Source organism: Catharus ustulatus, chromosome 5, assembly GCF_009819885.2.
Source record: "Catharus ustulatus isolate bCatUst1 chromosome 5, bCatUst1.pri.v2, whole genome shotgun sequence".
Taxonomy (NCBI): domain Eukaryota; kingdom Metazoa; phylum Chordata; class Aves; order Passeriformes; family Turdidae; genus Catharus; species Catharus ustulatus.
The window spans coordinates 14,175,041-14,247,129 of NC_046225.1; the positions used below are offsets into that span (position 1 = coordinate 14,175,041).

Below are 72,089 nucleotides of genomic sequence, written 5' to 3' on the forward strand. Positions count from 1 at the left end.
CTGAAAAAAAACCAAAAAACCTGTTCTTGGAATGTAAAGGTAGTAGGGTCTTCTCAATAGGAAACTTGTACATTATGGATTTTTTTTTTCCCCCGAGCAAGGGGAAAATGTTTAATTTTAAAAATGTATGCTGAGCTAAGTAGTGGAATTAACTTTACCAAAAAAGCAAAACAAAACAAAATTAAAAAAAAAAAATGGAGAAAAAGGGGGGTTGACTCATACTCTAAAAAAGGCTATTTCTCATTACAGAGACAGACATGCATTCTGTGTCTGGCTGAACACACACTGAACTCTGCTGCTCAGCCTCTCCTTGCTCTTGAGTTTAGCAGAGCTACTAACCTGTGCTAATCACTATGTCTAAGCTCAGCACATCTTCATTTCTAGTTGTTCCTCCTCCAAGACCACACCTTTATCTGGTTTGTTAAGAGTCTGCTAAGAAGTGGACAAGACAAGGTTTTAATAAAATGTAAGCAGTAACAACAGGTTTTATTCAAAATTTCCAGTAAAGAGGACCCACTAGTTTTGGAATAAAAGTACTTGAAAGTACTACAGCTTACATGAATATAAAAGAGCAAAGAGAAAAAAAATAAACCAAGCAGAAAAAAAAATATATATAATTTTTTGAAGTTTGAAATAGACCCCCACAGGGATACTGAAGTCCTCCAAACAATTAACAGTTACTAGGTTTGGCAAAACAAGATTCTCTCACAAAATTAAACGCCTACTTTTGTTACATAAACTGTATAAAACTGCTCAATAGTTAAAGAGCACTCTGTACAAATTTGTCATGAAATACATAGAACTGCAGCATTCAAACTGCAGTAATTAATTATTTTGCCCTCTTCATGGGTAAAAGAAGCTGCACAATTGCTTTGGGGGAAAAGGAAGAGGCAAAAATAGTCAGAACTAACAGGATGAAGCCCACTATGAAAACAAAATGCACAACAAAATTCAGACCTCAGTTTAAACTAACACGCTATGTTTACAATATATTCTACATTTGTCATTTTCCCCTCCCACTCCCACCTCCCCCCATTCAAATATTCCTAATTCCTTTATGGTCTAAATCTAATTAATTTCTAAACTTTCAAATACACCATACATACATTTAGCAAAAGAACATACCTAACATTCTTACAGCAGTATGGTCAGGACACAATTTCAGAGATAGCACACAGTTATTGGGATTAATCCTTATGCTTTCTTTTAAAGAGAACAGCAACCATCAATGTTTCTAAGAAGTACTGAAGAGAGGCTGCAAAAAGCAGACTTGGCCAACATCCACTCTTGGGTCCAGAGGACATGGGGGAAACCAGTGAGTGCTGAATGTAAGGAAGGAGAACCTTAAGAGTGCCGGCTGCAGAAAAAATCCTTCAGGAACTCGGTCCAGCACACTGGGTTTGGCTTTGGTTCTGTTGTTCCTCTTGTACTAAGCCCTGTAAATCAACTCCACAATAGTACATTACAATGTAAACTAAAATTCTTTATACCAACAGTATGTCAAAGGGGTTTATTTATCTTTGTTTTCTGAATCCAACAGTTGGTCACAGAAGTCAAGTGTTTTCATGGCTCTTTTTCAGCTGTTGCCAGTTGAGGGGGGGGAAAAAAAATAAAAACGTGTGTCTGACTCATACATCTTTCAAGTACATGCAAGGCTCAACTGTTTCCAAAATGCAGGAGCTTGGGACCTTTTAAGACACTGAAGAAATAGGATTATGAGGAGAGCCCATCTGAGTAAGTACTTTATCCAGCCACTGAAGGGGACCATGGAGATGTATCTCTATCCAGCATGGAGTGCTTGTAACATCCTGGCGATGATATTCAGCTCCCCAACCCTGGATACAGAATCATAAGTGGGGAAAAAAAAAAACAAATCACCTTATATTATAATACTAAATATGTAAAAGGCATACTTCTTACCAAAATAGCTTTCAACAGTCATCAGCAGCAGGGTGGCACAGCACCCAAAGCATCCACCAACTATTATCACATTTCAACAAACAAATCAGAAGCTAAAAAAATCATAAATGTGGAAAAAGTATCATTTCAGATCTCTTGGAATGGAAATCTTTAAATACTTAACCTGTAGCAGTGCAAAATTTCCCCATATATCACTGCCAGCTGCCTGAGGTCCCTATAAAGCCTCTGAAGAGGCAGATATTCAAATCTTCTCTGCCAAGACTGAAAATAGAACAAATTGGGTGGAAATGCTGCCAAACATATCAAAAAAATTAAAAGATGAGGTGATAAGACTGATGTGGAAATGGGGGTGAGGCATCTGTCTGACAAGAAATAAAGTATCATTCTCAGGATGGGGATGATGAGCTGAACAGTAAGAAGCATTCCTCCTTGGAGAAAGGGGGTATGGTCATCCTCCATCAGACTGTTTCTCAGCTTAGGACAGGTTTTGTTTCAGCTGATCTCTGATTCTGTTACAGTAATTACCGAAGATATAAAGAGATATTTAAAAGCATTCAAAGTGGTTTTGTGAATGAACAATTTTTGGGGCAGGTCCGAAGAGAAGACTATGACATCTGCAGGTACAGTTTGCACTGTTCTGTATTAATCCCTAATGAAGGGATTTCCCAGCTCCCAGCACAGCTGACAGCAGGTCTGAACACTGTGCACTGCAACTTCCAATACACAAGAGGTCCTGTTTGACTGTTCAGGCAATACTGCCATTCAACTCTATTAGGATGCAGAGCTGTAAACAACCCATTCCATTTTGGGAACCCCTGTCTTAACACATCTGAAAGTTCTCATCCTCCCATCATGGAGAGAGGTGCAGCAGATCACCATCTTCATTTGATTACTTTCATTTAAGGATCAGCCCTTTCATATCAGTACCTATGTTGACACTCACAAAACAGCCACATCACAAATCCTGACCTTGCATGCCTTCCTAGAATAGAAAGGTATGCATATTATTCTAAATAATGACTGCAGCTCCTAATTTGGGAGTTGCTGGTCAAGATTTAGAGGACTTATGTGAAGAAACATCTTCTGCAAGTCACCTCAAGCTTTCTAAGCATGTGGGTCAGATGGTTTTCTGTCCACAAATACTTCATTTCACTAAGACTTAGACTTAACGAGCATTCCATCCTTAAAATTTAACAGCCATTAACAGGCTGATGAAGGGAGCTACTGGACCATTCAAAATCACTACATTAAGAAAAAATAATTTACTTTGCTTACAAAATAATCTCAAGCAAACACCCACATACCTTTACAAAACTCATCCGGAGAGTGCACATCTTAGTAAGCTCGTACACTGTCTCAAAGCCATGGTTCACGGACTGAGCCAGGAGCTGAGCAAACTCTTGATTATTGAAAATCTTCAGACTGCAGCCACTGGGGATTTTGCAGACCGTGGTGGGATGGAAGCCGTGGTGGTAGTTGCAGTTCCGACTTTGCACAAAGATGCTGCTGTCGCTCAGACATTCAGCGTACACCTCCCCTCCAACGTAGTAGAGATGGACACCTGCGAGGAGAAGGTTGGCAAATTCACACTCTGTGTCTGTTTTCATGCTCTGTCTCCACAGAGATAGGCTTCTGTTCAAAGAGATAAAGCTTAATTACATATCCGAGTATCATCTGCCTTCATTTCTACTCTTCTCTTTCATCAGCAGGCGATCTGAAAGGTTATGTATGCATATGTATGTGTGTGTATGTATGTATGTATGTATGTGGAATCAACATGTTATATATTCAACAACACCAAACTAGCAAGCACAGTAGTTCTGATGCCTTCCATTGGACAACCTGACCACTTGAACTTTTAAGTAAAGCAGTAATTGGGAATGCAAGCAGAGAGAGCACAAACCTGCTGCATCATTTGTAGATACTGAAGTGGCCCCAAGCTCGATTCTCTGGAAAAGCCTTGAATGCTAATTTGGGTAGAATTAGTTTTGTCAGTTAGCTTTAACTCCAGAAAGCTAGGTGGGGAAAAAAAGGCCTTTATATTCCTCAGACCTATTTGCCAAATGAGGGTCCACATCAATTTTACAGTCCTTTCCCCTTATAGTGCCTGCTCCTTCACCTGTCATCCAGCAGCAAAGCCCCAGAAAAGAAACAGAACCTTTCTGTCAGTAAGAGTCAATTCTAAAGGTTTTGAGAAAGCAAGAAAATTTACCTTCTATGTTTAAAAATGGTTTATTTGCTACTTAAACCTTTCACTTCTCACAGTGTCACAAATCACAGAGGTGAACACTGAGAATTAGAAAACTCAGCTGCAGACCAGTAAGAAAGCCTTGACTGTGCTCTGTCATGTAAGATTTTGCCACTGACTGTGTGGGTATATACATACTCTCACCTGATCTGCAAAAACATTTATGGCTATGTCTTCAAGTTTGGGATTTACTTCTTCTGTCTCAAAGACTAACAGTTCTACATCACCATTACTTGTACACATTTACTTATTCAACTGCATCCTTGTCTCTCCCACGCTCTGCTTTGGTACACACGCAGTTAAGTGCTTCAGCAGAACTGCCTGCAGCTGGGCTACTCCTAACAGGAAAAATGAATGAGCTGTTAAATAAATATCCTGATACTTGGGAAGATGGATGGGGAGGAAAAGAAGGAAGAAGTATTAGCACTTGAGTGGCACAACACAGGTGTGGTGCACTACTGAGAGCTGCACAAGTTCTCAGGAAGACAAAAACTCTCCAGACTGGGGGCTCAGACTCGAGGACCTGGCAGTTCTCTTCAGCTTCAGTTCTTTCCTCCTCTTCATGAATTGGCACTTCTACCCCACTGCTTGGGCATGCTGAACCCTCAACTGTCTCAGAAAATTTACAGTCTGCTAAAAATGTAAATACCTAAAAAATGTGCCTTGCAGGAATGGCCCATTGCAGGGGGCAATGTCAGCTTTGCCTGCCATTTGCATTACAGGTGAGTTCTCAGAAAAGGACTGTATTAGTCAGGCATAAAGGTGAAGATTTTCTCTTTTGCAAGCCTGTCACAGACACAGAAGGGAAGCACAAAATTCGCACTGAAAGAATCACCAGCCTGTGAAAAACGCATTTGGAATAAACTGTTTTAGCAGGTTATCTCCCAAAATACATGTTAGGGTAGCTAATTTATGTTAGAATTAAGGCTAGCTAAAACATTTGGTGCCAAGAACCACAATTTGGATTTCCATATACAGCAATAATCAAGATAAATCAAGACATTTCATTAGACAAACTGCCTTAACCTCTAATTTAGATTTCAATAGCCTTCAGGCAACTAAAAATTGATTAAGGGTAAAAGCTTCCTGTAATTACACACCAGGTAAGAACAATACTTTGTTTATAAGACTAGGCCAGAAAAGTATATGTTTACCAACACAAGCACTTCTCCCACATGCTAGGGAAGAGCAGTTTACTCTTGAGGGAAGTGGCCCAGGTTGTCACATCACAGGGAACACAACCCCCATCCAAGACGGATGGCCAGATCCCAAACTCACCCTTGCCAATGTGCCGCCTCGTGTTCTCAATGGTGGAATTGCGGTTGACGTTGGAGAGCAGCCCCAGGCAGAACCTGTTCTTGTTGTTTGAGGGGTCAGTGAAGCCATCCACCAGGATGCTGGTGGAGGACGCGTGGAACGCCTCCCCGACGCGGTTGTTCAGCTCGTAGTAGACGATGGAGCACCAGTGCTTCGGCTCTTCGTAAGCAACTGCCTGGACATCTGGAAAGCCACAATGGAAACCTTACAGCCTAACAGTGCTGGAACACAGGCTGGAGGAGCAAAGAGGCATAACCATACAGATTTGGGCTACATAGGGTAAAATAATTTCCACTCAAGACCCAGCAGAAACAAAGGCGGCATTAGGTATGAACAGAAAGGTGTAGAAAGCTCCTGGGCACATCCCAAGCAGTGCTCCAATATCCCTGCCCCATTTTCTTACAACGTGCTACACTGCAGACCCAGACAGCAGAGAAATGCTGTAACTGTAGAACTCAGCTTTTTTTCCTATTCAGTAGATGAATTTCTACTTCAGTTGATTTTACTAACGAACTACAAGTCACCTGTTTGCTTACTGCGAAGTTGTATAGCAACGGGAAGAAACAGAATCACACAACTGTATCAAAGACCATTTCTCACTTTACAAAGAAGTACAGCCAGGCAGCTTAAATATACAGTCAGCAGATCAATCTTTCAGCATTCAGAGCATGACCAAATCTTTCTCCTGGGTTTTTTGGGAGAACAGTAGGAGACTTCAAAAAACCTGAGAGAGATTGATATTTGTCTGCAGAACATGCATGAAGCACATCCTCAAATAAAAGGAGACTACTGAGGGGCTGTGGTCGCTTTACGTTTATGTTTAGAAGGCTTTATGTGTCTTCTTTTAAATGAAGGACACTATTTCAATACTAAGACTAGAAAAGTTGGACTTGCTGCTAAAACACCAACTTTGCAGATCCCACCTACAGGGCAAAGTGCTAAAATGAAAATTATGGGAAAACTTGTTTTTCCTGGCCAGAAGTTTCCTTCTCCCAGCACCAAGTTTTTACTGATATCAATCAACTAAGATTAGTGTTCATCCTCTGTTCACAGATCACAACAAGTTTTTATTACAAAAACAAAAAGACCAAAAGTCCCCCTCAAACCAGCAGTACACAGTAGATACAAAAGGTGGCAAATAATCAAGAGCAGGATAACACATCCCACATCACTATGGCAAAACTCGTGAGCATAGTGTTTATTGCTAATAACTTGCTTAAAAACACTGGTAAAAAGCTGATACTGGCACTTTCTATCCCTTCACATCACTGTTGAAAAGGAAAAAAAAAAAAAAAGGAAGAAAAAACAGTCTTTAATTATTAGTAAGAGGTTACTACATTTTTAATTCCCATAAAGATGCCAGCAATTATCAAAGCTGCAGCTTTGCCCCAGTTCTCAAAGTCAGGAAGAAATCTTGCCAGCTGGCCATTCTTACAGAATTAATCATATCTCTCTCACACAGATTTCATACTGACTTCCTTACATTTGCTTTAAGTCATGCAGAGCAGGTGCGTTTAGTCTCTCCATTCCCAGCATGGGCCAACAATGGAAATTACCCAACTTCATTGACAGGATGCAGCTTGTTAAATCAAATCTCTTAAGACTAACAAATCACCATGAAGAACACACTTCTACAAAGTTTGCAGCAAAAAAATGGTGCAGTAAGTTCACAGAAAAGCTTTTCTTCTATAACCTGCAGCAGATTTTCTCTTAAGTAGTGCAATATGTGAATAATAAACATGTGAAGGCACCCAAAAGTCTTTTTAATGAAGGGACAGAAATGAAAATCCTTTGTACTAAACTACTAGAAAGGAAAAATATCAATGGACAATTTTTATTTTGAATTAAAAATTTGGCTGAATGATAAAGAGCAAGAAGAAAAATGTAAAGCCTCTTTTCTTTATAATCTCTCATGTATTAGAAGAATTCGGCAATATGTATTTTGGGAGAGGAACACACATGCAGATGTCTGCAGTTAGGCATAAAGTTTGATAAATGTATTTTAGGGCAGTAAATTTCTAGCTCAAAATTCCTGCAAACTACTCATACGCACAAGGAGTAGTCTGTGTGATTAGCAAAAAGTGGAAGTGCTACACATCAGGTTTATCACACACAAAACTCATTCCAAGCAGAGAATAAACAGGGTAACACAAAAGTATCCAAATTGTTCCAAGAGGGCAGATATACTTCCTGAAACCAGACATTGAGCTTAGCAGCAAAACAAGTACCAAAAAAAACCCTAAACCCCACAAACTCAAAAAACCCACCAACACCAAAAAATCCAGAACACAGCAGTTAAATTGCTCATATGCTTGGGATTTTAATAATCATTCTGGCACAGTATTCAGCTTGCTGCTCTTTCTTGGCATGGGCCACAACTGTGTAAGCTGAAGTGTTCTCTGAAGGGGCCATTTCTCACAAAGCGATGATGAATGCACCAAATCCTTTACTCAGCAGCCACGGCTGCTGCTGCAGCTTTAACAAGCAATGCATAAAAAGATGTCTGTGTCACAGTACTTAAAGCAAGAGGCCTTTATTTCCTACAGAACTTTACAGTCTGTAGCAACGCCACACCTCAGGCAGGTAACTGTAATCTGCAGCCTCATAGGAGCTCTTTCCATTCAGAGATTAGTGGAAGTTCCCAATATTTTGGTCTTTGAGTTAGTTTGGAGTAAGAAAGTAATAAACCTCATATATTTTACATTTTTAAAGAACCATGGGATAGATTCCTGTCTTATAGAAATATTCACATTTATAAATAATCTCCGGCTTTACTATTTCATCCCTTACAACAACAGAAGAAAAATTGCATGGCTGTTTTTTTTTCTTTTCTGCAGACAAAAATTTTCACGCACAACATCCAAAATTAAAACTTGGTTATTATTGGTAAGTTCTGGAGGTTCTTTACTCTTAAGAAAACACAAAGGAAGTGTTCTTACCTCCTCTGTGTACGTCAGGGGGAATTGCAGGTGCCATCATGTTGGTATCCATGGGCTGGGAGGTATCGTGTGTCATCGGATCTTCCGGAGGCAGGTAAGTGGGCGGGGGAGTATCAGCTAAATATAGAAAAGGTACAGATACATGAGTCCTTCCCTCTCTTTAAAGCACATCTACAGATCCACATAAACAGTTTGAGCTTGGAAATGCTTCCAGCCTGACTCAGCTATAAACTTCCACCCACCAGAAATCTGAAAAAGCAATCATGGCGCTCAAATAAGGAAAGCAAAGAATTACTGCGCATATTAAGCACAACTGCAATAAAAACAAGTCACTTCACCCCCACATAAAGCCACAAAAGAAAGCTCAGCTGTGTTTCAAACCCACAGTTCTGCAGGCTAAAAGTGCCAAACAAACATCAGGGCACAAAGAGGTCTCAGGGCCCAGCCAGCAGTAGATACTGAATATGTTAAAAGTGAACAGAAGCTGGAGCAGCAAACTTTTGAGCTTTTCTGTTTCCAACACAATTCTACCAGCAAAATATTTAAACATCCCAGCTATATCTAGGGCCTTATCATTGTCAGTGCAAAGTATTAGCTCTGTTTCCCTAGAGTGGGAATAGCAGCAAGTGGCCTTGTAAGTCTGGAATTTCTCTGTCAGTGTCTCTGTCCTGTCCCATTCAGGGACTGCATCACCAGCACAGGAGCCCGTGCAGAATGACCACACCCATTAGCACACAGCTTTCAGCCCTGTTTGAAGTGTCCCAGCCAGCACTGCCCTTCAGATGTCTATTCCACTCCCGGGAAAGCTTCCCAAAAGATTTCTTAGAAGCTGCAGGAGTTGCCAATGTCACCATTTCCCAATACACCAGAGGACACTCTCCTCCAGATCAATTGCACAGCAGCACATCCAAGAGTGAGAAACCCTTGCCTGATCCCTGCAAGCTTTCGCTGCAAAAGCTGGGATTAGATTACCACTGTGCTGTCTCTGCTGCTGCTCACCCCACATTTATTTCCATTACTGAGAGTACAGATTGCAAACTACCACAGCAAATAATCACAGGGCATACCAAAACTCTGAAAACCAAATTAGCCTCAACAAAAGGCAGGAGAATGCTCTGTAAGTTTGGGGGATTTTTTGTGGAGTGGTGGTATTGTTCGGAATTTTTTTTAATGTATGTTTTAAGAAAGCACATGTTTATGAAATTTATTAACTAACTTACTGTTTAGCAGGTATTTTGTTGAGAGCTTTACATCTAATGCTGGCAGGTGCCTGGATAATTCCCCTACTAGAACACATTCAGCTGGATGAGAAAGCAGCAGAGAAAGACAGAGAGCAACAGGGTTGCATTAAAAGCTTAACAAACTGCACTGGATTTTGAGTCTCATGTTTTACTAAGCCTTAAATGCTTGTGTGTGTGCAAACATGATGTTGGTCATGCACAAGATTCCAAGGCCACAGGCAACAAATTAACCAGTATCTAGAAAGTTTTCAAGGCTAACTGCTTTGCCCCTTTATTTTTGTATTTTCCAGATGTCAGCCTCTTTCCCCATTAGTGCAAGATGGACAACTGTCCAGGGCTAAGCATCAAGGACATCAGTATCCTGACCTCCCCTCTAACTCAATTTCTTCAGTGCAGCTGCCGACATTAAGGGCATGTGGACAGAACAGACCTTCAAAGATCAACTGAACTTCCACAAGCCAGCATTCAGGGAGACCTTGTTAGGTCTTTATCTCTGTTGGAAGAGCCCCAAACACAACAATCATGTTTTAAAAAAAAAAAAAAAAAAAAGAAAAAAAAAGACAGCTGGTTTCACTGTAAATTCTCCCATTTTTTAGAAAAGCCAGTATAAACTCTTTCCTTCCTTCCAGCAAATTCAGTAGTCTTCACTCACAAGAGAAAAATTTACAACAATTAGCAAGAGATGTATGGATATTAATTTCATGTAATAGGAAACAGATTGTCACAAATCTGCTGCTTTGTTTACACATACCCTCCCCTCAGCCCCAAAGGAAACAGGCAAACAACATCAGTAAGCATTTGTATTGCATCCTTCTCCCAGCATTTAGATCAATAAATTCACCACAGTCTGCAGTAGTTTCATCCAGCCACATGTAAAGACCAAAAAAAGGCAGCTTCATGAAATTTTCTATAGACACCAGTCAACAAAGGAAGGCTCTTCTCTGACTGAAGGTAGTAAAACAGCCTGAAGAGTTATTTTAAGGGACTGTTTTTCAGTCGAAGTATATTTGCTTCTTGGAATTACACCACTATGAGAAGCAATTGTTTATCAAGTAGCAATGATGTGATCCCCTTGACAAATATCCCTTTTCTGCAGAACTAAAGCCTTATGCTGAACTTAGGATCATAAGCAAGGATGATCTCTAGCATCACACTTCTGGTGCACGGAACACTACACCTTGTGGGCAAAACTGCTGAACTGGTCCCCAAAGCATTTTGGATCCCTCCCCACATCTCACAAGAGTCCTACTGTAATGTTTTAACTGAGTTTGAAAGAGGCACTGTTAAAGCCTTCAATATTACCAGACAAAGAGATTCTACACTCTTTATTGCCTTACATCTCTTAGGTTGCTACTGAACACAGGTGTTGGCTGATCATTTTGTGTTACTAAACAAAAAATCCATGACAGCAGTGATGTCCAACCACCTTCTCCCTTCTCAAGGGAAGCTGACTGTACCTGGCATCTGGAAAGGACTTCCTGGGTCTGTGCTGGCTGGAGAATGTGGGTAGGTGCTACTGCTGCTTCCAGGTGAGTTTGGGTAGCTGCTGCTGGGCGAGTGGGGGAACGGGTGACTGTTGGGCTGCTGGAAAGAGTCCGGGAAAGTCGCGTTGTGCGGCATGTGGGGCTCGTTCTGTCCCAGGTTGCGGAACTGCGCCAGGAGGCTGTGCTGGGGGTTGTACTCGCTGTGCCTCGGAACCAGCACCGGAGGAAGAACTGGAAAAGGAGAAAGAGAGAAAAGCCACAGCGTTAGAGACTCAGTTCTGAAGGTACACAAAGGAAAAAAAAAACATGTTCTTCTTTCCCCCGGCATATCCGCATCTGCCTCAAAAACAAGGGAGTCAAACGTAGAAGCACATGTCCAAGCAAGAACTCCTTCCCTTACATCCGGTTACTGCACAGCTCCAATCCACAGCTCCCTGGTTTGCCAGATGGGAGCTTGTTTTCACAGAGGGCCAGTGAAGAAGAGCCAAGAACAAACCACAGTTCTGTGTTTCAGTCTTACTCGCACGAAAAGATGCTGGGAAGAGCCTGGCAATGCTGACATGCAGTTCCTCCTGCTGCACTTGTCATCCAACTAATCACCTAATGGCCTGTAACCTAAACCCTTGCTAATAAGAACAGATTTTTATTTTTTTTTGCTGAAGACAATACTAATAAGCCTTGAACTCAGTCTGGTCCCAACAGCTGTAATTTTATTTTTAACCTGGGCTATGTTCTTACAAGTTACTATTAAAACAGTTATTAACTCTTCAAGTCAGTTTACAAAATGTGCAATTTAAACAAAATTATGTAGTTCAAAACAACCAACTGAGCAGCAATGAGCTGCAACTGTGCGCTACTATGGGATCAGAGAAACATCAGAAACTGCAAGTCTCACCACAGTTCTGAAGCCTTCTCAGCAGTGAAACAAAGGTCTCTTTCAAAATGGGAATATGAACATGATACCAGATACACTAAAATAAAAGAATCAAGTCTTTTTCCAGTTCCTCAGCTTCTATCTTTGAATGCCTCACAGCAAAGTCCAAGCTAACTGAAGTATTAAAAGTCTTCTTTTCACAGAAGTTTTTGGGTGATGGATAGAAGAGAGGCAAGGTCTGGGAGAGAGAGGTCCATGCACAAAGTAGTGGAAGAGAAATAGAAAAGCAAGTCCTCTTCACATCTTCCCCCTTTGGAATCTCAGTTTTCCAACTCCATGTCTGAGCAGGACTGGAAGAAACCCCCCACAGATAGTCTGCCTTCAAGAGAGGGTGCCAAAAACCCAACAAAACCCAGGAAAAACAAGCCAAGACTACTGCTCCCTCTCCTTTAGATTAGTGCTCTGGCTTTGACACTTGGGCACAGAAGAAGAACAGGAGGAGGAGCAGGAGGATGTACTGTCAACAAGCCTATACAGATACAGCTGTCATTCAGATTAAGAAAGGTGTTTTGGAGACAGCTGCTTTATTAAAAGCCTGAATGACAAACTAATTGCCAAAAAAACAAAACAAAAAAAACCAAACCAAAAAACCATTTTCTTCCCATGACAAACAGGTTCTTCCAGGACACTGGGGCATCTTTACTCTTCCAGCACTTTGCTCAGGTATTAGTGTCCTGGAGTCCAAGAGTACCAGGATAACCACTCGACACACAGACCAGGTCTGAGGTCTAAGTTCATGCTTAAAAGGGATATAAATGAATGCCACAGTAAAAACTCACTCTCTATTCCTAAACAGACTAACTAAAAAAAAAAGAAACAAACTAACTAAAAAGAAAATAAATAGGTTTCCCTTCCTCAGATTTTTTTTTTGCATATGCCTAAAAGAGAAATAAAGCTCCCATTTTTGCCTGCTAGTGGCATTAATGCAGGAGCAGTCTGATCCCAGAAATCTTCGCTGAACATACACTGAAAAAAACCCAAACCCTCATTACTGAAATTAAAGCTGCCCAAGTCAGAAGCCAGTTTTAAGCATTTAATCCAATCTCTTAGTTTCTTAGACTAACCTCCCTGAGATTCCAACGGATCTCAAATATTTGAGGCAGATGTCACCCTTAAGTAGATTTGTTTAGATAACAAAAAACCCAACTACACTTTACAAGGCACAGACAAAGTTCCTAATTATGGTGTTTTCTGAAACAAAACACATCCATCTGTCATTCTATGGAAGTTCTCAATTGCAAAACACCCCACGAGAAGCTGCATCTCCCCCAGCTGTGAGGACTGTTTCTTGCTCTAATGCAACCATTCTGATATGCCACTGGAAAAGGCTGTTAACAAAAAGTTACTCAGTATTCAGGTGGACATCACAAATCCCCTCGTCCTCAACATATCAGAGCCAAGCTCTCTGATTATTAGGGTTTCTCAGAATTAAGCTTGTTCTGTTCTACCAAGCAGTCCTTTTGCAGCTAGGTCAAGTACTATTTAATTGTCAAAGTCAACATTTGCTGGGCTAATAAATTACCAGTGAAAAAATTAACAATGAGATCATGTGTTAAAATGTATTTTCCCTTTCCTGTCTTTATGATTCTTCCTTACTTTTCTAAGCATTAAAAACACAGCTTTCCTATCTCTTCCTTTCCTATGGATGAAGGTCAAACCATTAACTTTTATGGAGTTAATTTGTGCAGAAAGTACATCACCTACCTTTCCCATCCCCTACCTCACATTAAACAATGACACACATGACATCAGAGGAAGCCACATGATTTACAGCATTTTAAAATAGCAGGAGAACAGGATATTTTCTGTATGTTTTCTCTAATTAAATTAATGCAGTGCCAGATTTTCCCAAGGTATATACACATGTTTTCTCCTGTTGGGCAGAACCACTGGCAAAGTTTGGAAGGACTTGAGATAAAAACAAGTCTCCTTTTCCCAGGTGTCCTTCATGCCAACCCACGCTTTCTGTCCAACTCCGCCAACCTCAAGCGATTAAATGCCAACTTCTTCAAAATACACACGGAAAAGGGGGGAAAAGAATACAACTGGTATTGATACAACACAAATAGTCTCAAAAATGTCACTGCAGTATTTACTTTAAGTGCTGCCCCTAATTCACATCCTCCCTGCATACACAAAACCCTTGATGAGGACAAAAAGCCCTGAAAGGCCACATGAGATGAGACAGAGACTGCAGTGCTCTGGTCAGTCCAACCCCAAGTCACTCACTGCCATAACCTGATTTTTCTGCAGCTCCCGGTTTTTTGCAGGGAAGCTGCTCCTAGTGGAGCCACAAAGGAGTTAATTTGAGTGCTGCTCACTCAGGAGTAAAGACATGAGCAGGGACTGGGCCCTCTGGAGCATGGAAAGCTGCCAGGAGTTCAAATCATCAAGGGGGACGCACACCCTTCTTGCTCCCCTTGCCCCTGTGTAAGGCACTGAGCTTCTGGTCAGGTTGCAGACCTCAGCCACATGGAATAACAAATTACTGAGGCTCAGTCCAGCAGGGGAGGAGGCTGATCTCTGCTGCAGCTGCCAGCTCCAGGAAGAGGTATAATTGAAGGGGAGAGAGCATGAGAGAGTTATTCGGTGCTAAGCCAGCACACCTGTTGCTATGAAATAATGAAGCACAGCACATCTTTGCTGGGCAGAGCTCTGCAGGATGTGGCTCTAACCATTTGCAAACACAATTCCTCCCTTCCTCTTCAGCGGAAGGGAACACTGATACAATAAAAAATTCATTTTCTTTTTTATTTTTTTTAAATTTAACATCAGTATCATCAGCTTGTATTTAAAGGAAACATAATATTGAACACACTGTTGTGTTAAAAAGCTGCTGCAACAGATTTGCCAACTCAACCTCATTAAAGTTAATGGGGCAGAACCACAATTCATCCGACAGCTTGATTTCTGTAATTCTTCAAACACAGGATTAAAAGGCTTTATGGGCTATATTGTGGCTAAATTTTGCTCCCAAGTTTTTCTATCAATGTGGGCCTGCAGTTAAGAGTTAGTACAGTAAGGTTACTAGTAAGGGAGAGAGGGATAAATCCCCAGGAAGCAGGCTGGGTGTGTTTGTGGAACGGTAGCTGAGACCCTGTGTCTGTCAAGACAGCCTGGGAATTGGGGAGCTTGTTTTTACCATGCAAATAAGACCAAGTATGCCTGCACCAAACAAGAGGAGCTGTATTAAAGAAATTAGAGCTACAGGGCAATTTAACCCACAGGGCTATTTCATCTAGGAGCCAAGAATGCCAAAAATACAGAAGATAGACCAAAGGCAACCTGGCTGTTCAGATAAATGTTCTGACTAACCACACCAAGGAAGAAATGCTTTTATGAAAATGTAATAGTGGCCTTTGAAGAAACTAACTGATCTCTACTCTTTTTATCTCCAGTATGTCACCCTGCTCTTCTTCAGAAAACTAACAGCTGTGCTATCCTAAATAAAGATCTTCTTGCTTTTCTTTTTTGTTCTATTTCACATTCCAGAGATAATGATTTTAGCAAACACAGAATGTCTCCAATTTATGAACATAACTTTTTTTTAAGTTTCTCTATGAAAAACCCCAAACTAATCCAATCCAAAAGACCTGCTGTACTTTCAAAGAAGCATATTTTCTATCCAGATAGGTTTTGATTATCTTACACAAGCCCAGATGACAGCTAGCTTCCCTCAAGGGCTCATTTTTTCCACACCCTTTGCATGTTATGTGAAAATTTGGGTAGGTATCTCTCTTTCCACGTATGGAAATTGAAAGACCATGTAATGAAATACAAGGGGCCACATATAAGAAAGCAGACATTGATCCACTTTCCTTGCCAAAGTCTATTCTACTTCTTCTGTAAAAAATTTATTTATAAGATAAATGAAAAAAGAAAAATATAAGCAATTGGTGCTGCACTTTTTGCTCTTAAAAACCATGACTTGGTTGACATATGTTTGTAAAAGAGTTTGTACCACAACAGGGCCCTTGGTGCTAATGAGGACCTGACAATACTATCATTAGACAGAGCACTTTAATTTCTAAGCATTACATAGCTGCATTTTCATCTGAATTTATGCAAAGCCACGCATGTTTCAGAAGAAAAACAGAACTGCAGGTTGGGAAGGAGGAAAATCCTAAAACAAAAGTTCACACTATTTGGAAATACGAAAATCCTGCAAAGACTAAAATCGTAACAAAGAGTTAAGAAAAAAAAGACAGCAGCGTTAAACTAACAAATTTGAACCCTCCTGAAGACTCCCAGCTTAATTTCCTGCCTTTGAGGTCACAGCAGCTGAAGCTGGCTGTGGCATCCTGATGAGTACTCCAGTCCCACGGTGGGAACAGAGCAGGTACCAACACATGCTCAGCTGAACGTGCTGCTCTCTGCAGCACCATCGAGTCACCAAAGCATTCTGACTGCAGGGCCTTGCCAAGATCTTGCTTGTGAACAGTAAAACACTATGTAGAGAGGAGAAAACTTTCTATGCCATTAGGTTTTTTTTCATGTTGCCTGAGTTGCTCTTGGTTAAAAATATAAAATTAATAAGCATTGTATCAAAAGCAATCTCTGAGAATCAAACTACTCAAAGCTCTTCCAATAATCCTTGGCTGTGGTATCATAGCTTTGCTGGTTTCTCAAAAGGAAAAATTCCAGTCTTTGAGACTTTTGCTCCAAACCTCTGTTCTAGTAATTGTAGCTACTCAGCAACCTGTTTTGCAGTTTTGGGAGACCCCACAGCTTGATTTGTCATTTTGCATAGCTACAAATGAAGAGTCTATTTAAAAAAAAAAAAAAAGGCAAAACAGTTGTTACTTTACTTACTTTACTTTTACATCAGACATCTGGTCTAAATGCATTTGACAAGTAGTATTAGGACATTTCCTCCATTACAATATTCAGCTAACATTAGATTTTATTTGCGGATGCTCTGATAAGCTGACATTCTGATTAAAGTGACATTTGTCAAGGTCAATTTCAGAATTAAGTGCTAATTTGTATGCACATTAGTGAGGGAGTCCTTGTAAGCAGATTTGGTGGAGGAGCAGTCCTGATGCAGGAGGAAGTCACAGTGATAGTGTGTATTAACTCAGACATTTACACAGACCAGAGTTCAAATTACCTGTACAAAAGCCATAGTCACCATCCTACTGAGTAGGTTACAACTTGGAAGTCTGGTCTTTCAAATCAGAAGAAACATCTGTATCTGGTTAATTTTGAAGAAAGAAAACACACACAAAACAGGACAGAAACATACCCTTTTTGACAGCTGTTACCCCTTTACTGCAGTTTCTTTTTCTCACACACAGTAAGGCTAGACAAGGAAAGCTCTGCTCTTAGACCATTCCCTCCTTCCACCTCCTCATTTCAATTTCTCTCCCCCAGGTTGGCTCTGGTGAGGAATTTTAGAACTGAATTCTGCAAAGCCAAAACGAAGGAAGTTTTATTCTGCTTGCCAAGCAAACTGACAGTTGCTTTTGCTATTTTGGGGAACCATCCTATAATTGTGCCCACCTGTTGTAGCAATGCTATTTTTAAAGTCACACCCAAGTGCACACACGGCTGCACAGCACAACTTCTCAGGAATGACACTCTGCTCCTTCACCCCCAGCCAGCAGAGGTGCAGAAATCCTCCTACGGGAATCATACAGGAACAAGGATTTTTGTAACTTGGCTCTACATATTAACTCTGAAGGGATGCAGCAATTCTGCCCTCCCTGACACCCCAGAAGCAGCTTCCCATTTGCCTTGCTTTCCCTCCCCTCCTCCTTCTCCCAGATGCCTGGCACTGCCGGTATTATTCTCCACCAGGCCTGGTTCTGTGGGAGCCTGCAGTAGATGTGTTGCCTTAAAGAGCCTCACTGAGAGCAAAAAGCAGAGGAGATCAAAGACAAATATGAAAATAATCAGGTTAAAGTCATAGGCAGAGAGTCCACACCAAGAGCAAAACCAGCATGACACACCTATTGCTCTCCTCAGAGCCTGGGGACCTGGCCTCCTCGTGGCAAAAAGCAGCTGTACATACAAGTAAAATGTTTCTGGCCAGCAACAAGCTTGCTGAAGCAGACACACACCTTGAATTCATGGTTATAATTGAAAGGAATATCACATTTTCAGGCAAAATTGAAAATTAACTGTTATGACACTGTATTTGTCTGTATCACCAAAAAGCAACCACTGCTGGCCCCCAGTTTGGCTGGAACATTGCCACCATCAGCTTTGTAAAGCCTCTCAGTATAGAGCAACCAGCTCTCTGGAGAAGAGAAGCTTAACAGAGGAAAATCATTCAGCCTTTTTTATCTGTGTTTTATTGGTAACTGCAAAAAATGGGGGATAGCCATTTAGAGAAACACTGCACCTTCAACCACTTCCACATGTTAAAGATGAAAATTAAATTAATTTCTCTTTTGCCTCCTTTGTAACATACTGCAAAGTCAGAACCTAGCAGGATGATGGGCAAGGACACTTAGCAGAGGCAAACACAATTCTGCATAGGAGGAGAGCTAGTGTTCACAGGCATTTTAAGAAAATTAAATATTCAGTTTCTTCATCTTCCTTCCTTCCCCTTTAGCTAAGGCAAAATAACTGAACCTCCTCCCCTAAAGCCACATTAGAGGTGTGACTTATTATTATTATTTTAATAGCAGTGTTGTCAATTTAAGCACGTCTTCATCCTCTCTGTTCCCTATTCCATTATTTCTGTTTTGCTGTTAGAGCAAACAGAATCCATCCCTTTTTTTCCCCTTAAATTCTGGATGAGAGCTTTCATCTGGACCCATTGACATAACTGAGGACAGAGGCAAGCAGCAGAGGCTGTATCTCCACAGAAACTTAAGGAATAAAAGACTGGAAGTGTCTCAGGAGGGACTTTACACATTCTCCAGCAAAACCTGAGAGGTCCTTTGAGGCATTTTCAGAGGCATGAGAAACATTATGTCAGGTTTTTCCTCACAGCCTCTGCATGGCAGTACACCTAATTATTTAGCAAGTCTTGATCATACTTAAGGATAATCCCAACAGGTATCTCTAAACCAAAAAATAAAACTGAAGAGAAGAAGCATATTCAGCCAAGCAAGCACACCAGTTCAGCTAAGCGTGCCAATTTTTAAGAGGCATCAAATTCAGACCTTGCCCTCCTTAATTAAAAGCTTTGCTTTGCTTTGCCAAGGGAGAAATCTGACAGCCATTAACTACCCTGCTCCAGAAATAATTCTGCACACAACAGACCTAGGGAACAGCAGCAGTGAGCTACTTTAACCCATCCCAAGGAGATATTTCCTCTAGCACTCAAAGTGCAAGGTTGCAATCCCATTCCCAGCAACAAGTCTCTACTTTCTCCTCTCAGGTCCCTCCACCTCCACTCTTTCCCAGGTGTCCTCCACAGGGCCATGTTGGCACAGATGTTCCTGCAGCCAGAACGAAAGCCCCTGTGCTGCCCTGATCAGCCTGAAAGATAACACAGCAGGGGAGAGGAAAAGTGACTGATCTGGTTCAGCACAAGGCCACAGGAACAGCTGTGCTGGCACACCACGAGCAGGAGCAGTCCATGCACCCTGCCACAGAGCACAGCTCCATCGCTCCATCTGCTTGCTGGTTCCAGGCTGAAAGAGGGTCACAGTGTCACAGGAATGCCACCCTCCCTCACCTCCACCCTGGGCCCCACCTCTGCTGTGCCTCCATCTGGTCCCCCGTGAGCTTACCAAGTTAACTGTGCCAAAAAGCAGTTTTCTGTGAGTTTAGCTTTCTTGATTGACCCACCACAGGATCAGACAGGCCCCTGTGCCTGTGCAGAACCTCCTGGCCAGGTCAGGCTTGAGCGTGGTCCTACCATGTCACACCCATGTGCCTGCCAGATGCCACGTTCCCCTCCATGTGCAGGGACACTGGGAGATTCTCTCTTTGAGACTGCTGATAGTTTTCTGCCTCATCTCACTGTTTACAACCTGCTCCTATCTAGACTGGCTAACAGAAAAATCTCTCTTAGATTCAGGTGTAGCTTTGTAGCTGGCAGACACACCACAGTGCCGGTTCTCATGCTTTCCAAGCTCATCTTCACAAGCTAAACAGTGAGGATGGAATAAGGTGTCAAGGTGGAAAATCCATTCATGCCTCTGGCACTGTGGAAACTGAGATGTATCCACAGCACTGATTTCCCAACAAAGAGCATTACCTTACTTTACATATTTGAGGATTTACCACTAATCTGTTCCTCAAACCTTACACAACACTGAAACAAATCACACAACAATCAGCAGAGAAATGAAGGGATAGATGCTATCCCATGCATGGATCATACCCTCCAGCTCTCCAGTAGCTGGTTCTGCACAAAACAAGCAGAGCCAGAACTTCATGATGTACCTTGCACACCAAACGTGTACCATATACAATCTGAGTTTCCAATTTTGCTTTGTCAAGAGAAAGCACACTTCTAAGCCTTCTGGGAAACACAAACCTTGATATCTGCTCACACACAGATTGTTGTAAATGGTGACTCATGCATGAATTCCCACTACCCATTAATCTCAAAGTGTAAGCACTTATGTGGCAATAATGGTGTTTTAATGTCCTGGCAAAAATGGGAAAAAACAGTTAGCAGAATTTGGGAGCGACTGTCAGGAAATGTAGATAAAGACCATGCTAGGAGGACAGTGAGAACAAGGAATGGACAGGAGAAAAGAAGCCAGAAGTTACGGAGCACAGCTCTCTGAGCCAAATGGGAGTTCAGCTACCACCTGTTTCCAAAAGCTGTTTTCCCACTCAACTCCATGTAATATCCCTCAAAACAATCTGTGGCTGACTAAACACAAACCCCTCCTATATTACATACCCAGCCTAAAATGCACATTTTAGTCAGACATCTTTTGAAAGTTTTATTCTGTCTTGCATAACTCATTGAAGTGAACACAGAATATGCACAGAGTCCCAGGCTGCACCAGGGGAGGTTTAGGTTGGACATGAGGAGGAATTCCTTCACAGGAAGGTTGAATCAGATGTTGGAATGGGCTGCTCAGGGAGGTGGTGGAGTCACCATCCCTGGAGGAGTTTAAGGGAAGTGGATGTGGCACTCACTGCCATAGTCTGTTTGACATGGCTGTGTCTGGTCAAAGTTTGGACTCAATGATCTCACAGATTTCCAACCTAAGTGATTCTGTGATTCTGTGAAGTGACAGCATATTTACAGATACCTGGTTTTAAGTGAGACAAAAATGGTTCATAGGAGAATGTTCTCAAACTCAGTCATTGCTTCTAATACTAAAGCAAAATGAGTTAGAACATGTAATCTGGCATTACGGTAAGAGCACAACTGTTGCTCAGTCCGATAGAAAGAGAGGTGTTTCAGGAATCTTAATTTGCAGTATCTTGGAATACTGAATGCAAATAACCAACCCCGACATATGCACACGGTTAGCAGTACAAGAACATGACTATTTTATTATCCCTCTTGTACTTAACATGAAATTGTTGAGATTTTTCTTTTATTTTAAATTTTTTCCAAAGTGTTTTTCCAAAGCTGAGTTCCTTTGTTCAAGCTGCTGCTGCATAAATATATACATTATGGGTATTGCATCTGCCATTCACATGATTTCCAAGTTAATACTAACACAGCAAAGGGAAATATTTAACATCAAGATATGCACTGTGCATTGCAGATTCAAGACAAACGCAATTTCCATCCACAGCAAAACAATCTTGCCTCATTTCCATCATGGTTCTCATGTATCCTTGCCACTCTACAGATAGCTGCAGAGTTTATGAAATGGCTACCACTGATGGACTTCCCACATTTAAACCAGGGAAGTCCACCCATGCCTGCAGTGCATTTCTGCAGCTGTCCCTGTACACCCTCACAAACAGCTGGAGACTAGTGATGACACATCCAAGCACAGCTCATCTTAGTCCCTGGAAGTATTCCCTGATAATAAACTTGCATGAAGGAAATTAAGCCTGGAGTTATCAAAAAGAGGTTTGGCCCTTGAAGAGGAGACTGAAGAGAGAATAGGTGGCACCTTAAGAAAAGCAGTGAGGCAGTGGTAACAGGTAAGCAAACTGTGTTTGCAGAACAGCTGACAGTAGAACTTCACGTACAATCAAACAGTTCTATCAAAATTCAAGTTGAGGGGATTATAATCTGCTGTCTAAACTCAAAGTCTTTTTAAAAGGCAACAATTGTGAGAGATACTAAAAACAATATTATTTTCTGTAGAATGAAGAAACTAAAGTGATAAAGTGAAATAATAATTTGAAAATACTACTTCTGCTAATATTATATTACTGCTGCTGTGTGTCAGAATGGTTTTCAAGCACAGATAATGCAAATAAATCCTTTATGTTAGCCTGCAATGTTTCATACAAAATCACAGATCGGCAACAAATTAACTGAGGGATAGTGGGTACCAACATTTCCAGATGGTACCAGGCCCAGCAGCCTGAGGCACATACTAAGCCTATCTCTGTGTAGCCATAAAACATTTACACAAATGAAGCATTTGCCCCATGAAAGGGAGAACTGCTAATTAATGCCTACATCCAGATAAACTGCAGAGGAAGAATCTGACATGTGCAAACAGCCACTTTTGCTTATTTAAGCCGATGAGTCACATAATTAATTGCCACACTTTGCATTGTTCAGATAAGGTGTAAAGGTACAAACAAGGAAGAACCTACCAGGACTTTCCACCCGCTTGTAGTGGTAGGGATTGATGCAAACCTCCTTCTGTTTCGAACCAAAGGGGAACTCACAGCATTCCAGAGGTTTCAGTTCGTGATGGCTCTGCAGGTCCGGCCAGCGCCACACTCTGCAGTAAATGACGTGTGGGAGCCCTTTCCGGTGCGACACCTGCAGCCGGCCATCCAAGGAACGAGGAATTGTGACACAGTTGCTGGGCTGACCAGGACAGCTTAGTGCTTTTTCCAGCTCCTCCATAGCACCTTTTTTCTTCTTCAGCTTTTTCACTAATGCGTCAACAGCTTTCTCTGCCCATTTCTCTTCTTCATCCCCTTGCTTCCACCCCAACAGCCTCTTCACTGCTGGGCTGGTGAAGGAGAATAAACTTGTGACATTCATGGTGACCCTGCTGTGGTGATACCACAGAAGCAAGCAGAAACAACTGCCCTGTTCTTCCACCACCACCAGGGTACAACAGATTGTGTCAGCAATCAAAAGCAGCCTGGATCAAACAGTTCTGGTCCTTCCTCCTTTTCAATCCTCCAGTCCCAGGAAGGCAGCGCTGACATCCCCCTTGATGGTCACAACCTTCTTATTATTCTAAATCCTTCTGGTTGACAACCTAAAGGAGAGTATCAGAGAAAAAGTTAACATACAGCAGTTAAAAATATCCCTTACCTCAACCCAGAAGAGTGGTGTGATCAAAAAAACAACAACAAAACAACAAACGCTGACAACCTCCAGGACTGGACTCAAGGCACATCTGACAAAAACTTAAGCAGCAGGACCTGCTGCTGAATCCAGTACATCCCCATATTAAAAATGTAGTTCACATTAAATCTAGCCTAAAACATTCCCTCGATTTAAATTTTTCAGTATTAAGTGTGAGGGGTGCTACAATCTGCCTGTCAGCTGTTGCAACCTTAACCAGCAAAACATCCCAAGGAAACAGTGCAGGATCACTAGTGCTTTTTTTATAATTTATTTTAGAGAGCGGCTGGAAGCAATATTCCTCAACAGCAATGTGCTGCCCAGCTCTCTGCCAGGCATGAAGTTCAAAAATCACTGCACTAGACCTGAGCAGAACTCACTCTGGAAAAAAAAAACAAAAAAAACAAACAAAACAAACAAACAAACAAAAAAACCCAAACAAAAAAAAAACCCCAAACAAAAAAAAATAAGTTCAGCTCCTATTTACTTTGAGGAACAAAGAAAAAAAAAGAAAAAGTGAAACTAGAAAGATCTTAGCCCTTACTTACTCATTCACATGAAAAAGAAAACTGCATCTGCCCACCCCACCCAAGAGCCTTCAGAGCTCCTAAGCAGCCTGGGAGGGAAAGCTATCATGAACTTCACCGATTATCCACTGACCCTTTGTGCTGCAATGTCTGCCTGATATACTCAAGGACTTATGAAGGAGTGGGAAGGACAAGGAAGTCCAGATAAGACGATTTTAGACAGAACAGTAGTCCTCAAGCTGGGAGACAAGGAATGGGACTGAAGCAATGGGTCAAGAGGGGGAGGAATGCCACATTTGAAGGAGTCCCAGCTGTGAGCAGCAGGTTTTGTCCTTGTCCAGGCTGGGAGAAGGCAAAAGGCTCTGGCAAGGAAAGCAGAAGAGACCCAGAACTGGCAGTGAGGGGAAAATGAGACAAAGAGCACCACACCACTGATTTTCAAATAGACAGACAAGACAGGAAACATATCCTGGACTGGACACCAACAGGTTGCAGAGGAAGGGGGAAAGGGAAAAGGATATGAATGTTTTTGCTGCCATCAGAACAACACAAAAAATACCAAACCAACCAGCAATCTATACACACAGAGAATAGAAGGTGTCAGCATACCCACGTCAGACAGGATTTCACAGCTATACCAAGAAAAGATTCCAGACTTTAAAATTGCAAATGCTATAACACAGTTACTCTCTTGCCTGTCATACACTGCAATTGTTTCATAGTATACCACTATATCTGAAGAACTTTAAGCTGAAAATCATCAACTTTATCCAAATTAACTTGTCACTAGAACAGTTATCTAATTGCAGAGGTTCAGTTTTATTAGGCTGAATGCATAAACTACATTTATGTGAATAATGACTATGGACTAAGACACAGGCCACATCTACCTACACTTCAAACTGGTACATCCCATTTCTTTTATGCTAAGAACTGTATTTGAAATAATAATATTAATGCAAGGGAAGATTTGCATGAGCCTGTGGCAAATTTAAGAATTTGTTTTGTTATGTGGGCTTGTGCTATACTGTTAAGTGAACTGAAACTCCATTACTGTCACTGACTGTACTTCAGGTATACTTTATCCTTACATGCACTCTAAAGTGCTCTATTAAAATGCTGTGCTAATTTAAGAACTGAATTACCAGAACCTCAGTGCTTGTGCTTTAAATATGTTTGTAACTGAGTTATTCTGAATTCCTATATAGTCTGTATCTCAATCAATATTCTAAGTATTTTTTTCTGCGTTTTTCAAACAAAAGATACAAGTTACACATACAAAAGTTACAAGTTCCAGTAGTATATCAAGTAAAGCTTTCTCTTTCACTTCCATCTGAATTAAACAAAAAAAGATTTAAAAAGCTTGAATTGAAGCTCTAATAAAGGAGGAAGTACAAAGTCTACATTTCGACCCAAGCTTCATTCAACATTGAAAATGTTTGTAGATGTGGTTCTACCTAGGCCAGACCCATTTTTCACCAAGGTACTTGCTGTGAAGAAGGAAAAGTCCTGTCTGTTAAGATTGTATGTTTCTATCAATGTCTGAAAATACAGCCCTAACATGAGCTAGTGCTCAGGCTCTGCACAGACTAAACACTCAGATGCAGCCCCAAGCAGTCAGACCAAAGGAACAGATTTTCTCAACTTTTTTTGGATCAAATCCTGCAGCATACTCATATCCCACTCCCACAGTCATGCACTCCAAAACGAGTTTCACCCTCACCATCAAAACTATGGTGGCATCTCTGTGGCAGCAGCTGCTGGGAGGAGGAGGAACAGCATTAGGCACAGCACTTGGAGGTGAGCATGGAAGTAATGCAGCTCAGCAGGATGCAGCTGGGCACCAGCCTCCAGCCAGGGATTCCTGCTGAAGTCCTGCCTCCAAAACAAAGCCTAAGCACACCCCAAGCCCTTATTCAGCAGCAAGGGAAGGGGGACAAAACTCATAGGCTGTTGTACACTAGTTTCTCTAAGCTCCAAAACCAATATTAAGCTAAAAAAAACCAAAAACAAACAAACAGACAAAGAAAAAATACAACAACAAAACCAAACAAATAAAACCCAAACCACAATGTATGTGGAGATTTTAGTTTCCAAGAAGTAGAGAGCTTGTCTGCAGGGCTGAGCCCTTGCCAGTACATTCCATTTCCCTTTCTGCCACTCTTGGTTTCTGCACTGCATCATTTCCTGTATTACTTCTGCACAAAGTGGTCTTATCAGCTGGAAGTGCAAAATAAAGATTAAACCAAGAGTCAGCAGATGACACAGTCTGCATCTTTCTTCCCCAAATCCATGTGCCCTTCTGGGAAAGCGGGAGTTAGTATTTCCAACAGTTAAGTGACTACCAGCCCTCGAAGGGTCTGTTTTTTCACAAGGTGGGGATGAAACAGAAACCTAAGCCAAACAACAGGACACTCTCCAAAAGGCAGTCTGGCAACAGTTTAAAGGAAATTGAGTTGTTACCCACTTATCAGACATTCTCTACACCCAAACTCATGCACTTTTTATTATGCATTCTGTCTGCTGATGGATGTGTTGGAATCAGCAAACTTCTTTTAAATCCTGGTGTTGTTTAATTTGTCTTCCTTCACTGCTGTTGTCTTTTTTGTAATGTTTGGATTAATACACAAACCTGTATGTAGCCTATAAAACAATAAGTGAGCATTATATATATATATATATATATATATAAAAACAGGTAATATATATAAACATATATATATATATATATATATCTTTAGCCAGCCTTGCAGCCTTGTATTTAAACAAACATATTTAGGCAAAATACCTAAGAGTGAAGTTCTATTTTTCTAGCGCTCAAACAAAAGATGGTTACTCTGTCAGCAACATGAAGCAGACAGTAAAATATTCAATGAGACTGCTTTCAAATTCCCACAGGAGATCCCATAGGAAACTGTCCCACTTTGCATAAATGACTGTTTTTGATGGGTGGAGAAAGGGTTTGGACAATTAGATGATCCTCTCCCAGAGGGATGGATGGGGGAACAAAACAACTTCTAGCCCAAGTTTCAGGCAAACAAGAAGTGACTCTAACTCTTCTACTAATTTCATTATTTGTATTACAGGCTCAGTGATGCAGGCAAAAAGGATCCTATTAAATATTTTTAATATATACTTAGCAAAGTTAGACATAAAAATGGGCAGGAACCACAGTGAGGATAATTGTTAATAGAGAAAACTGTCTAGTCTATGACTACATTTTAAAAATTCAATTTATCTTAGTCAACATACCTCTTCCCAGCATCCATTACTTAGTAACACTATAAAGAAATAATAAGCAGAGAGATTTTAATTTGCTTCTTTAAAAATATTTAGTCATTTACCCTCTCTCATGTAATCAGTACAATATTTAGACCTTAAAAAAACAAAAACAAACCCAAACAGATTTTGGCATAGAAGCCAGGGAGCTGTCTGTTCCGGCAGGAACTCTCTCCATGTACAGTCTTCATGTATTACTAAAAGGCATGAAGTCTAAGCAGCTGCAATCCTAGAATGTGTAACAACACACTGTGCACTAACTTAATCTAGTTCCCTGCTCTTGGAGCAAGCAGCAAAACGTTTCAATTTCTTTCTTCAAGTAATGTGATTTGTGAAACAGAAAGTCCAGAGCCTTCTGCTGAATTACCCTCCTTTTAGTCAACAAATTCTTTCTTTGCACCTTCCTATGGCAGAAGAACAGATCTTGCTCAGCTTGGAAAAATGCACTAACCTGGTAGAAACCTCAGTAACACTACAACACACACGCAAAAAGAAAGCACATTTCACATCAAAGTGCTGTAGAACTCATTAGAGTGCTTGTACAGAACCTGACTTGGCTTCCTTTGTAGGTTTGGAAAACGATAAGAAGAAAAAAAAATTAACTCTTTTATGTTTTCATGGCATGGTGGAAAGAATTCAAAAAATTACTGAAATACGCGATCCCGTGTTCTAATATACAACACATCGTTCGAGGCAAAAGGAACATGCTGGTGTTGAAAATACCTCATCATACCTGAAAGAGCAGGCAGGGCTTTTCCTGACACTGCATTAGACTCCCTTCCTTACTTAGACCCAGGGGCCAGGAGGATGGGTATCACCAGTCTGTTCTGTGAAGTAACCTCTATTACAGCCCAAAATACCCAGTCTGTCAAAACTCCTCTAGGACCATCCCTCATGATATTTGGCTGAGCGACTCCCAAAGAAATCTCCCCTGTATCACTGTACAGCCCACAGGAAATCCTGTCAGATACCCACAAGGGGTAAAGTACCCTTTAGTTCAGCAGGTGGGGGGAGAAAACAAAACGAAATGGCAGGGGCGATGTGGAATTTACCAGTGGAGGGGAGGAGGGCAACAAAAACCCAAAAAGCCCACTGCTCTGTTAGTCCAGAGCACGAAGGGATAACTTTACACTATGAGGATCTGCCAGCTCCTTCCCAGTGCTCCCCACAGCTCAAACCAAGAACACAGTGTTCGGCCAGTTCCTACAGGGAACCGCAGCTTTTCTTCCACCCTCCTCCCCACTTGGCTTCTGGCAGACAAGGCACTGCTCCTTGCCCTTGAAGTCTCAACTATCATGATTGCAAGAGTGAAAAAACAGCAAATTCTTATAGGTTTTCTGGATTTGAAGGTACCAGATTTGACAGATTTATGGTAACTTCACTGTTGCTTCTCCAGAAAAAATACCCACTTTCCATACACATTAGAAACCAAATCCTGTGCTACAATACAACTAAAATGGCACGGAAGTCTTTCTAAACAAGTGTCTTATTGTGAGAAAATATCATGGCAAAGGTTCTTTCCCAGTTTTAACAGACAGGCATTAACAATTAGAGCTGTCCCTGTCCTGGTTAAGAACACTTCTTCTCAATACCTTTGTTTTGACTTACTGAAAACCACACTCCTGAAAACAAATTTAAACACCACATCCCTTCATTGAATTTTATCTCCATCACATTTACAAAAAAACACTAACACTATATAGAGATGAAAAACACACTGCTGAATTTTACTCATTCTTGCATTCAGATGCATGAGAGATACCACAAAGTCAAAAAACACCAGCTCTTTCTTTACCACCTGCCAGTCTCCTTGCAGTGCTTGTTTTATATATATTTTATATACAAGACTACAGGAGAAAGCTAAAGCCAAGTTTGCCAAGATAGTTGGTCAGGAAGCTGGGTAAGCCTGCTGCACAGCAGGGCTAGTACAAGTAGGATAGATCAAAACATCCATGCAGGTGTGCAGAAATCCCTTCTGGTGTCAGCGAGCAGTCGGACTGCATCGGATGTGCTTTCAAAGATTATCTCTGAAACCGCAGCCTCGTACTTTAACCAAGGTCAGGAAGGAACTGTAACTTGATGATTCAGTCAAAACTCTGGCACAGATGGGATTGCAAAAGATGCACTTCACTAAAATAACTTATAAGATGAATACAAGGCTGTGAATCACAAAACTTGCCAGAGTAGTGTACATAAGGTGGGGTTTTTTTCTAAATGCTATGTAGGAAGAGACCCTTCATTCTTCACTCTCTCCAAGCTAAAGGCCTCTTAAAGAAATCCTCAAACTGTGACAAGACATTCAAAAGAAAAACAAAGCCAAAAAACAGTTGTCAAGAGACATTACGAATTACCAGTCATCACAGCAGGTATTTCATTGTGCATCTTTGGGGCAGGTTTATCCATTTCATTTGTGCTGTGGTGTACTTGAACTCCACACATTGTCCCACCAGGACACAAAGAGCACTCAAGAGTACAGGAGCAGCCAAGGATCTCAGTCAGCACTGTTAGATGACACAGACCAAGTCCTGAAAAATGCAGTGAAACCTCTAAGACCAGTCTGGAGCACTGGCCATGGCTTTGTGAACATCCACAAAAATGCTGTGACTAGCCTAGCTATCAAAGTAAGTTACAAGTCCTATTCTAAAACCTGAAAAATCTGGGGAAAACAGATTTTTTTTTCCCTTTCATCATAAAACTCCTGTATAACTCCCTTTTTCCATAAAGACCATTCCCTTTCCTGACTTTTTGAACTGTCTTTAGAAAACAGGTGTTGTTTACAACAATAACAAACACACATCTGTGTGGGTGTGTTAATGCACACAAAGGCAGGATAACTGAAACCTCTTCCTATATTTAGATCCGTCTGGTCAGCTCTAATTGCATAATTTAATCAAAACCCTCTCCAAGGGAAACACATCCATATTCATCACAGGCATCAAAGGAAACATCTTTACAAACTATATCCTTTTACAAACCAACACATGGTCCCACATCACTTGTCCAATTGTTGAATTCCTCCTTTGGGAAGGGCACGGAATTTTATTTCTTTTTATCAGCTGAAAAAAGCATTTCCCTCCAATTCATCAGCACTGGGTGGGAGGAACTTCCTTCACAGGTGAGATGGGGAAAATTTACTGACATGTCACTTTCAGGGTTTTTTTTAGGCAGTTAAAACATACATCTGCAGCATAAAGGAAAATCTTTAGAACAGAAAAGAAAGAAAAATGCCTATCACCACTCAGGCATCAAAATTTTTGAGTGAAGCTCATAAAATGCAAGACGTGTTTTGTCTTCAGAGAACAGCACAGTCTAGCACAGACTGCATGAATTTAAAAAGGGGTTTGTCAGCCCCAGCCAGAGCAGTGCTCCAACAGCATGTATTTTAAGGAGGGGAACCCCACCAAATGCACTCCCAGTTAGGCTCAGCTGAGGCAAGTCACTGCTCCTACAGTGATTCATTTCACCAAGAGAATGCACCAATACAGTTACATCAGCTGCATTAAACCACTTCTAAAGACTGTGACCCAGACCTCATTTATCAGAGATTAAGTAAAGATGTTAAATTACAGCTCAAGATCGCCAGCTTTAAAGCAGAATACTTCACAAAATCAAAAGATGACAAAAACTGAGAAGAAAAATTACTTATTCACTAATAAAAGAGTTATTGGGTCAAGCCTCAGCGAAGCAGAAAAAACTGGAGAAAATTAAACCAAAAAGTAATGCTGTTAAATTAAATAAATCTTTCCACAAATTTGTCCTCCACCCACCATTTATACACCTGAAATAAGAATAATCGATTTGCCAATGCTAAAGACATTTCAGTGCATTTCATGAGATCCATGCTTTACTTTTTTTAAAGGATTCCTCCAGCTTTCCTCGTTTCAAAGGATTCTTCCAGCTTTCCTGGTTTATGCCTTATCTCTAAAAACCAAAGAGCTATTTTTTTTGCCTTTAAACAACTTTTAAAACACTGTATCTTCTTCATGTCCTTAAAATGTCCATGTTGAATTTCATCAAGTGCCCTGCAATTCACAACTACCATTCTGGACAGAGAAAGTGTTTAAAGATGACACAGCTTTCCAAGCCATGTTTATACAACTCAGACACAAACACCAATACTTGCCAGACTTCCACTGTCCAATGAAACATTATTTAATTACGGCATGCCACGAGTGGCCTTCTGAAAACCGGGACTGGACTGCAGATGACACAAAGCTCAGTGTGCTCCAGGTCCTCAGGACAGTGAGGAGCAGCTGCACAACACCATCATAGCAGATACTCCCTGGCAGCTCCTTGGTATTTAACAAGCCACCCTAAGTCACAGAACCTTAATAAATGGAAGATCACAGTGTTTATAGATGCCCCTCCAGCTTCCACACAAGACAATTAAACTCTTTAAAGTTTACAATTTACAGGCATGCACAAATCAGGGATCCTCCTGAGACCAAGTCAAGGACACTTGGGGTTAAAGTTTAAAATACACCCACAAACACATGCAAAGGGTTGACTGCAGCCTTTACCAGCTATTGAGGTACAACTCTGAGCGTGCCTGCATTAAAACAGACCCAGAAGTCACAGACACATCTTTCCCCTTCCAAAAGGGCAAAACAAGGGTGCAGACATACATAAGGAGTCAGAAAGATCCAAAAAACTGTGGGATGAGGCAAAAACAGCTGTCACAACCCTGTGCCAGAACATCTGCAGAATCTCACGTCAAACTGTTTTCTCATATTCCTGAGATCAAGGCTTTGGAGCGTTCTGTACAAAGGCTTCAACCCACAGATAGGAACTGATAGTTAATACAGCAGTAGGGAACAGCATAGCTTGAAAGGAAGTGGGAGATATCCTCCTACATTGCTTACTGGGAATACAGAGGTTTTACAACAGGAGAAAAGGGCTGTAATCTGTCTGTCTGATTCCCTGGTTATCTGTAAGCTTTTCATGACTTTTGGAAGAGGAACCAAGCCACATAAAGAATTACTCAGTACCCTCCCTTATCTGCAAGCTTTTCTTCCTAACAGAGCCTGTATGACTCTGCATACGGCAGTAAGACAACCTATTAATCACTCCACTATAATTTTTTGAGACCAGTTTGAAGTTTCAAAAGTCAGGTTTTGCAAAGTTGCAAATCTCTTACAGCCGAGATACCAAAACACAGCATTTTCCAAACACCCCATGCTCTGCAAGGTCAGCAGCAGGCTAGCTTAAAACAGCCATAATGCTTCCAAATTTTCCACTGCTGCCTGCTACTGAAAAAACAGTCACAGCTGGCCTGGTACTGAGGATGGACTGAAGAACTCCAAGTTCCAAAGTCGCTTGCCAAGACTACTTACTTCCAGGCTGCAAGCTAGTACACAGAAAGAACACACAAAGATTTCAGACTCCTTGCCTTTCAGCTATTACAGAGATGTCTTTAATTCTGGGACTGAAACCAACACTCCCCAGCTCATGAGATAAGAAGCCTTTAGGCTCAAACAACCCTGACTGCTGGCTAGCTTGGAAGATTGAGAGTCCTCATGTCCCAAATCAGTGAAAGCAAGAAGGTAGACAAAAGTGTGATGGAAAAAATCAGGAATATCAGACTTGAGCCAAAGCAGCCTGCCCACCAGCACTGCCAGTTCTCAACTGCATCCCCTTCACAAACCATGGCAGATACATTGGGTTTGACCATGAGCAAGAGCCATTCCTGATAAACTGGTGGGGAGAAGGGCAAAGGGAACAGTTTTCCAGCCAACTGCAGTAAATAGCCCTGGAGCATTTATGCCTTCTGCAAAGAAGCCTCTAGCCAAGCCAGAGACAAAAACGAAAAAGATGCTACAGTCAGATTCCCATGTTCTGGAGTTTCTCAGCACAGCAGAAGGCTACACGGGAATTCAGTGAGTACCTTGTTCCAGCACCAGAAAAAGTAGTAGCTCCCACTACTAGGGAAATACCTACAGCTTGTATTTTAAATCTGTAAATAGTCTGATTCCTTCAAGTTAAGAAATATGTTACAAACATGTAAGTAACAAAAATGAGTAAGGGCTTTTAAACACATTTACCATATAGCACCAAAACAAACGGCTTCTAAATTTCTTTTGAGAAAAGTGGATGGAAAGCCAAAAACCTGAAAGTGATTTATGCAGTGGTGCAGAATCCAGGAAAGCTACGAACAGTGCACTGGCTCATAGCACAGATCAGCGTCAGGTGTCCTAACTGTCATCACTGGCAGTGATTTCTGGTAACACCAATCTGCTTTTACAGAAGGGTTTTTAGTAGATTTAGTACTTGCCTTTTCTCTGATTTCTTGATAATGCTGCTAACTGTACCCAGTTTGCCAATCTGAAGTTATTCCATCCTCTAAAGAGGAAAATAAAGTTTCTACTATCAAGAAGTTAAACTTGGACATTATTTTCCTCCTGAGGAAAAACACTCATCCTGTCTCACACACGACATGCACTAGATGTGTTCTGCTCATGCAGTTGCATTGAACTAGAAAAACATCTCTAAGACAGTTTGTAGTTTATACCAGCAAAACAACACTTGACCAGGAAAGCTTGTTCCAGTGTTGCTCTGCATCTGTCCTCCCTCACCCCCCATAAAAGATACTGCACCATTAATCACTGTCGTTTTGCTGCCAATAGAGCTACACTGGGGCTTTGTGGCTGACGTAACTGTTGGCAGTCCAGTCTCTCCCTGCTAATCACCAACATAAGTATCTGGGAAAAAAACCCTGTAAATTAGACCTTTCCTTGGCAAGCACTTTAAGGAAGTCTTCATCTGGGAGTGCTACAGCACTGGTCTGTGACTGGCTATCTCCAGCAGCTGCCTTGGGCCAGCAAGGTCACAGGTCCATAAGCCAATGCGCAGCCCCAAGGGCTCGCTCCCACCCAGAGAGAAAAGGGCTCCCTTTACTCCCTTGTAAAGTAAAGGGAGCCAGCCCTACTGCAACATCCCCTCTGTCAGTCAGTTCACCTTCCTAAGCTGGCAGAACCAACATAAACCAAAAAACACATTCTGCAGGCTCAGCTCAGAGCACTGGAATCACCCAGCCAGCCCACACGAAGAAACCCACAGCTGGGATTGAGAGAAACCCAGCTCCTAAGAGTTCTTTCCATCTCAGGGAGCTGCCACCCTTAAATTTTAAGTGATTTCCAGCTCAAAGATTAGCTCACACTCAGACACAAGTACTACAGCTGATTTGCAAAACCTGCTCTCACCCCCAGAGCAAGGCGCCCTGCCTTGGCTGGTTATGAATAACCAAACACTCCAGCAAGCAATTCAACGCCCCTCTACTGTCACTGCCTCCTGCTCTAGCAACTAGACACTAAACTTGGGGAAAAAAAGGAGCAATTTCATATCCATCTATCCAAAAATACCACACACTGCAGAGTTTTAAGCTGAGAACATTTATAAAGTATTTTCCACATGAAATAAAATACGACATATTACAGAAACTATAATTGCATTATCCTAAGTTTTTAAGCTAATAAAGACAAAGACTTTTCCTTTGGCTACCACCAAGAGAACGCACTTAACGTTGACACTAGCTAGCATGGATAATAAAAGGCCTGTTATTAAATATGCCAGACTGTAATGCCAGCAGCGGGCACAAATGCAGAACAGGAAACTGCAATAGTCAAGATGGCAACCTATACGTAAGTCAGCTTTTCCAAGACATTCAGCAAGGTCACAATTCACACTTTTCAGATTAGTATAGTTCATCACTGCATTCACCAAACAATGACATAACCAAGGTCTGTTCCTTCTATCTATCTATCTATCTATCTATCTATCTATCTATCTTTCCTAGTGATTAAAAGGAAACTAAGTGTCTGACAAGAGTAAAGAGCAAGAGACTGTGTGAAGGGGGATAAAATTCTGGTCTTGAATGTTGGAGAATCAAGGTAAGACCTCAGTAAAGCCACTCAAGTTAGGTTTCTGTCCCTCCCATCTCCCTCTTCCCTCCCAGTACAGGGAATTCATTAATTCGGTCACACATTCGAAAAGCAACTGGTTCAAGAAAACTGGATACAACTCTGCCTGCCTTGGCACAACTACAGCATCACATCAAGAGCTGCTACACTGAGGTAGGGACTGAGCTCTGTTTGCTGTACATAGGCAGAGGCACAAGAAAGCTGCTTTCTCCCTGATTTTGACCACTTTTAGAGTATCCAGAAGCCTTCTGAGTTGCCTCACTGTTCTTCCCTTCATGCTTGTACCCTTAAGTTTGGCTTCATGTACGGCTCTGCTCCATTAAAACCAAGTCCTCATCACAGTCACCTTGCTTCACATACAGCCCAGGTAAGAAGCCACTTTTCCAGCCATTTTTCACTGGTTTTGAGCTACTGGAAGATTCTGATTTACAGAGGTTCCCATCCCATACTCATCACTATAGCACCAGATACCTTAAGCAGCCATGACCAAGCCCTGTAATTTTCACATCCTGTTTGTCTCCCAGCCTATCCACAAAGGCAGGATGGATTATTTTATTACACATGGAATAGAGTCAACAGGAAAAAAAAACTCACCTTGTAGTTTGTAGTTTTACTAACCTGACTAGAGCCCTTCCTGGATAAAAATAAATCCAAACTCACCTTCCCCAAAGTATACTTCAGCCCAGAAACCGTAACAGTGGTAAAAATATGTCAAATTTCACACCAGGGCATTTAGATACCAAAAGAAAAATCCTTCATCAAACAGGACTGTCTTTTATTGATGAGTCAGTTTTAGTAACTTCTCAGGACCTGGGAGCAGAATCTACACCCCTAAGCAGGTGCTAGTGTGTGGCCTAACTTGAAAATAAATTTCTTGTTTCATGTAAGACAGCTCAGAAACCCTTGGAAAAAAGACAACTGGCCAACAGTGAGCAAGGGTGCTCTGCCAACTATTTTGTTCTACCAAAACACTAGCAGAGTTTGTTTTACAACATCTTGGGAGGGCTAAAAAGAAAATTACAAGGAGTTAAAAAACAACAGAAAACAAAAAAACCCCAACTCATATATTTTTTGCTATTCATCAGGATATAATTCCAGATAAATTACAGAGACACTCCAGAGAATTAAACCTGAAAGAGCAGGAGATGTCAGTTCCACAACACCTTCTGCCCTCTCTCTTACACACATTACCATGTTTACCTTGACAAAATGTTGGGACCTCTCTCTCCCCTGCCACAGAAAATATGTCCAGTTGCAAGCTACATATCCTTCCTTCAACATATCAGCTGAATCAAAGTCCTTACTAGTAAGACAACATGGGTGCTTGATTAATTCCTCCCACGTCGATATTCAAATTAAACCGAACAGATACAAAGGTGAAATACACTGGCAGAATGAAGTCAAATATGCAGCTCATTAACAGCATCTGACCAAACAGCAGATGTTTCCTCCTCCTATCACCCTTAGGAACACATTTAAGGGGAAGCCACAATTTGTTGCAACATGATTCTCCAGTTATTTACTTCATCTTTAACCAAAACTGATTTTAAGCTTTTAAGCACTTAAACGGCATTTAAGTATTTATATATAAATAGTTATTACCTACACAGGTCTTGATAAATTTACAGGTTCTTCTCAACTACATATAGGTGTAGCCTACCTTTATCTGATCCAAACAATTTAACTTTCAACAGCAGTGACTATTATTTTTGGTATTCATATGTGCACACACACATACACCATACCCATCCACTTGAAGGATCCTATATACACACCATTGTAAGAATAAAACATCTTTAAGAGTCTCATGCCCTGGTTTCAACATGCTACACCAGGCAGAATGCTGAAATTATTTACAAGAAAAATATCTCAATAATGTAATCTTTCATGTTAACACAGAAGAATGAGATACCAGTTTGCAGTGTTGAACAAAGTGTGAAAGAAAACCAAGTAAAGGTATCATCAACTATGGTCACTGCATGGACCAATCAAGCTGAACATACAAGGTTCTCTGAACTCATGGAAAACTTCTCAGCCAGTTACAGAAGTGTCAAGTGTGTGTACATATGCTTTTTTTGCTTTCATCCTACTAGGTAGGATGTCCTTAAACATGCACATCAGTCTTGCCACCTCTGCAGAAGAAACTCTGTAATGCTGCAAACTCTGAAATCTAAGTTCCACTCATGGATTAAATCTGTATTGAGAGGACATATTTTCAGCTTCTCCTCAAACAAGTTCCAAGTTCCAAGTACTGAAGGAAGCAAGGTCCATCCATCAAAACTGGAGGGTAGATGTGATTCTTACACCCATGCTGAGGACAGACATGAGGAGACAGCAAAAACTCTCATGTTTCTGTCTATAATCACTTCAGCACTGCAAAAATTTTTAATGGGTATCTTATTTTCAAGTTACCCAATATTGGATTGACAGTCCATAGATCACTTTGATGTGGATTGGCATTTTAGTAGTTTTAATGACAAAAACATGCAAGTGATATACTTCTGAATATCATTAAGTGCTATAATTCAGACTGTCTACACTGGCTTAGACAGTCTCATCTGCTGCCATGTTGGGAAGAGTGTTCACTTTATGAGTACAGAAATATGAAATAATGCTTCAGAAATCACTGGTGAACCACATTAATGATTTGCTTACACGCCAACTCAACATAATAGTTGGGTTTGGATGATACTGCTTTGAACAGTGCCTAAATATAATGACTTTATATAAAGGCATGTTTAAAAATAATTTGTTTTCCTCCTTGTACTCTAGACTTCGCCTCTGCATGCTGGAGAAAGGGTGGGGGAAAAACCAAATGGGAGAGACTGGTGACATCTGCTCTAATATCACTCTCCCGAGTGGGTAACACAGATTGGAACAAAAGTGACATAGTCCAGAACAATTACAGAGTTATGTCAGAACAACCAAACTGTGCAAGTGTCCAGAATAGCTCTACTGGTCAGCGTCCCTACTCTGGCAAGTCTATAGACAGGAAGAAAAATGATTCAACCCCTGATCTAAACTCAGCTGCTACAGTCTCCGAGCCAGCAACCACCAGAAGGGCACAACTGAGCAAAACAATCTGTGCTTGCAGAAAACCCTTTAGAATCTGACAGCTCAGCCCAGCTGCTGTGTGGCACTACAGCCCCACAACCCTTCCACCAGAGCAATCCCACTGCCACATTTCCTGATGCACCCCTCCTCCCTTCCCAAACTAAAAAAATAATACAAATGGACCCACCTCCACAGCTCAAGAGAGTTCAGCATTTCATGCGTGGAATACTTGACCTCACACTGTTCAACTAGGAGTACTGTGCTCAACCTTTGTTCCTATTAAACTGGGAGGAACTTCCAGTGCCAACACACGCAGGTGACAAATGGATGCAGAGAGAGAATCCTGTATCATCTGGGTTCACTTTAGAAAATGTTTTCATTCCTTGAAATCAGTCCATTTGATGAAATGTTTGCCTTCTCTATCCCGTTAAAACACACAGGCATCCCCCACTCAAATACACAGCAACCCGAAAAGCTTCTGTAATGCAAATTACCATTTGTCTGAGGAGGAGGATAGGGATCTTTGTGGCAGCCATTATCCAAGGGTGTCCTCACCCCTGAATCCCCCATCTGTAAAGTCCTCCACAAAGGCCCAATCAAACGTTTTCTTTGGTTACTTCAAATCTTGAAGAGTAGTGACACTCTAATGGAAATACCCCTGACTGCGGGGATACAACACTAAAACTTTAAAAATATCAATTTAAAATAACTTCCTTCCCATCCCAAGAAAAACCCTGCATTCTAATATAAAAATTCTCTCTGCTGTTCTACAGCTTGAGCAAAATAGTTTGAGAATTGCCTGATGACTGTATAGATGAGCATGTAAGTCACCAGCACTTTAAACCTTGCTTGCCAAGTTGGGGTTTATATCTCAAACTTGACTTTCTCACTCTGCAAAGTACATTTCAAAGGAAAACTTCTAGGAACTGTGTACCATCTTTTAATTATTAAGACAGGTATGCATTCAGTTTTTTACTATACACAGAAGGAAGGCCAGTGGAAGAACATTAGTCTGCTGTTACTACAGGGAAAAACAGTGAAGCATTTATGAGCAGAACACATCTTTCCCAACTCTGAAAGCAAAACTGAGTGAATTTGTAATGAAAACCTAAACCAGAAATTTAAAAAATAAGAAACAGAAACAAAGCCAACAAAAAACAAAACTCCCACACACTGGTAGGATCACTTCACTGACCATAAAGCAATTTGTGCAATCTGACTTTCATTTTCACAGATTTTATGGCTCTCTCTCCAATACGGTAGTTTCCTCATCTGCACTGACACAGCAGTGTCACAGCTCCATATCCACATTTTAAAAGCCACTGCACTCCAAAGTGAACTTTAATTCCTTTATCTACCACTCAAAAAGCACCTCAGCTACAGCACATGCTGTTGAGGTGCGACTGAACCTGGAGACTAATAAATCTCTTAACACTAGTGACCATTTATTTTGTCTGTTTCACTTGCATGCCTCAAATTTGTTTTTTTAACTTGTATTTATGATTACAAATAAGGGATGTTTCTTTCTGGGCTGGGAGAACCTCAGGAGATTGAAAATTCACACCAATTCAGGTACGAGGAGTTGGTTTAAACACTAACAAATGCTAAACTCTCAAATCCCCAAGCAGCACACTGACTTGCAGAAGGAAGAGAAAAAAAAAAGCGTTTTTGCAGGATTTTTCCCAAAACACATAATAGTGATTTTACCAGCAGAAACAGCAAGACCTAAGATGCTGAGTATTTAGCAAACATTTTATTACCCATGGCATGCTGTTTTCTAGGGCTGTTAAGAGGGAAACACAAATCTGAAGCCACAGTTGTCTTCATCAAGAAGAGTGACCTATGCCAACTCATACTCAAAATTACAGTCTCTTCTAGAAGTTTGGCCAAATAGTTCAAGATCTGCAGAAATGCTTCAACAGGCAGTTACAAACTTCAGTAGGATACAAATACTAGGGGGGGAAAGTCAAACAGTTGGCTTGTTTGCCTGTTTGTTCCCTTGATGTCTGAGAGCACAGCCTGGTGCTCTGCAGGTAAAGCCTAGCTGATCCTCGAGAAAGGCTGTATCAATTTCAGAGATTCACTCACAACCACTTCCCCACGCAGACATCCCAAAGCTGCACATGCCTTCTTCATCTATTTCAGCTCCTAATGACTAAAGGAAAAGGTTCAGAGTCAACCTAAATTAGTTCAGCTTTTACTCTTCACAGGGCCACAAACTTTAATTTCAGCTGCTCATTGCATAACTTAAATAATACACATGGTGCTCTCTTTATTTGATTCTTAAACCAGCCGTATCTGAAGCACAATGGGACATGTCACAGACACTTGCTTTGCTGCCCTCATAATATGGTTTAATTATGATGACTGAACTAACAGGCTCACATCATAGACTTTTACAGGTTGACCCTGTGTCATCCTGATGTATCATTTTGCACCAGTTCAGTGCTGTAAATCAATTTAAGATCTCCAGCAGGTTGAAAAGGCTGGTAATGATGCTTTCTCTGCAGTCTCTGGGGACTCCACATTATACACAACTTACATTATTTATAAAGCTGAGATGATGCCTCCATTAGGCCTGTAAAACTACTCAAATGATATTTTACACACACAGCTTGGGCTGCACAGAGCAGAACACTGCCAATATGTAATATCCAGTGCATTCATGCTTTAATTTCAAGAAAAAAACCCAAAACAACCAAACAGTCATAACTCCTTCATTTTTTAAAATTTAAATCCTAATAGCAAGCAAAGAAATTAACAGTTTAATCTCAATAATTTCCCAGTACTCAGAAACACAAGTAGCACTTTTATTAACCTTTGTATTGTTTTTCTTCACGTTCAACTCTTTACTTCTGTTTTCAAACTACAGAGGAAAAACAAACACCAAACTCATCAGTTTTCAAATATTTGAATTGATAGTTAATATTTATACCAAAACAGAAAGATCTCCATCTGTTTACTCAGTCACTTCTCTCAAATCTATCAGATCATCACATCTTCAAGGGTACACAAAAAAGCAAGTTGAACAGAACAGAGAAGGAAAAAAATGTATTTGATTACATACCCAATGGTAATGGGGTCAAAACAAATGCAAGGACAAATCCCTACCCTTAGGGTAACCTGATCATTTCTCATAGCTGTGCAAGCCTTCTGGTTCCCAAATCATCCAAATCAAGGGAAATTTCTCTCAAGTGCCTACTTACAGTCAAGTAAATTGCAAGACTTCATCCCTAAGACACAGCAAGAACACCAAAAAGGGACAGATCTCTCTCATTTTCATACTGATGTTCTTCCAGTCACAACAGAGAAGTAAGCACTCAAAACCTGCACTTAAATCCAGTGAGAATCTTGAAAAAGCTTCATAGCACTGCTCTCTGGTTCAAGGGGGAAATTAAGTATTAATCAGCTGTAACTAAAAAACTCAAGTCCCATAATTCAGCCAAGTTATTACTCACAAGTAAAAGAAAAAAATAAGCCAAACTTAGGTTCCCTCACATGATTTGCTCCTATTGTTTGACACGACAAGGTGCATACAGTCAGCCACATGAAGAATTACAGACACACACCTGCAAAGAAAAGTGTTCTCCGTGGGCTGTGTAAGCTATAGTTTTTATTCTTACTCCTGAGTGCTGCTTAAAAACACATGTAACTATTGGGAGAAAAAATATTAAAGTTTTCTTTTTCTGACTTCCCTCTGTGTGCAAAACATTCAAACTATCGGCTATGACAGCTCTTTCCTAAGAAGCATGTTAGTTTTAAGGCGCAATATCTTTGAACACTGACATCCATTAAACACTGACATGTTTCAGGCAATGATCTTCTCCATTTGCCTGTAACTGAAATACACAGCTACTTCTACTCCTCCCCATGTGGCTCTAGCAACACTGTTTTTATTAACCTCCGTTTAAAATACTTCCCCAAATAAAACTGTAGACATGCAGTGAGCATCATTTTAACCTAAAATACACCAAAATAACGATTAATTTTCAGAATAAAAGCATTTTTTCAGAATAAGCTGTTATCCAGATACTGTAAAAGCAAACTGTAAGGTTGGACCACGTACCTTCGTCAGATTGATCTACTAACAAAAGAGCAATCACAGCAACCCTGCCTCGGTCAGAACTCCCTCTGACTTCAGTTTATACTGAAAAAAAAAAAAAAAAAAAAAAGTCAGTATTTGGCCCAGATCCTTTCGAACGCATGACTGAATATTTCCACGCCAGTAAATTTTAATAAGCTTTAAAGATCTATATTCAGGATAAGATTATTTGGCTGCACGAGTATATGAAGCAACTATACTGAGGAGGGGGAAAATCTCAAGCATCCAAACCCTCTAACAGGGAAAAGAAAAAAAAAAAAGTGAACTTTCCTTGACCTCTAAGCACAGATTTGTCATTAAAGAAGAAAGAAGGGGAGGGGAGGGAAAAAAAAAAAAAACAACCCAGGAGAGGAAGGGGCTGCGGAAAGAAAGGAAAGAAAGGAAGGGGGGAAAAAGCAGAAAGCAGATAAATTAGAGTGCGAGGGACGCGGCTGGGCCGAGGCGGGAGGCGAAGGGCTGCTCCCGCACACACAAAGGCGGCCCCTGCCCGGCCGGCCGGGGCTCCGCCGCGTCCCCTCGGGCCACGCTGGGGCCGGGGCCGGGGAGGAGCCGCAGGCCGGCGCTGCCCGGCGGGGAAGGGCTCAGCGCCCGCCGGGCCCGGCGCGGCACCTACCCACCAACTTGGGGCCGGGAGCGGTCCCCGCCGGGCCGCCGCAGGGACGCCATCATGCCGGGGCGGAGAGCGGGAGCGCAGCGCTGCCCGGAGCCGCTCCCGCCCGGCCCGCGGCCGGAGAGCTCCGCGGCAGCGCCGCCAGGACCGGGAAGGAGAAGGGGGAGGAGGGGAGGATGTGCGGGCACAGCCGCCGGCCCGGGGGCAGTGAGCGGGGAGAGGCGGGGGGACGCGAAGTTGTTACCGGCTGGCGGGCGGTGACGGGCGGCCCGCAGGCAGCTCCTCCGCGCCGGGATCGGGATCGGGATCGGGATCGGGATGGATGTGGCCCGGCTGGCGTCAGGCGGCCGGAGCCGCCCCGCGCCGCTCACCGGCACACTCACACACACACTCACATACACACACGCACCGGCCCGGCCAGGGATCCTCCCCAAATTCCCGCCCCCGCCGCCGCGCCGCCGGGTCCCGCTGGGAGCGCTGCGCCCGCCGCCGGAGAGCGGCCCCGGCACGGCACGGCACGGCCGCTGTGTGCCCTAACCCACAGCCCGACACCCGCCCGCGTGTGAGCCTCCTCCCACACCCTCACTGCGGCTCCAGAGGCGTTTGTGCCCCGCCGGAGCGGCTGGGGAGCTCGGGCAGCGGGGCTTGGGAACAGCGGCGGATGCTGTCAGACTCGGAGTTAAAGTCAGTTCCTGATCGAACAGAATTATGTCCTGCCGCTTGCCGCAGGTGATTCAGCCTTGGCTTGGTCTAGTCGTAATACTGAAGTAATTGCCGTAATAGGTCCCAATGACAGAGCACTCTCTATCCCCAGGTGTTTTACACGTGGACATCCTCCTGCCCATAGGTATTGCCGCACTTACTGCTCATTCATGCGAGCAACCCCATTGCAGGGCATGAGGCTTCTTGTGCACTCAGACCCACAGTAACGAAGCCTCATGCCGCTGTCCCTCTGAAATGAACTTGAACTCCATTTGGATCTGCAAGTGTCAGCTCCAAAGTGGAACTGGCTGAAAGTTTGGTGCCCGCATGTGGAGCGGTGAGCCTCTCCTGCCTGCTGTGCTTACAGTAGTCAGATAAGTGTTGTGCAAGCAAGATTGAACTGAAACTGATTCTTTAACAAATACTTTGGCTTTTACCCAGTCATCGTTCCTGGAAGGAGATATGGAGCAACAAGTGCAAGATGTTTCTACGTGGAAAATATTCTGATATGCCTCTACTGGCATAGTTATATCCCTGTACTTAGGGCAGTAAAATTTCACATATATAGGCAGTTCTGCCTATGATTTAACCTCATTTTAAAATCCAGCAACATGGAGGCCCAGAGGACTCAAGGCCCTGGGAGTTTTTCCAGATGAGCAGTGGTCCTGCCCACCCAGGTGCATTGTGAGTCTGAAGATACAGATTTGGAATGGCTTGCCCAAGGTCACAGCAGGAGCACAACAGCAGCAGTAAAAAGTACCCAGGTTTATGCCTGTGAGGCTATCAGCGCTTCTTTCTAACTTCATAATCTAAAATTCATCCATTTCTTTGCCACATAAATACTGCACAAATTGCAAACAGGTGAATTGTACTGTACTGTTAGGTATTATGCTACAATAATAGTAGAGGAACTCCCACACAGGATGATGCTATAATATTGATGGGGAAAGCCTGGAATAGAATTACTCTTTCACTGCTTAAATTTTGAACCTTAAATGATTCAAGATGAGTGAACTTCATTAATCAGCTTGAATGTGTATTTTGTGCTTGCACTGTACACAACTACAGTTAGCAAGTAAACTTTTCTTTCTATGTGCAATCACAGATACAGTGCAGTGCTTAATCTGGGTCCAGGTGTCCTGGAACAAGAGTAGTGGATGCAGCAGTAGTATCTGCCCCAAGAGCTTGGCAGTCTTGGTGATCCAGTCTCACACAGAAAAATACATGAAAAAGGCCTGGTGTGCCTGAGCTTTGCTCTGCTCTGCATGCTGACTTGGCAGGCACAAGCTCCATCCACTGGATCCTGGTTGCTCAAGTATCAATTCATGATTCACACTAAACAGATATGACAAGGAGATAATTAGGGAAGCGCTGCAGTTTGTCAGGTGTCTTGTTAAAACCACGTTTTTACTGCTTTTGTTGTTGTTAAGGTTGACTGGTAGCTTGGCTTTGGCATGAGAGAATTAAATTATTCTCTGCTTACGTTGAGGCTTGGGGAGGATCACATTAATATGCTGCTTTCCCTAAAAAGGGCTATAAAACAGCCTAGGAGAGTCTTTTGCTGATGTTTAATAACCAGAGTGGTTGTCCTGGAGAGGGCTGGGTAGACCTGGCTTCAGACAGAGCAGTGGTGTGAGAAGGCCAGGGGACAAGGCAGAAACAGTGTGCCCTGGTCAGATCTGCATCGAGGCTTCCCTGACTGGGCTGTTCTGTCACACAGCTGAGTCAAAACTTCAAATTCTGCCTCTGCTTTAGCATGTGCAGTCAGAGCTGGCTGTCTGTACCCGTTACTCTGTGGGTGAGTAGTACCAGCAGTGTCTTACTGCACACTCACCACTTCTAACTCCACTGGCTACTTTAATACCCTGAATCATTAGCGTCTTCCTGGTTTTCTGAATAACATTAGAAAACTGAAAAAAGGAGATCAGAGGAGTATGAACACCTGGGTATCAACCTTGATGCTCCTCTGCACTGGGCTGAATAACTGTGCTATCCCAAGGGGCAACAGAGAATGGGTTCTTTTCTCTTTTTCGTCTGCAACTACGTGATCATTCAGATTGATGCAAGGAAAACAGGCTGTGAGGCTGGGGCAGTGAAGAAAGAGAAGAACCATTCCTTCTGTAAACAGCCTGGCTTTTCATCAGATTAGGTGCATAATCTGATGACACCATCAGTCATAAAGCCTGTGAACCTGAATTTTAATGGAGTTGGGGCACTTAGGCAGATAAACTAATATGGTTCTCAAAGGAAACTTTAATCTCATAGACACTTGCTAACATCTCACCAAGCACCTGCCCAATCATCTTTAAAATCTGTATCTCAGGAACCGATTATCAGAAGGCTGAGTGCTAAAAGATATTCATTATGCTGTATATTTTATACTACTATATTATGTAACAAGTATTTAAGAAATACTGCTACTACTAGTACTGTGGCTACAACAACTGTTAGCTTTCAATCTTCCTCTAAAATCCAAGTTTGTATGGAGGTCATGATTTGGTATTTCTTGTTAACTTCAACCAGGCTTCATCTGGCTTAATCAAGAGGTTTCAGGGATGGAGAGTGTCTTCTGGAGACAGCTTAGCTCCAAAGTCAGTAAGTTTGCTTCACCTTCATGTCCACCAGATTTCTACCAGAAACTAAGAGTTTCAAGAACAATTAAATAATTAAATTATATCAAACACACAACTTATTATTTACATTAAAATCACTGGAGTAATTTTCTTTTCAGCCATTACACTGTTGTCCTACCGTGGGAAAACACCAACAATATTTTCAGAGAAAAGAGGCAGTTCTCTTAAGAAGAAAAATAAATTTCTAAGGATACTGGATTTCATTATTTTCTTCTTTCTTGGACTGACTGATAAAATTTATCACCCTCTACCCTTCATGGTTTGTCTGCTTCTTTGAGTAGGTGAGGTATTAAACAAGCCTCCCACCTCAGCATTATTAACATAGGATATGCAGACTGCTTAGCAACTACACAGATCTGTTTAGGAAAGGTGCCTCAGGCAGAAGACAGCATGTGGGAGAAAGTAAGGAGCATTTTTAGGAGGTCATCATAACTGTGCAGAGCTACACATGGTTTTCCAAGCCCATCTGGAAACAAGGTCCTGTCTAGCCGCCACACAAGCACAGGAAAAAGGAACTGAGTTGTGAAAGGCCTTGAAGGCAGCAAGTGTGACATGGGAGCTCTCTCTAGTCCTGCTTTGGGGTGTCTGCGCATTTTCTAGAATGAGCCCTGCATGAGTTTGACTCTATAGAGTCAAATATCTGCTTGGGACATGTCTTATTGTTCTGGCTCACTGTCATAAGCAAAAGGACGAAGAATCCGTTTCACTCTCAGAAGTTCTTCCTAAACTGACTCACCATGATTAAGTGGGATTCATATAGAATAAATGTGGAACTTGATAATTTTACAAGGTTATTATGTGTGTACCTCTGTTATATTAAATAAGGCTTCTGCTATAAATCTATCTGCAGATACCAGAAAGGTCTTTGATCAGATTGAGTAGTCATTCATCTTTTCCACCACTGGGATGATGGGAATCAGACCTAAATTCATTACTTTCTTAAGATTGATGTGCCCAGCTAAAGCTGCCAAGATCCTTATTAAAAGTTACGATTCCAAAAGGTTTGGGCTGAAACAAAGTATTAAGCAAGGCACTCCCTTATCTCCTTTATTGGTTGTTTTCTCATGAGACTCTGATGTACGGACTTTGCTCCAGCAGTGTTACATTTCCAGTAAAGAAGGGAGGTCACCCTCTCTTCTGACAGTTCATCACGTGCTTCCAAGAAGCACAATATTCCTGCCCACTGCATGCGCCAGTATTGAACTTTCTAGAGAATGGGATTCTCCCTTTGGATCTTGCCTGAATCCATGTAGAAGCTTTTGAAGGTAGTTTCACTTTCTCCTGGCGATCACCTCAGCAAAGGATAATGGACTCGGTGTAATCAAACATTATTGGTTCTTTGAAAATTAAATTTCTCTTCAGTCATTCAGCTTAAAAAGATTTACATAACTGGAATAACCTAGCTCTATTGCTGGTTTCTTGGAAGGCACCGCTAAGACTAACCTTATCTCCCACTTTAATTACTGTTTTCAAGTTCTTACAGTCCTTGTCCCAGTTACATCTTGTTGCGAAAACCACCAGAGAATGATATATTAAAATTTATTCAGACAGGTGGCAGAGACAAAATTAAAACTAATAACTCTTTGAGAAAAGAAATCAAAGGTGGTTTGGCAATCCTGAGGTGTTATTTCTTGGTCCCTTGGTTGCAGTGGCTGCACAAGCAGTGCCCAAATACCTGGGCTGTGTGAGCAGCTGTGTGCCACAGTTTGATGTGCAGGACTCAGGACTGCCATGGTCACACAGCTGCACTAGCATCCATGGGATAAGGAGCCTTGGAGCAGGACTGCTTGTGGCAATGTGTGAAGGCTGGAAAAACCATGGCAATTGTCTCAATAGAGGGTTCTGTCTCATTGAAAGATGAACAAAATGACATGTACTGCATCTAAATGTATTCCTCTTCTTCCATGTGTTAATATTTTGTGACAAAATACTCAGCCCATTTTATATAAGGATTAAAAACATAAAAGGAAAGGCTCTAGACTCTAAGTCAGGTTGCCTGAGCTCAGTGTCACTCTTGGCTGAGTAGTCAGTAGTGAAACAGTCCCACCCTCCCTCCTCCACAAGGGCTGTTCAGCTCTAACCCCGTGTCAGCCACCCGCTCTGTGCTGGCACAGTTGTTGTGCAGCTGCGAGCTGAACAGGCCCAGGGAACTCAGATGGCTGGGGAGAGCAAATGTTCCAGGGGCCAAGCTCATTTTTAATTTGGATCAGTTTCCTGATCTGGCTCATTGTGTGGTTGTCCAAATCCTTGTGCTGATCTTGTGCAGAGGTAGGACTGAGGTAGGAGGAAGGGTGAAACTTATCTTTTTGATTGTGTTGTTGACCTCAGCCAGTTTAAGGTGGTTATGAAACTTAGCGATAGACTAAGCAAGGTTTTTGTTTTTTGGGTTTTTTTTTTTCTTTTACACCAAGGAAAAATACTTTAATTTTGAGCATAATGGTTTTAGAACTGTATTAACCATACAAACAGGGCTCACTGTGAGTAACAGAAGACAAGGAGAATGTGTGACTGGACTGAGAAATTCAGTGAGCTGCTGTGATTAGAAAAGGCAGCTGTTGGACATTACACTACATGGTAAAAAGAAAAAAAACCTGTTGCTCTTTTGCTGTTCTTGAACCAACCAGAGGCCAAAGAATTGCAAAAATCCCACCAAAAATTATTAATTGACTCTTCAAAAGACAGAGTTATTCTCAGCTGGCTTAAAAGAAGCCAACAGCTCAGCATTGGGTAAAAGCCATTCCCATGGCTTTTTTTTCTTTCCCGTATTCTTGAGTTTTCCTTTGCTCTTTGCTTAAGGCGTGGAAGAAACTGAACTTTGGAGAGTAAGTAAATCAGATTTAATTAGTCATCACAAGGCAATGGGTTCTTAGTGAGTTCTCAATAGCAGACAGCCCTGACAATGAATGTATGTGTATTATATTAGTTTCCGTTTGCACTTTGAGGAGGAAATTACCTTGCAGGTTTCAGACAACCTGGCAGTCCCACAAAGTGTTGGAAAAGGTTGCCCACATGACAAAAGCTTTTAGACCAATTTTAAATGCCACTCTTTTCTTGCTTGACCCAAAATAGTCAAATTTTTGACAAACAGGTTTGGGCAGCTTTTAAATAAAAGCCCTCCACACTTTACAAAATGTTACACAAATCACATTGGTAAATCCTCTGTATAGGTGTAAAACTTTTTTAAAAATTAAGTTAAACGCTTGAAAGTTGCAACCAATCAAAATTGGCATTGCTGGTATAATCTTAGTTAAGCACTCAGTTTGAGTGCATCCTGGTACCTGTCTTTGAGTGCTCATTTATGTTCCTTCCTAAAGACCCTGTCTTATTCAGTGAACACAACTGAATCAACAAAACTAGTGGTCAAATAATGGGGAGTTATTTTGTTTTCTCCCAAGTTCATGATGGAGCTAGCCATTATGAACCCTGGTTTTGCAATATTTAGTTGCAAAACTACGACTGCCTTGCAACTCACAGCTTATCCCTCAACACAGCTCATCCCTCATCTGCCCTTTCCTTGCCTAATTTAAGCTCTGTTCTTGAGTGAACAGGGGCACCAGAGCTTCTCAAAAAAATTCTCTAGTATTTTCAGCCCTAACAAATAAATGCATTCTTTTTTATCTTCTTCTCCAATATACTTAAGCTGTTTCACTGACATTTTCTACATATACTCTGCCCAAAGCACACACCAAGGGCAATTAACATTTGATGATGTTCTAAACACATAAAATCAATATAGTCTCAATGGGGGAAGCACTGGGCAACCTGAATTACAAGTGATGATCTCAGTCCACTAATGTTATAGTTTAAAAGACCAAAGCACCCTATGCACATGCAGAAATCCTACTGGTGCTGGAGGTGTCAGAGAGAAGGGAAAGGATTACATGGCTTTAAATACCACAGTCAGTGGCTCTTTAGAAAGGTGGAGAAAATGAAGAAAAAATAATTAAGGTGCACATTTGCCTCTTCAGACAACTTTCAGTGTGAAGCATTTTATCTGGATGGCTATAATGTTTACAGACAAGGATCAAATGTTCAGTATGGAAATCACCACAGAAGGCCCCAGAAGAAAACTGCACATAGCAAGGGATAGCAATGGTGCTTTATTCTGTCTGAAAACCTGCAGTCAGAGAGGCCTCACAATCAGTGCACAGCTGGTCCAGCTGCCAGGATGTCCATTTGCACAGAACATGAACCCTACATCTTGAGGGACTCAGCTATTCCACCCTGCTCATGTGCCCAAGCCTGCAGCACCTGGGAGGCAGCGCTGATGGACCACGTTCACTTGTCAGAGAGCAACCAGATGGAGGATTGCAATTTATGGCCTGCAGTTAGGCAGGCTTGCACTGTGATCTAATCAAATCTTGCACAAAATAGGTCAAGGTTGGTCAGTGTTCAGATGAGATACACTCTAGGGAAAACATGGATACTGTAAGAAACAGTTCAGGATTCGGATTTAGGATTCATCTGACAGAGCTCCCAAGGCACGGTCCCAATTTTAGGCTAGATTCCCAGACATCTGAGGTACCCAAACAGGTCCCTGGTCTGTTATGCAGAAGGGGCACTGTACTGCTGGAACCACATTTCTCATTTTTCAGACGAGAAATAAAATTACAGTCATGCCTTGTGATTAATTAAATAAATCATGCTTGTCTTTGCTTGTGGACATGACATTTTCAGAGGCACCATAAATGGAGAAAAGGAGCTTGTTTGGTTTCTATGATCCTAGTACAACCTGCTAGCCTTCTCTCTGCAAAATCCCATTTTAAAGCTTTTCAATACCAGGGCACTAGACCCAAGAAATTTAAATTTCTCTAAGACTGCAAACACCATGAGAATTTCTGAGCAAGAGACATGCAAAATAAAGCAAATTATATAATCTGTTGCTTTACAGATACATTCCTTTTTCTTTACCTTCATATTTCCCATCCATTCACACTCCCACCTAACAATCTTTACATCAACTCATTTCTCCAGACGCTGGTCTAATGTGGTTTCATTTTTATTATGATTTTCAGCTCCTTGGTTTCAATTCTGTATCTTTTTCTTTGCCTGAAAAATAGTATTATAGTAGAATTCTATGGGTAACTATTATTCTCAAAAAACATGCAAGTCCTTATCTCCAAATAATCAAAGATGATGACAAGTATGCTACTTGGGAAATTAAGTAGTCAGAATGTAACAAATCAAACTGAAATTTAGCCAGGACACTGAAATTACATGATGGGCTAAACAGAAATATGATCCTCATGGATTTTGGTAATTTCAAGTGGTCAGGACTCACTCTGCTCTCCAGTTGCTCTCTCAGCAGAACACCTCCTGCATGCTGTGCGATGCAGGATGCTGTAGAGTGAATGCTAAGGCAAAAAGAATTTATAACGCTTGCATTCTCTCTATGATTGCATTCCTCAGATGTATCAGTTAATCAGTCTACAAAAGAATTAATTTCTAGGGTTTTTTTAGTCTGCAAAGCATCCCCATATTATGTGCTTTGTTTTGACTTTTGTTTTTCTTTGCCTTATGGCCATTCATCTTTGTTGAAAATGAATCATAGGAGCAATGCCTGCCTTATCGTTGGTTTGTGGTGTATAATCATGTTAAGGACAGATCACTGGTCTCCTCCGTACTCCAGTGCCATTTATAACAGACAATTACCCCTGCATGGTGCAGTTGTCAGGATCTCAGCATTGTAAATGCTCATTATCAGTACGGAGACAGCTGAATGCAGTGTGTTTCTCTTTAAAGCTGATTGGATTTTCTGTCATCCTGGAAGTTTTACCCAGTGCACCTCAGTTTTCCATCTACAGCCAACTAAGGTCCTTTTGATGTGAACCATGAGGGGCAGAATTTGGGTACTTCTCCCTCCTATTCCAGGGAATGATTACGGTCCAGAGGAAAGAACAGCAGTGTGACTGCACTGGGAGATCTCCAGCCAGTGTGTTGTGTTTAAAGAAGCCCTACTAATGGCAGTGACCATGTGCAAATGGCAAAATAAAGCAGGGGGGATGGGGGGGGCGTGTTTGAATACAGTGGCATTGCCTACAAGACGGAACCAATGCACTCTAGCTGGTTTTAAAATTAGGTGGGAAAGATGCAAGGAGTTCTAAGTCTTAATGACCTCAGTTCTGCAATTTGCCACTAATTAGTTCTACAATGAGTAACTGGGAACAAAACAAGGAGTGACAGACTAGGTCAGCCAGTGGTTTGCCAACCCCTTGTCTTGTGTTTCTTACTGGGGCTTTTATGTGATAATTCTTGATTGTGTGTACACTCTTTCTCTTTTACTCGTAATCAGGAGTGAAATTGCATGTGTTATACATTATACAAACACACACTGAAACGCAGTACTTGCTCTTTGGTCCTGGAGAGCATGGCTGATATTTGTGCAGCTCTTTCTGGTGGACATGCACATTGATTTTTTTTCCCTGCCAACCATCTCCCTGACTCCTGTTCTAACCCAGTAAACCCCACATTTCTTTCTTCTATGTCTGCCTGTAGCTTACACTGTGTTTATGCTCTGCAATTGTATTTCTCTGTGTATTTACCTCCCTGATCTCACCTTGACATTTTGTTCTTTCTCTCCCTCCTTCCCACACAATGAAAACTTCATTTATTCCATTTACATTTTTTCTGCAAGTTAGCTATTTCTTCTCACAGCAATGCACAGAGTGCTGAAGAAAGGTTTCTGGAAGCCTCGAATATTCTATCACTCCCAAATGCCTCATTCCTCCTTAAAATCCATCAGGCTTCCTCAGACCACATAGGATGTGTACTTTGAGGATTCCTGGATATGTTATGAATTTCTGTATCCAGAGCAATTGCACATACCCCAGTTTAGCTTAACATGTGTCATAAGCAGTCAGTCAACACTGAGAAACTGAAACACTATTGGTTTGATGAGAAAACTGTGGTGCACATCTCCCACATCATCTGGAATTGTTTTGTATTCTGCTTGCTAGGATTTGCCACTTGAGTTTATCTTGGAGGGAGGTGCCTTAGTGTGCGTTTTTTTCCTTTGGAAACTCATCAGCTCAGTGGCTACCAAGAACACAAATGCTGTAAAAAGGATTTTAGGAGCACTGTGTGTTGTTACATCACCAGGGATCTGGCAGATGCTACCTCAGCGTCCTTACACTAATAGGCTGGATAGAGAAACATCCCAAACACAGACCACTCCACCACCAGGTACTATTAGGTGTACAAGCTATCAAGAAGACAGTACCCTGCAGGTATGCAGGTGTTGCTTATGCAGGGGTGGGGCACAGCTCAGCAACAGCGTTTAGAAAAGGAGGCCAAGGCTTTTAAAGGGACCATGCTCCTCTCACCAGTGAAACAGCAAAACCCATTAGTTAATCAGTCAATTTTTTTGTCCATTAAAGGGCTTTCCATAGGCAGAAGTGCTGTAGTTCTCTTCACACCATTAGCCTTTATTTCGTTTTTGATAAGTGCTTTAATCAGCAGGTACCTGTTTACCAAGCAGTAAGCAGCTGGGAGGACTTCAGCCCTTTCATCCGTCTGGGTCAGCAGAGTGGGCATTCCATAGATCTCCTTCCATCCCTGTGGGGATTAGTCCTGTGTTGCCCCCCAGCACACATACATTTTAGTAAGGTTAGAAAAAAGCCAGCTTCATTCTCACCTACTGGCCATGCCTACAGAGTACATGCAGTACACACCCTGCTGACAGATTTTTTTTCCCCTTTTTGTGAAGAAAGCAGTGGTAACCTTCGAGCATCAACCTGTAGGAAAGTAGACTCGGTTACACACTCCAGCCAGCAATCTTGTGAACCTAGAGCCTTGCTTTCAGCAAGACAGGCACGATAAAATCTTCCTTCTTTCTTCAATAACATGACTAATAAGTGTAGAAATTCCTTTCTCCTCTCTCCCTTTGCCAATATCTGTCTTATCTCCGGTTCTTCCTTAGACATAATTTCAAACATGAAAGACATGTCTATACTATGAACAGGCAACCTTGATTCTGGCATGAGATCCATGGCACGCTGCAGCTTAGTGCTGGAGAGCTGAAGCTTAGCATCTGGCATCTGCAAAACCTGGTAACTGGAATTTCTGCTGCCTGATGCGCTCCTGTGCCTGGGGTTAGCCTGCTCTGTCTTGTGAGGGCAGCACCAGGCTCCACTGCAAATTTCTTTCCAAAGCAGGTGCACAGCTGAACAAACATGGCAAGCATTTATGAAATGAGCTCGCCATTAAACACCCTGTCCAGCAAGTAAAGGGAACCATCATGAAGCCTTCCTGGAATTTTGGCAACATTTCCAAGAGATCATCTGCAAATTGCTCGAGATGGGTATTACATGTGGGCTGTAGGCAATAAATAAGAGTGATTTTAAGAGGCAGTGTATATTGACAAAGTAACACCTCTCAGAATAGAACATAACCACTGGCACAAGCGGTAGAGACACACTAACAAAACCAGGATCTAGGGAGTGTCATAAATGTGTATCTGATAGCACAAATACCAGATAAACAGCAAAGTCCAAAGAATGCAAAAGGTTACAACCACACTAAACCCACACAGTTAACGTGCTGGTTTATTGTTATTAAAGATCACAGTAACTATACCTTAACTTAAGCACCCAGAATGCTCCCAAACTCCTGGGTGTGCAAGCCAGCTATGTTACAGCCTTATCTCAGAGAGAGACAGATGCATTCATCAGGCTCCCACTTTGCCTTTCACCACAGGGGAAGAAACACAGACACACTACTGAGGGTGAACCACGGCATGCTTTGGCCAGATCCCTGGTCACTGAATTAGAAACAATAACAGTCTACTCATATTTTGCCCTCAGATCTGAATTTTGCAAAAACAAGATATTTTTTGCTTGTTTTTTGTTTGGTTTTTTTTCTTGAGACCATACATTTTTCCTCTGACTTTGTCTTTTCATTTCCAGTGCAAGTGGCTACAAGGAAGAAAAAAAAAATCATTTGGCACTGCCTTAAATGCAAACACTGAAGCTTTGTTACATGTGAAGGAAAACCTGCAGGCAAAATTAGCAAGTAGCACAAACAAAGTAGCTGTTTCCATCACCAGGCATGAACACCACAACACTGTGTTGTGACACAAGTCATAGAGTCACAGAATGGATTGGGTTGGAAGGAGTCTTTAAAGGTTGTCTACTCCAACCCCCAGCAATGACATCTTCAACCAGGTCAGGTTGTACAGAGCCCCGTCCAACCTGACCTTGGATGTTTCCAGGGATGGGGCAATCACCACCTCTTGGAGCAACCCTTCCCAGTGTTTTACTTCCCTCATGAGAAGTCTTCCTTATATCTAGTCTGAACCTACCCTCTTTTAGTTTAAGACCTTTGTCCCTTGTCCTATTGCTACAGGTCGAACTAAAAGTCTGCCCCCAGTCGTGGTCATGGGCCAATCCTGAGATTCTCCTGTGAGGAACCTGGTGTTTATGTGCCAGGTGAGGAAAGTTTCAGGGCATGTATTACACAGGCAGGTATTCATCTCAAGGCACAATTCATTTCTGTGTACTAATACCAAGGAAATTATAACACTGGTACCATTCCTAGCCTGCTCCAGTAGGTTATGACATTTCTTTTGGCACTCTTTTCCAAACCTGAATGAATTCCCTTCCAAATGAATTCCTCTTGCTCTGCTCCCAGAGCCAGTAGATTATTTGCTGGGACACTGACCTAATCTGATAGATCCATTCAACATTGTGTGTGGGGGGTGATCTTTTATAGGTGCAGCTACACAACCTGCTTTGTGCAGATGAAAATTGCTCCTACTCCATGCTCCAAGCTGAGCTGAAGCCCTTCAGCATAACCACGGTAAGGTCTGACTGAGCTGGAACTGATAAGAACTGACAGAAGTGCTGGGTTAGGGCAGTTCTATAACTTTGCTGGCTGGTGGACAGCAAAAAGGCAGATGCCTGCAACATTCTGTGTTGTGTTTTAAGCCTTGCCACTGAAGGTGGGATGTTTGTGCTTTTTCAACACCCAGTGATATTTTACAAAGGTGAAACGACTCCTACTAAACTCCAAAGGATGCCAGAAGGGATTTAAGACTTTTGAATTACCTTCACTAACATAGGAGCTTTTAAATATACTTTAAAAATTTAAAATTAACTTTTTGTTTTATGGGAAAGGCAGTTGTCCAAGCTAAACAAGATAAGTTTATGGTTTAAAAAAGGCTTCAGAACTGGATGGTTACCCAGCCCACCCCAAATTTTAAAGCACCATGCAATCACATTATCCTACTGTAAATGACCACTAGCTAATGCAAATTGACTGCACAGCAGCTCTTTTATTTTGTGCTATCTGTTTACATTAAACAGAGTTCAACATGTGGTTCTGCCAAACCTGGGGTTGTAGCAGACTGGGAATTTGGTAAGAATTTTAGATTAATCAAAGGGAAGAGAAAAAGAGACATGAGTGTTCAGAATTTGGCCAGTGACAAAAGAAAACTAGAATTTATTTTCTGTTGATTGTTTTGCCCTTCTGAGCAGAAATAATATGATGTAGAGAGAAAACTGGATTTGCAAACTCTCGAAGATATAAAAGATCATAAAGCCTTGAAATTCTGCTGTCTTGCTTTTGTGTGTGAATTAAGACTACTCCCCTTGCTCAGGAAAAGCAACTTTATGCTAGAAGAGGCCACAGATGGGGAAACAGTTTGATCAATGTGGGAGGGATCAGCCCAAAATACCAGTAAGATATATTATACCATCAAAAAAATGGCATGTCTGGAAGGAAAGTCTTGAGCACAAATTAATATTGACCTTATCCAGAACAACTTGCTCTCTTCAACATCTGCAGCTGTGTGGTTACTAGGGAGTCATCTGGCATCATATGCTTTTTCACATCTGTCTACTAAATCAGAGATAGAAACACAAAAATCTAGCACTGAGGGACATTATATGGATTTGTGACACTCCCAGAGGGACTAAGAGTCTTCAAGCTAACAAAGATATTACAATGGGACACAGGTATAATATTGGACTAATGTTGTGTCTGCTCCACTGTGCAATGGAAAAACTACATCTATTTTCCTCTGATGAGCTCTCTGAAACTTCCAAACATGGATAAACATGAACTACAGTATATATGAGACAATAAGTTTGGCATACATACATGAAACTTCATACTTCTAGGATGAGCAAAATGAATAATCTCGATTTATATTAATTGCCTTCCAACACCATGTGTGAGGGAAAGCAACAGTGGGAACAGATTGAGAGAGGACAGAGAGATTCACAGTTTAGTTCATATGGTATTTTCATCATTCTTCATAATTTTCAATCTCACTAGCAACTTCCAAAGACTGAGCTGTGAAGCCTTAGTAGAAATGGATATGACAGGGTTATTCACAAGGAGTAACAACATTTTTCAGCATGTTGCATGTGAGTTAGTGAAATGAGTGGTATGCCGTACTTTCCCCGCCTGCATCATCTCAGGTTATGTTATGGTCCAGTCTAAATGACAAGGTGATGAAATTGCATAGGTGTAATGTGCCTTTATTTCAGCAGCATGCACGACACAAAGTACTAAAATCCCTGAAGTATAACAGTTTTGAATAATATGGTTCTAAATTTTCAGGTGTCAGTGGGGTATTTGTATGTTATTGCCCCATGCTTGTAAAATAAGGGAGTTGTTCTTAAATTATGTTCTGAGTGTGTATAAAAAAGCTCAACCAAATAAAAATGCAATAACACTTGCCCTCATTTTGAATAGTGGAACTTTTAATTCATAAAATATTTGTATTCCTTTTTATCTTTATCATAGTATAAAACTACATTTAGGTTAAAAAAATTGGTGAAATTTCAAATGGGCAGTGCAAATTGATATGATTTGAATGTACTAAGAGATTTGAGAACACAAAGCCATAAATAGGTAACCAATATCAAACAAATATATGCATGAACAAACATAAACCAAAAAAAAAGTAATTTTTAATTTATAGCCATTGGGCAAGATGAAGAAATGCCATGTGATTTTCTTTGGAGAGCCATCAATATAACTTAACCCTTACAGAAATGGAATAATAGAATCATAGCAATCACAGAATCATAGAAAGGCTTGGTTTGGAAAGGACCCTAAAGATCATCCCATTCCAATCCCCCAGCCATGGGCAGGGACACCTCCCACTGGATCAGGCTGCTCAGAGCCCCATCCAACCTGGCCTTGAACACTCCAGGGATGGAGCATCCACAGTTTCTCTGGCAACCTGTGCCAGTGCCTCACCACCCTCCCAGCAAAGAATTTCTTCCAAACATCTAATCCAAATCTCTCTTCTTTTAGTTTAAAACCGTTTTCCCTTATCCAAATAACATTTTTATATAGCAAGAAGAATTGAGAAGGGAAATACAGACACAAGGTAAGCAAAAGTAGTTAGGAGTAGTAGAGATACTCCTTATGTGGCAGAAAACTATTGAATTTACTTTCTGCTGGATGAGCATAACAGGGCAGCTCAGACAAATGTCAGCACTAGTGCAAAGGAAGGGCTGCAGCAGCAAGATTGGTTTAGATGACTGAAAAAAGAGCTGCTGCTTTGAAGGAGATGCTTTTAAAATAGCTCTAATACCATGAAATATGATGTTCATCATTACCATGAGTAATGTGATATGGGCCTGTCTCTTGATATTTCCTTCTGGAGTGAAAAACTTCTCTTCTTGCTTCTTACCAGATAGAGGGCTTTGCCCAAAGATGCCTGCTCCTAAAAGCTAAAAATCTGTGTACATGGCCAACCTGGCTCAAGCTGATACTAAATGGAATGCTCACAGAAAGAATATTTTGGATTTGTGTTTACTCGCCCCAAGTTTTGACTGACTTATAATGATTTCTTGCATTTGGTGATACCTATGGCTCCAAAATACACCTTTAATACTCTGATCTCATCTAGTCTGTCATTCCAAGGGTTAATTTGAAAACACACACATTCAATTAATGGAGCAGATTCCTTAGAGAAAGGGAACTCAGAAGCGTAATTGCAGTACAAAAAAAATTATAGATCTAAAGTGAATGCAGATTTTAAAATTAATTTTATCCATCCTTTTTCTTGACCCTTCTTTTATCCTCATGAACACTGAAGCTACTTGTCTACATGTGTATACAGAAAGCTAATTTCAGTGTCCTGCAGGAGTTTGCAGAAGCTCAGTTTACTTTCACAGGTAGAAAGAAAATAGATAAAAGAAAATTCCTGCACATTAAAATAGCATACCTAGCTAATAACAGCCAGCTAAACATTGGCATAAAACGAATAATAAAGAGCTCTTTAAATATGCAAGCAATGCAGTAAATATGCTGTAATGTGGAAAAGTGAGGGGTTTTTTTCCTAATCATAAATAAAAAAAGTAGTTGCCTTAAATACATGTAAACAAGGCCACAGTGGAGGTGAGGTTTCCCTGAAGGTGGTGTTTGGTGGCAACCTCAGTGTAGCCTCACACCCTCCACATCACCATTATTCCCTTTCACTGCAGCCCACCAACACATTCCCTGAAGGTTACAGCCATAGAGATGTTCCTTTCAGGGGCCCAGCTGTTGCACCATCCCTCCTCCAAGCACAGTCAGATCATGAGCATTCTGTGGGGCAGCTTATCAGGGCTATTCTTGAGGAAAAAGTGTGGTTGTGCATTCAGCCCTGCAGCTGATGTGTGGGCTGCACTCACATCACCACCCCAGATTTTCCATTTTTGGCTCTACCCTCCTTAGACTTGTGTAATCTAAAATTCAAGCTTTTAAGCTTCAGCCATTGCAGCCAACACTAAAACACATCCAACAACCTCTTAATATCTATGAAGTTCTTTCAAGTAAATCCAACATTTCTTGAGAAGATAAAACTGGTTGTTTTGTGATGATTTGGAACTGAAAACAGACAGCCTGAGTAACTGGAACTTACAAATGCAAAATCAACAGTGAATCCAGTTTAGCTTTTGGCATTGCATGGTGTTTCTCTCAGCAGTAAGAACATGCTTTATTATGTTTTAAAACAAATATCTAGCAAACAAACAGTTAAGATGCTGTTCAAAAAGTGAAGGGCAGTGTATTTTTTCCACTTGTTTGACAAGGTGATTCATTTCCACACTCCTTACTAAATCATAGGGTGACTTTAACAGGAGGAGAAATGTGGGGTTGTCTGAGATGGATAACTGGGTCAAGTTACCCTCTGGAAGGAATCAGGGAACAAAATGTGAAACAGAGGAATCCACTGCCTTTACCCTCTGAGCTTCATGCAAATCTGCTCTGGAAACTTGGTTATGTCTCATTTTCTAGGGCTTAACCACAGTAGCAGGCCTGCAGGGATGTACTTTCACCAACACCTTAAGCAGCTTGTGCTGCTGAAATAAAACCCCAGAGTCCTTTCCCTCGATTCCCATGCCCCACTCTTCCTTCCCCCCTGCCATTCACCTGTGAAGCTGATCTTAGAGCTGAGCAATGGTTTGGCTGGTTTGGCTTTGGAGCCTGGCACAGTTCATCAGCTGGCTGTGCAAATGCTGGTGCTGGCACAAGGAGGGAGGTGGTGGGGGGAAGAGAAAAAACCAAGAGCTGTGTGGGACTGCAGCAGGGTTAGCTCTGCTTGCAGCTAGAAGAGACAGCCAAGCTGATTTACTGGCTTGCTGCTGCCAAAAATATCAGTCCCACACCCTCCTTCCCCCTCTCCTCTGCACCTGTCTGCAGCTGTGGAGCCAGGTCCTTCTTGTTTGTGCATCCCTAAAGTCCAAGTGACCTTGCAGTGAGCCAGCCCAGCTCATTAAACCATGGGACAACTGTTGATGTGATTTAACTGCACTGGAGCTGGAACTGCTCACTGAAGGAACACAGGAATGCAGAGCCAGAGCAAGAGAAGTGGAAGGAGTGCATGGCCAGCAGGCAGGGAGACAGACTGAGGAGAAGAACAGAAGAACCTCCCCCTTTCAGCAGCAATGACCTGTTAGTTTGGCTCAACTGGATCTTCTAACTCCACTCTTGCACTGTTTCGGGCAGCAGTGCAGGCTTATGTCAGCTAAAAGTATTGTGAAACAACATCCTATGTCTCATTTCAGCCATGCAGGTAAACAAGACTTCACATACCTGCAGTTAAGAATATGCTGATACACATTTTGCATTAAAGCCCTATCTCAGGAACCACATACACTTTCACAGGAAGCCCAACAAATGGCCTTCAGAGAGGTTTGCTGATCTGCATTTCAAAACAGTGGACCATTATGCCAGTAGTAGTTCTCTCCTGAATGATAGCTTTAAGCACTTGTTATTGATTTAAATTTTGAACTAGTTTGTTTTGATTCAAAACATCATTACACCTACAACTTCATTTGTGCTGAGTTACTGTCCAAGCCTTCACATAAATTACTTCATCAGCTTGCCAGAAGTCCCAAGGCTGTGGTTCCCTGTGCAGACACTGAGGCTGCAGGAACTCTCAGCATCCCCCTTCTGTTTGTCCCAGCCTCCAGCTTCTGCATCCTGTTCCTTCAGCTTTGCCTCTTTGTGGGACTATGCTGCAAAGTGGATATCCAAACTCAGGCACAATAAAAATATTCCAGCTGCCCCCTTTTATTTTTGGGGGGAGGTAGTGCCTCAGGCTGTAGCTTCAGCAGTAATACCGGCTTGTTGTGTAGCTGAACACCATAATTTCCCCCTACACACACACACAGAGCTTATACCTGTCCAAATTTCACTTACAGCATCCTTTCCCTTGTGCCAGTGTGCACAACTGTGCCTGAGAATGGGAATAAGGGATCTAATCAAGCTGTAAGAAAGAAAAAGAACTAAAGGCAGTTAATTCCCTTCTCTGGTTCACAGCAAAGCTACACAGACAGTGTGATGTGCTCATCTGACTGAAGCCATAGTTAAACAGATACTTGCAGATATTTTCCCTACAGAAATCCCCACTATTCTTTTTGCTTCCCCCTGGCATATTCCCAGCCTTGAGCATCTTCCTGCATTGTGCCAAAACACCAGCAAATGATTTCTGTGCTAAAGTCTGTAATAGCAGATAGCTCTAAGAAACAGAAATTCTCCATCCACTTCATTATTTATGCAAGCATTTTGTATTTTTAAGCAAGCCAAGGTTTAAAACAGTTCCAGAACTCACCCAAACAGTCACAAAACAATCAGTGACATCCAAATCTGTAGCAACCTTCTTAAGACTATCATCCAGCATGGAATAGAAAAGCTACTGAGCAAGAGCAAAGCACCCTCTGCACTACCAACAGGCACAACAGGCTGTCCTGGGTGCCCCAGGCACTATTGGCTTTGGCAGAGCAGACCATGCCAGATCCAAACCAGTTAAACTGGCTCCAAAAGTAGCAAAGGAGCCCAAAGGCAGGTAGCTGTTCACCTGACTGGGATGGATACAGAAGTAAAATAGTGTCAGAGGTTCTTTCCCATTGCAGTTGTCAATTTTTATTACCAGGGTTGCTGGGCTGACAAATGCAACTGCAAATGTGTGAGCCTTGGAGATGGCAATTCTGCCACATCCAAATATCCCAGCCCTGGTGAAATCTGCACTGTGGTAGGCAGGTTTTGCCCAGCACTAGCCTGTGAACTGTGAGAGCTGTGTCCCCTGACAATGAGTTGGCCAGCAGTGTTTTGGCAGTGCGTGTGAGGTGAAGGGATTGCAGTTATCCCAGGAACGCTGCTGGCTATGTTGTGTCTGTGATAGTTTTGCTGCTGATGAAATAGGGTTCCTGGTCTGATAAGGAAGAGGTGGGGCACGTAATTAAGCAACCAAGTAGCTGGGAGCAAGTCTTGGGGTATTTGTGTAATGGTGGACTGTACCTGTTTGGGAGAAACAGCTTCTGCTCTTTATTAAACAAACAGTAAAGATAATTTACATGTCAACACCGTTAACTATTTCAGCAGTAGGCAGGAGATAAGTCACAGACCTGCCCAATTAACTGTGAGCAATGTCTCATTTTGGTGCCACAGTTCAATAACATTTGGAGTTACCTTGATTTCTATCCCTCTGAAGAAAAAAGTTCAATGGAACTCAAAACATATTCAAGCCAAATCAAGATGCTCAGGCAAGCAAAGCAGCAACTCAACCTACTGCCTTTTCATGACCCATGTGAGTAGGGTTCAGTTTAGGAGAGGGTCTTAGAGTGGTAAACTCATCTGTGGATTCCACTGCTGTCAGAACATCTTTGCTTTGCTAAACCTTACAAAAAGGTTCAGTTGGTGGAAATGAAATTCACACCTCACCACTGCTGCTCATCTGGTCTCCCCACTCTTCTCACAGGAGAATGATCACTCTGCTTATCAGCTGTGCTCCTCAGACCTTGTCAGACCCGTTTCCCAGGCCAGTTCAAATCACTGATAGAGCAGAAAAAGGATCCAGGTAAAAAAAGAAAGTGTCTAGACTTTTGCTGGGCAAGTAGTCTGAACAGAGTGTAACAGCATGCAGCATATATCAGAAATTATTCCAAAGTGAGGGCTTTCACCTTTGAGAGCCATGGAAGTGTGGAGTTAGTATCCAAAAATTATCCTTCTCCTGTCCAGAGCCCGTTATGATGTAGGATTCCCCCTTTTCTTTCTATCCCCTGTCCCAAAGTAGCCAAGTTCTGCCTGGAGTGCAATAATGCAGTGGTTATTTTGTTGCTTGTTGGTGAGTGAACTCTAATACAGTCTAACTTCTTATACTGACTGGGCAATTTCATTAACATTGTCATGGGAATTAGATGATTTGGCAGAAGCTAACTAACACGTTCTCAAAAATTAATACTTTATCCAAGTCTAGACAAGCACATTTAAAGAATGAGGGATTCTAGAGGCTCGTATACTGACTTTATCAATAAACAGGTGATAATCCACTGAGTCATATTTTTGCATCCTCAGGCATGGTATTAGAAAGTGATCAGTGAAGGTGAGAAAAGCAATTTGCAAATTCAAACTGATGTCAGTAAGAAGGAAGAATTTTGAGGAACTTGCAAATATTCTATCAAAGCCACTGTAGAATAGTAATTTAGGATCCTAAATTATATAGATTCACAGAACTATGTGGGTTTTGCAGAAACATTGACACTAAGTTTTCCTCTGCTCCTGCCACTGACTGTTCCTCTCACACCACAGTAGCCCACTGAGGCAGGTGGCATATTTGATCTAAGTGACACAGATGCAGATCGTGTTAGTTATTCCAAAAAGCTGCATTTGTTCACTGAGCTACCTCACAAGAAGTGGGGTGTATTTCCTAACCACTTCATATAACTAAAAGATGACCTTGCAATCAAGACAAAGCCACTGCTAATTTTGGGCAGCAGGACACATTGCTTACATTAAAGGTTTTATGACTACATAGTTAAAATGATCAGACATAATTTCTGGAGACACAGAGGCACAGGAAATTCTTCCATTCCTAGCTAGCAAGAGAGATGTTCCACTTTTCACTTAAGGTGGTTTCTTTACCTCCAGCCTTGCTTCCCAAAACAGTCTTCTCAAGCTGCTAAAGCAAGAGAAAAAAACTTCAAGGCTGATATAATATTTAGGTAACAACCAGTATAAGCAATTTTCCAGCTTTGTGAAGTATTCTAACTCCTATTTGTTTAAAAGTATTGTTCACATTTTCAGTCCTTTTGTCATCCTTCTTTGTTCCATTCCTGTTAATTCCTATCTTCACTTTCTTGCCTGCCCCAGCCCAGGTGCTCCAGTTCTTCAAGTGAAGCAGTGCCCACCTTCTGCTCTCCCTGCCCCAAGTCTTTGCATGAAAAAACACACAGCAGTGTATGTGCAGGCTCCATCCAGGCAATCCTGCTGCCCATGTTCCAGCAGGAGTCCTCAGCACCTCTAGCTGGTTCTCTGCGCTCCTCAGAGCCTCATCAAAGCACTGCCTCCGGGCCCTTCCCTTCATTTCCCTAATACCTGCATCTTCTGCTTGCTAAGGCACCTCCTGAGACAACCACCTCTTGCCCTACAGCCTTGCCTTCCGAGCTGCCTTCCACAGCTGCCGTGCCCGAACCGGCGAGCCTGGGCTCCGGCAGGAGAGGAAGAACCATCGGGCTGCCGTGGCAGCAGCCTGGCTCACCCTGGGCCAGCAGAGGGAAGGGCACGGAGGAGGAGAAGGAGGCAGTGTTTTGGATGCTCTTGAAAGCAAAGGCTTTTTCTGTGAGCCACATTATCCCCCAGTTTCAACTTACTATGCTATCTACTGCCATATGCTCTCCAGTCAGCTGCCTTTCCCTCTTCTCTCTTCCCACTTCTTTCCCAGGACATGCATATTATTTTCTCTCCCTTTTTAAAGCTTCTTCAAATATTAGGCAGACCTCCCTAGAGAGGCGATACCCTGGCCCAAAGGAAGTGCAAGACTGAAATACACATAAGATCAGTGTCCTGCTGGGAATATACATTGCTGCTCTTAGCCAGACAGTGGCCTGGCACTTATATCTATGAGATTTGTATCCCTTTGTCATGATATTTTCCCTTTTATTAGCAGAAGAATAATCTTTTTAAAAGGTCCCAGTCAAAATCAGAAAAACAAAATTGGAATATTACTTTCAGTTACTATAGAGTTTTCAATAAACCAGCAAAATAATTCTGTGCTGGGTTAAGTGGAATGGAAATCACCCACCCAGAAAAGGCAATTGCTTCTGAAAACTCAGAGAAATACTGCTTTTAACAAAAAATGCTATCTACAGAACACATCTTTGTTACAAACTCACTAAATTTACAGGATCCAGACTCCTATATTTCTTCATGAATTGGAGGAGAGATGCTACCACAAAATTTGAAACCATAAAGGCGAATGCCAGAAAATGTATCAGTAATTAATCTTCCTTCTTTTTCTCTCACATTACAATCTCCCCTAGTTCTTCTGTGACAGCTATCTTTGTGATGCTTGCAACAAATTTCTCCCTTGGTTATGTTTCTATGTTCCTGTAGAACATTAACAAAATGTCACGCTTTTCCTGAGAACACTGTTAGCAGTTAATTACTCATGATAATTACTCACCGGGTGAAGTGTTTGCTTTACTAGGCTCTGCAAAGATACATTTTAAATATTTTAGGATAAGCTAGTTGCAAAGAGAAGTTTGTTGTTTGTTTAGGAGCTTTTTTATCAATGCTACAGTTTGGATGCTGTGGAATGCAATTAGGCAGATAGGCTTAGTCTGGTGAACATGGAAAACCTGAATAGACTATTCCCATTTCCCCTAGAAATCTATTTTTAAAGCAAAGAACTATGGAATGTTATTTCTTGTTAGAATTAATGGATATTAACTTTAAAAAAAATAAAGTCAAAATGAATAGTATCTGCCCTTATTTTTCCAGCCCTATGATAATATTTTTCACCCATAACCGCCATTAGTGTTGCAATAAATCATAGAATTCTTTTGCATCCTGCGGAAAGTTACCCTTATAGGGTAACACGTCACAATTCTTGCTCTGCAAGTTACCAATCCCTACAGGACAGCATTCACATTGATATCAAAAGTGTAAGACAAGCTCTTACTTTAATAGGCTCTCCTATTAAAGACAAAAGAACCCACAGGAAAGTTGTCAACTCCTTACTGTTCCAGCTCAGAATGTATTCCCAAGTCTAGTCCACTGACATTCAAAAATGTTTGCTGTATATAATGATATTGCCTGTAATATCTGTGAGATAAAAATTTTAACTATTTTTTAACATGAGGAACATTCTTGTATTAATCAAAACTCACACACAACCTCATTGGATGAGATCTCCTGATGTGAGATGTTGTAAATGCAGCAATTGAAGTAGAAAGACCACATGATTTACATGATTTGCCCACAATTATTCATTAAAATCAGTTGCAGAGTTGGTGTTGGAAAATAAGACCTTCCTGGGTCCCAAAAACATGTCCTGATTACAAATCATTATGACTTGCACATGTTTGTCATGTATGAATGGTACAAGCATGCAGATAGATGTAGGAAGTGACTTTAAACTGATTGCAAAAGAAATGGAAGCAAACTTTTCAAATCACAGAAGTTTCCTGATAAAATTATTAATCCCTTATATTAAAAAAAAGCAAAAACAACAACAACAAACTACAACAACAACAACAACAAACCAAAACCTCCCCCCCAAAAAAAACCAATTGTGCATTGCTGTACTATATTAAGGTAAAATTAACACAAACTTAATTTTCAATCCAACAGAAATACAGTTATACAAACCTCAATCTGGTCACCAGGCGATAAACTGGTGCAATGAAACCAGATCAGATGTATTTCCTTTCTGCTTTTTTTTTTTTTTTTTTTTTTTTAAATATATACATATATACACCTTCCAGCTATTTGGTATCCTCTCTAAAAAAGTTCTGATATTTCAGACTCTTATTCAAAAATCTCTCCATAATAAGCTCTTGAATTCCATCTATTTCTGCTATGCTTGCAGTATAATAAATCACGGTTTGCAGGAAGAGGTAATGTCTTTTATTAGAACAAGTGTTAGGGATGGGAAAATCATCCAAGCTTTCACATATAAAAGACAGGACGTCTTTTTGATGTAGACAGTATTAAAATTGAGCAAAGGCTCCCAGGTGAGTATCAATGCGTTAAAGAAAGAATTAAAATACATTTGTTTATTGAGAAGCCTTGAATTACATTTTATTTTAGAAAGTTTGTATTTAAGCAAGCTTTCACAAAAGCATTAAGTAGTGTGAACTTTACCAACACTTTTTGTTAAACGCTTAATCCATACCCACATCAAAACAAAGACAGGCGGCTGAGCTCTTTACATATGAGAAGGTGACTTTTCACACATAGCCTTAACAGTAAACCTTTTGCCTTTTTTTCAGGGAAATACAAATCTCGGAGATAATAAAGTTGCCTTAATTTACATTTCTCCCAAGAAGTGGAAATTACAAAACTACAGACAACAAACATTGGCTAATCAGTCTAGGGAAAAAGGTCCAAAGGGAAAACTCAGAAATAAGATTGTTTAAAAGCTGCAACAGGCAGCAAGGACGTTAAGCTATGAACGCTTTTGTTTTGCTAATCTACCTAATGTTCTATTGGAAAAAAAGAAATCCTTGAATGAATGATTCCAGCTTTGTTCTAGTGTGAATTGAGTGGCAGCTTCTTTAAAAAATTTCAATACTTAGTTTGTATTTAAACAATTCTTCCTGAAGACCTTTTCTCAAACAGGTCTTTATATGGGAAAAACAACTGTTGATTTTGTAGTCATCATGTGAGTAACTTTAATAAAAGTCAGCAGGGCCTTGCCTACTGTGAGATTTTTTTTGAACCTGTAACCCTTAATCAGGATTGCTGTCAGCTGTAGAGCCTGAGGAAGCTGTCATACAGACAATATTCAAATGGAGCTCTGTTTTTCCCACAGCGCTGTTGGAAGGAAACCCTTTTTTGTTAGCAAAGCCTGAGAGACGTCGGGACCCTGAACTGGAAACAGAACGAAGGAGGATGTCCCGGTCCAATAAACACTCTCCAAGTGCAGTGTGTCCCCAGAGCTGGAGCTGCACACCAGCAACGATTTTTAAACATCTTTCCCAAATACAGGTTAGAAGTGCTAAGAATTTGTGGGAAAGTTTTCCTTCGGAGTAGACCACGGTTTAATGTTTATTCATACGCTGCAGTAAGCAAATGAGAAACTAAGCACTTTGTAAATGCTGCATCATTTTGACTGCTTGATCCACTCCACTGACAGAACAGTTTGGCGTAATTGCTGGCATACATAATATTTTCAAATGACAATTCTCCAAACAAGTCAGGGCCTGAGCTAACAGCAGTGAAAGGTGAGGAGATGCTGCCTACATGTTGAGCTGAATTCTAGACTATTAAATGCCACAGACAATTAAGATTTATAGTTGATGTTGTCCACAACATAAATGCATTCCTCTGCCTTCACTACTTTCAGTTCCACAGCAGGTACTGTTATCTGTCTTCAGCTGTAATTTTACATGTGAAAGCTAATTTCTCTGCTCTACCCTTTCCTTGCCATTAGACCACAACTGTTTTGAAACAGGCCCCAAACATTTTCAGTGCTGCCTCTGCCAGTAGTTTTGATTTAACATTGGTAGTACCACTCATGCTGTTGCTTCTGAGTCATGCCAGGAGTGGAGCAGTTTCAGCCCCAGGCTGCTGTTTATCTTCTTTTGTAAATCAGGCAGGATTAAAACCTGTGTTGCCTTGCTAATGAGAAAAACACCTAATCAAGAGTGACTGGCAGAAAACAATGGACAGCACTTTAAAGAAATTCAAGAGACAACAAAGTATGGCCAAAAACGAAGGTCTAGGGCTTTGAGCAACCTTTCAGTACTACAGCGATGCCAGGACACTGTCATGGGATTAGGATGGAGATTTTGTCTTGGCATCTCCTGTGTTTGGCTATCAAATTCCCAACATTTAGTTGCCACCACAATTAAAGAGCACCTTTTGTAGAAGCAGCCAGACATGCAAAGATAGTGACAGCAACAACACTGATGGCAAGAGGGACCCACAGAGCAGAACGCTGGTCAATACACCTGTAGTGCCTGCAGATACTCTGGCTGAGAAAAAACCTAAACTAGAACTGAGTGTCAGCATGTCAGCCATGAGCAGCCATGAGCAGCTATGAGCAGCTATGAGCAGCCTGTAGTTGCATGAGCAGCAATGTGGAGCCGGTCAGAGTCCCTGCAGGGATGAATTGCACAGACACTGGAAAGATATCTGTCTGTAAAAAGTAGCCTGCACAGCACAAATGATGAGCTGTTCTTAATGTATCTGCTTATACCTGGCTTCAGAATAAAAGCTTGGTACTGAAAGTATTTTTCCTGTTGCCAGAAAGAGGCACTTTGCATTTTTGTCCTAAATCTTCCAAAGGTGTAATGCCTACAGAATTTGCCAATACATAAAACAAGTTCTGAAACCTTATTTTTTTCCATAGCAGGAGAATATCCAGCTTTCCTATCTTGTAATGCTGTTTGGAACAAGAAAATCTTGTAAGTGGTGATACATAACACTATAATGCAACACAAAATGCAATTTGAAGTCCTTTGAATGTTTGACCTATACTACATATGCAGCCAGGTAGTTACTATTAGTGCTCTCTGCTCCACCTGGTCAAACTGCACCTTTTGTTACACTCAGATTATTCTTCCTGATACCTATTAGGGAGTTCTTGCTCTGGATGATAGCCTCACAGATTGCCTTCCCAGCAAACCCTGTGGCATACAGCTATGTTTTTCTCTCCAGACCTGTGTTTCTGACAGAGAACCACAAATAACCTATTAAATCTCAGAAAAATCTGTGACCAGTCTTCCACCTGAGCAATTGTTTTTTTAAATCATGCTGTATTTTCAAGGCACTCTTCATAAGGAGAAAGACCGGAAGTATTTTAAAATCTCTTTCATCTTCCAGGCCTCACAAACTAGAAAGGATAGGCAGTCACAGGCTTTAGGAGTCTACAAAATGCTAGTCTTTACTTCCAGCTAATACTTTATCTTCTTACTTTTACAAATAACAAAGGTAATAGCTGTGATGCTAATCATAATGATTTTGCTGTCAGACAGAAAAAGCTTCCACAGCAGCACATCCAGTTTGAAGACCAATATGATCTAATCAATAATACATGAAAAAGATGCCTATATGGCTAAAAAAAGACTAGGATTGTCAGCTTTCTAGAGATGTCTTCCAGACTGTATTTTTTTCTTGCCCAAATTACACATTAAAGTCATGCTATGCAACCATTTCTCTTAAATAAACAGTCACTGACAGTGACACCTTGAAGAGCACTACCAGCACCCCTATACAGAGCTCAGAGCATGCAGACACCCTCGTTTTTAACAGCACACCCACTGTGACTCTTAGGATTTAGGTACAACAGAAGAATCAATGGGAAGCACACAGAGTGAGTGTATTCCAGATGAGCAGCAGCTTGCTGGAATCCTGATACCTCCCACCTCAGCAATAATACATCTCTCCCTTCCCTGTGGTTACTAAGCTAAAGGCATAGTCTGAGAGTGGGAGCTCTTTGTTTTAGCTCAGTGATGGAATTCTGGTTTCAGGCTGAACCATTCTCCTCACACAAGCTGCAATTATTTTGTGACAAGGCCCATTTTAGAGAAGGTAAAGGACAGGCCTGTTGCAATGATACGTATGAGATTTTCCCTTTATCATTAGGAGTTTTGGAAAGCTGAAAGGTTACTGAACTTCTTAAGAATAACTAAGAAAATTTCTCTTTATTTTTTTTCCTAATGGAAACAAAATCATTATGATCCCAGTGTCTCTCTGCACATCCTTCTGTCAACGTGAATACCTTTCACATCCACATGGCTGCATTTGATAAAGCATAGAGATCTCAAGGCAATTAGATTCCTACAAAATTGTATGCAGAAAGGGAAAGTACAAAGGGCAAAGACTCTGAAAATATTTCTCTGTGTATGCCTATCAGATATGTGTCAGGGAGAGGCAGAAGCATAAAATTATGAAACATCTGGGAATGCACAGAATCCTCCTTTATGGGTATTGTCCTGAGACTACAAGGAAAACAAAACTCAGTCAGACCCTGCACATTCTTGGACACTTGTCAAACAACAAGATGCAAACTGACCAGAAAAATGAATACATCCCTAAACCAGCCCATCTCATTCCAGCACCTGGGCCAAATAACAGAGTCCTTGTTTTCCTGGGTTTCAACCTTGAACAGTCAGGTTTATCGTACCAGGTTCCGTTTGGCCTTGGCTCACCAGCTGTCTGACAGAATTTCCAAATCCAGTATGTGATGACTCTGTTTGTCCTGGCACATCATACCCTGACCTAACATCTGGATGGGGCAATGTGGCTGAACTGTTTAGAATGCTCTTGTACACTGATGCAAGGGTCACCTGGATTTCCCGCTCCTTTTGAACATGATGGCACACAAGCTCAGAGAATTAACAAGCAGGTAGCACTGTCTGTTGGCTTACT

At 41.5% G+C, this 72,089-nt stretch overlaps 1 protein-coding gene across 2 annotated transcripts; it reads right to left on the reverse strand.

Moving 5' to 3' along the window:
- Positions 1-627: 627 nt before the first annotated feature.
- Positions 628-43,367, reverse strand: SMAD1 (SMAD family member 1). 2 transcript variants are annotated; one of them, XM_033061136.2, is made up of 8 exons: positions 43,181-43,367; positions 42,291-42,371; positions 22,737-23,359; positions 11,123-11,380; positions 8,425-8,541; positions 5,447-5,668; positions 3,225-3,481; positions 628-1,835 (listed from the first exon to the last, which is right to left on the reverse strand). In XM_033061136.2, exons 3-8 carry the CDS (start codon positions 23,134-23,136, stop codon positions 1,692-1,694), a joined length of 1,398 nt encoding a protein of 465 aa, XP_032917027.1. In that variant the 5' UTR covers positions 23,137-23,359; positions 42,291-42,371; positions 43,181-43,367; the 3' UTR covers positions 628-1,691. The 2 variants fall into 2 exon arrangements, with proteins under 2 accessions (XP_032917027.1, XP_032917028.1); XM_033061137.1 differs by lacking the exon at positions 43,181-43,367 and adding an exon at positions 42,940-43,003.
- Between the last annotated feature and the right edge of the window lie 28,722 nt (positions 43,368-72,089).

Bases quoted from the DNA above. Each gene is read 5' to 3' on its own strand.
- SMAD1 (XM_033061136.2), bottom strand. From the start codon at position 23,136: ATGAATGTCACAAGTTTATTCTCCTTCACCAGCCCAGCAGTGAAGAGG. The intron at 8,542-11,122 runs GTACAGTCAGCT...TTCTATATTTAG, and splicing joins AAGTCCTTTCCAGATGCCAG to CTGATACTCCCCCGCCCACT. The intron at 3,482-5,446 runs GTGAGTTTGGGA...TTCTCCTCGCAG, and splicing joins GAGGCGGCACATTGGCAAGG to GTGTCCATCTCTACTACGTT.